The sequence below is a fragment of the Lolium rigidum genome, chromosome 6, assembly GCF_022539505.1.
Source record: "Lolium rigidum isolate FL_2022 chromosome 6, APGP_CSIRO_Lrig_0.1, whole genome shotgun sequence".
Classification (NCBI taxonomy): Eukaryota; Viridiplantae; Streptophyta; class Magnoliopsida; order Poales; family Poaceae; genus Lolium; species Lolium rigidum.
The window spans coordinates 79,336,637-79,408,725 of record NC_061513.1 but is presented as its reverse complement, the minus strand read 5'-3'; the positions used below and the strand labels follow the sequence as shown (position 1 = coordinate 79,408,725).

At 42.2% G+C, this 72,089-nt stretch overlaps 2 protein-coding genes across 3 annotated transcripts; both read left to right on the top strand.

Moving 5' to 3' along the window:
* The first annotated feature begins 29,346 nt into the window (after positions 1-29,346).
* LOC124661503 (probable WRKY transcription factor 4) lies at positions 29,347-34,127 on the top strand. 2 transcript variants are annotated; one of them, XM_047199370.1, is made up of 3 exons: positions 29,347-29,818; positions 29,918-30,052; positions 33,334-34,127. In XM_047199370.1, exons 1-3 carry the CDS (start codon positions 29,460-29,462, stop codon positions 33,764-33,766), a joined length of 927 nt encoding a protein of 308 aa, XP_047055326.1. In that variant the 5' UTR covers positions 29,347-29,459; the 3' UTR covers positions 33,767-34,127. The 2 variants fall into 2 exon arrangements, with proteins under 2 accessions (XP_047055326.1, XP_047055325.1); XM_047199369.1 differs by having other exon boundaries at positions 29,912-30,052.
* A 16,704-nt stretch (positions 34,128-50,831) lies between these two features.
* LOC124662007 (ATP-dependent zinc metalloprotease FTSH 3, mitochondrial-like) lies at positions 50,832-55,688 on the top strand. The gene is made up of 7 exons (XM_047199898.1): positions 50,832-50,918; positions 51,007-51,069; positions 51,775-51,905; positions 52,668-53,144; positions 53,363-54,130; positions 54,324-54,551; positions 54,642-55,688. The coding sequence occupies exons 1-7, from the start codon at positions 50,897-50,899 to the stop codon at positions 55,089-55,091; spliced, it is 2,139 nt and encodes a 712-aa protein (XP_047055854.1). The 5' UTR covers positions 50,832-50,896; the 3' UTR covers positions 55,092-55,688.
* Positions 55,689-72,089: the final 16,401 nt, after the last annotated feature.

Genomic DNA, 72,089 nt, shown 5'->3' with positions numbered 1-72,089 from the left:
CGCGAAGCTCCCGTGAGAAAGGCTCGCCGGAGTCGAGATCTGTCGGGCGGTGCGGCGTGAGGAGGAAGATGAAGTGGTGAGGGTGCGGTGAAAGAATGAAGAATTACCGAGCCGCGGGGTATTTATAGACCACGCACGGAGATTCGGGATTCGGATCCAACGGTGGAAATGGAACGGTCGCACCGTTGGATGGTTGACACGTGTCTTAGGTCAAGTGCGGTAAAGCGACGTGGAGGTAACTTAACCATGCGCTCCCTAAATTTCCGGCTAAAGATTCGCATCTTCGAAAATTTAGCGCGGGAAATAAGGAAGTTGTGCGCGGGGAAAGCGGAATCTTCGTTGCGTTACCAATTCCGAAGACGAGAAGCTTTCCAGACAGATGAACCCGGAAACAAGTAAAAGTTTTGAAGCTCTTCGAGATTCTCTTCGAATCCAGGTTAATGAAGTCGGAGGAATGATGAATCTCGGATAACTTCGGGGGCTACTGTTGTGGGTATACTTTATGGGTATATCAACGGCGGGGCCTAGATCCGGCAAGCCCGGGTGGCCCATAGTTGGTGATGAGGCATGTGGCCCATCGGGCGGCCCAGTTGCTGTAGATCCTGAAGGATGAAGTCCAGCCCAGGAACAGGAAGCCGGATCTCAACCGACCTACGAAGGAGGCCGGATCCGTGACGGCCCATGAAGTATTCGGATCCAGCAGGTTCTTAGAGGAAGGCGGATCCTTGACGTACACGGCAAGACATTGTACCGTAGTTAGGCAACTTGTATTCCGGCTAGGACTCTCCATGTAAACCCTAGATCCGTGCGCCTTTATAAGCCGGATCCTGGGAGCCCTAGAGGGATAACCACAACTCATTGTAACAACGCGAAATCGCCCAGATAATTCCAGACAAGCAGCAGTAGGCCCTGTCATCGTGCAGGTGTTCCGAAGCTGGGTAAATCGCGTACCACCGTCCCGTGTGCACTCCGCCCTATGGCCCCTACTTCTTCTCCCCCTCGTGAGGATCCCTCCTCCGAGGTACCGTCGATTAGGCAACGACAAACGGTGTCATCGGTATATTTTTGGATCTTTAAAACCTCTTTGCATCCTGGTTTGAACACCAACCGCAGGAGGAGGCACATGACCATCTCGCATAGAAGATCCCGAAGGAGCAGCTTCCATGTGTGGAAGAATAGGAAAAGCTGGCAGTGACAGGTCGCAATCACAATCATTGGCATCATCATTTGCTGCAAGGGAATCTGCAGCATGCATAGCTGGCGATGGGGACGCGCTCTGCGCGCTATCGGGCGACCCACCGCGGTCCCGGGGCGACGTGGCGGACGATGGTTGGCGCGGAGCGGGAGACGGCGGGGACCGCGCGGGAGACATGCTGGCTTCGCGCCACGTGTCGACCACGGACGAGTTCGAGGGTGGGAAGACGCGGGAAGCAGCGCCAGGGCCCGACGACGGCTGATCCGAGGCAGATTTTTCAGCAGGATTCTCCCCGGGATCACCCCGATCGGCTCTTGTCCTGTTCTCAGCACCTGATGCATTATTTGATGTACCATTTGATGTTGTTGCTGCGAAATTTTGCGTACGTTCTGATTAGGAACTAGTTGTAGACTCTTCAGCAGTAATTAGTGAATCTAGGGAGAAACAATAGGAGGAACAAGATGAAAATAGTGAATTATTATGCGCACCTCTATCGCTACATGCTGAAACGGAGTTATCTGATGGAAGAAGAAGCATTGATGAGCGCAGATTGCACACCGTTGGGGAACCCCAAGAGGAAGGTATGATGAGCACACCAGCAAGTTTTCCCTCAGTAAGAAACCAAGGTTTAATCGACCAGTAGGAGAAAGACGTGACTTCTGAAGGTGTTGCTAGCAGACTATTGGCAGGACGCATTACCGGCGTCAGAAACAACGTGGAACCTGCACACAACACAACCAAAATACTTTGCCCCAATTTATAGTGAGGTTTTCAATCTCACCGATTTTTCTGAACACAAAGGATTAAATGTATCGAGTGGAAGGAGATGTTTGCAGTAATTAAAGATAGCCGAGCTTACAGTAAGTAAATAGAGCAGGATTGATCAGTGGTTGAATTTATCAATGTAAAGGAAATGACCGGGATCCACAGTTCACTAGAGGTGTCTCTCCATAAAGATAAATAACATGTTGGGTGAACAAATTACAGTTGGGCAATTAAAAGAATACCTACCATGGATGGTGCTCGTCGTAACGCATACTTCACACTATTGGGGAACCCCAAGAGGAAGGTATGATGAGCACAACAGCAAGTTTTCCCTCAGTAAGAAACCAAGGTTTAATCGACCAGTAGGAGAAAGGCGTGACTTCTGAAGGTGTTGCTAGCTGATTAGTGGCAGGGCGCACTACCGGCGCCAGCAACAACGTGGAACCTGCACAGAACACAACCAAAATAATTGCCCCAACTTACAGTGAGGTTGTAAATCTCACCGGTTTCGATGAACACAAAGAATTAAATGTATCGAGTGGAAGGAGATGTTTGTAGTAATTAAAGAGAACAGAGCTTACAGTAAGTAAACATAGCAGGATTGAAGTGGTTGAATTTATCAGTGTAAAGGAAATGACCGGGATCCACAGTTCACTAGAGGTGTCTCTCCATAAAGATAAATAACATGTTGGGTGAACAAATTACAGTTGGGCAATTCACAGAATATCGACCATATATGATAGGACGATTACTATGAGATTCGTTTGGGCATTACAGCATAATACATAGACCGTAATCCTACTGCGTCTATAACTAATAATCTACCTTCCGGTTATTAAGTTGCAAGCAATAGATTATCATATTAAGTTGAAAGCAATAGATTATCATATTAAGAAATGTGTAAAGTAAACAATAGAATTACCCCGGATAAAACATTGTTGTTTTCTCCCTAGTAGCAACCGCACATCTACAATCTTAGAAGTAATTATCACTCTTCCAGAAAACTAGAGGCACGAACCTACTATTGAGCATAAATACCCCCTCTTGGAATCACAAGCATCTACTTGGCCAGAGTATCTACTAGCAACAGAGAGCATGCAAGATCACAAATAACATATGACAAGAATATATAATCAATCTCAACATAGTATACAATATTCATCGGACCCCAACAAACACAACATGTAGCATTACATAAGGATGATCTTGATCATGTAGAGCAGCTCACATGATTTAAACGTGAGACACAAATTGGATAAGACAACCATCTAGCTACTGCTATGGACCCATAGTCCAGGGATGAACTACTCACACATCACTTCGGAGGCGGGCATGACGATGTAGATGCCTCCGGTGATGATTTCTGATACGTCTCAAACGTATCTATAATTTCTTATGTTCCATGCTACTTTTATGATGATACTCACATGTTTTATACACACTTTATGTCATTATTATGCATTTTCCAGCACTAACCTATTGACGAGATGCCAAAGAGCCAGTTGCTGTTTTCTGCTGTTTTTTTGTTTCAGAAATCCTACAAAGGAAATATTCTCGGAATTGGACAAAATCAACGCCCAGGGTCTTATTTTTCCACGAAGCTTCCAGAAGACCGAAGGGATTACGAAGTGGGGCGACAAGGCGCCGACACCACAGGGCCGCGCGGCCTGGGTGGGGCCCGCGCTGCCCTATGGTGTGGGGCCCTCGTCAGCCCTCCAACTCTGCCCTTCCGCCTACTTAAAGCCTTCGTCGCGAAAACCCCAGTACCGAGAGCCACGATACGGAAAACCTTCCAGAGACGCCGCCGCCGCCAATCCCATCTCGGGGGATTCAGGAGATCGCATCCGGCACCCTGCCGGAGAGGGGAATCATCTCCCGGAGGACTCTTCATCACCATGATCGCCTCCGGATTGATGTGTGAGTAGTTCACCCCTGGACTATGGGTCCATAGCAGTAGCTAGATGGTTGTCTTCTCCTCATTGTGCTATCATGTTAGATCTTGTGAGCTGCCTATCATGATCAAGATCATCTATTTGTAATGCTACATGTTGTGTTTGTTGGGATCCGATGAATATGGAATACTATGTCAAGTTGATTATCAATCTATCATATATGTGTTGTTTATGTTCTTGCATGCTCTCCGTTGCTAGTAGAGGCTCGGCCAAGTTGATACTTGTGACTCCAAGAGGGAGTATTTATGCTCGATAGTGGGTTCATGCCTCCACCGAATCCGGGACGAGTGACGAGAAAGTTCTAAGGTTGTGGATGTGTTGTTGCCACTAGGGATAAAACATCAATGCTTTGTCTAAGGATATTTGTGTTGATTACATTACGCACCATACTTAATGCAATTGTCTATTGTTTGCAACTTAATACTGGAAGTGATAACCTAAAGGTGGACTTTTTAGGCATAGATGCATGTTGGATAGCGGTCTATGTACTTTGTCGTAATGCCCTGATTAAATCTCATAGTAGTCATCGTGATATGTATGTGCATTGTTAAGCCCTCTCTATTTGTCAATTGCCCAACTGTAATTTCTTCACCCAACATGCTATTTATCTTATGGGAGAGACACCACTAGTGAACTGTGGACCCCGGTCCATTCTTTACATCTGAAATACAATCTACTGCAAACTCTGTTCTTTACTGTTCTTCGCAAACAAATATCATCGACCACACTATACATTTAATCCTTTGTTTACAGCAAGCCGGTGAGATTGACAACCTCACTGTTAAGTTGGGGCAAAGTATTGTGATTGTGTTGTGCAGGTTCCACGTTGGCGCCGGAATCCCTGGTGTTGCGCCGCACTACACTCCGCCACCAACAACCTTCACGTGTTCCTTGACTCCTACTGGTTCGATAACCTTGGTTTCTTATTGAGGGAAAACTTGCTGTTGTACGCATCACACCTTCCTCTTGGGGTTCCCAACAGACGTGTGTCAACTACACGCCAGCAAGACTTTTTCTGGCACCGTTGCCGGGGAGATCAAGACACGCTGCAAGGGGAGTCTCCCACATCCAATCTCTTTACTTTGTTTTTGTCTTGCTTTACTTTACTTTATTTACTGCTTTGTTTGCTCTCTATATCAAAAATACAAAAAAAAATTAGTTACTCGCATTACTTTATTTACTGTCTTGTTTGCATTCTCTATATTAAAAACACAAAAAAATTAGTTACTTGCATTTACTTTATTTACTACTGCTAAAATGAGTAATCCTAAAGTTGAAGTCCATTCGTTTAAGCAACAAGGGGGAGAAAGTTTTAAAGATGCTTGGTATAGAATTAGTGATGCTCATCATAGGTGCACTAAGAAACACTCCACTATTATCCTACTTACGAACTTTTATGTTGGTATCTCTAGCTGGAATAGGTATGTTCTTGATACTCTTGCGGGAGGTAATTTCCTAGGAACCCCTGCTTTAGAAGCTAGTTGCATTATTGAGAGTCTAGTTGGAATACCACCTGTTAATGAAGCTAAAATTGAAATATCTCTTGAATGTGTCATGAAAAAGTTGGAGGCCATAGAGAAAAATCTTCCAAGTGTTGAGACTAAATTGGGAATATTACTTAATAACACTGATAAACTTGATAAAACTCTAAGTGGAATCAATCAGAGAATTGCCGTTTTAGAAACTTGTGCTACTCATGATAATCGAACCCATAGGATTAGTGAACTTGAAGAAGCTATGGGAACCTTGGGTTCAACTTTTTCTTCTCTTAAGTTTAAGGAGAAAGCTTATGTGGGTAAGGAGCAAAAGTTCATGTATGTCTCTAAAGTGCCTAAACCAAAAAACTATTATAGGCCTAAAATTGAGAAAGCCCTTAGCACCAGTATGGATAATGGAGCACCTGAGATACCTATTGTTACAAACTGTGAAAATTATGATGTTGATGCTTCATCTCTTGATAATACTTGATTCACACTTTCTGCGCCTAGCTGAAAGGCGTTAAAGAAAAGCGCTTATGGGAGACAACCCATTATTTTACTTCTGCACTTTTATTTTATATTTGAGTCTTGGAAGTTGTTACTACTGTAGAAACCTCTCATTATCTTTATTTTATTGCATTGTTGTGCCAAGTAAAGTCTTTGATAGTAAAGTCAATACTAGATTTGGATTACTGCGCAGAAACAGATTTCTTACTATCACGAAATTGAGCAGCCCCTTCTGTAGGTAACTCAGAAAGATCTGCCAATTTACGTGCGTGATTCTCAGATATTTACGCAACTTTCATTCAATTTTAGCATTTTCATCTGAGCAAGTTAAGTGCCCCAGAAAAATTCGTCTTTACGGACTGTTCTGTTTTGACAGATTCTGCCTTTTATTTCGCATTGCCTGTTTTGCTATGTTTGATGGATTTCTTTGTTCCATTAACTTTCAGTAGCTTTGTGCAATGTACAGAAGAGTTAAGAATGATTATGTCACCTCTGAATATATGAATTTTCAATTATGCACTAACCCTCTAATGAGTTTGTTTTGAGTTTGGTGTGGAGGAAGTTTTCAAGGGTCAAGAGAGGAGGATGATACAATATGATCAAGAAGAGTGAAAAGTCTAAGCTTGGGGATGCCCCTGTGGTTCATCCCTGCATATTTTAAGAAGACTCAAGCGTCTAAGCTTGGGGATGCCCAAGGCATCCCTTCTTCATCGACAACTTATCAGGTTCCTCTAGTGAAACTATATTTTTATTCCGTCACATCTTATGTGCTTTACTTGGAGCGTCTGTATGTTTTTGTTTTTGTTTTTGTTTGAATAAAATCGGATCCTAGCATTCCTTGTTTGGTAGAGAGACACGCTCCGCTGTTGCATATGAACACATGTGTTCTTAGCTTTACTTTTAATGTTCATGGCGAAGGTTGAAACTGCTTCGTTCATTGTTATATGGTTGGAAACAGAAAATGCTTCATGTGGTAATTGGTATAATGTCTTGAATAATTTGATACTTGGCAATTGTTGTGCTCACATAGATCATGTTTAAGCTCTTGCATCATGTACTTTGTACCTATTAATGAAGAACTACATAGAGCTTGTTAAAATTTGGTTTGCATGATTGGTCTCTCTAGAGTCTAGATATTTTCTGGTTAAGGTGTTTGAACAACAAGGAAGACGATGTAGAGTCTTATAATGCTTGCAATATGTTCTTATGTAAGTTTTGCTGTACCGTTCTATACTTGAGTTTGCTTCAAACAACCTTTGCTAGCCTAGCCTTGTATTGAGAGGAATTCTTCTCGTGCATCCAAATCCTTGAGCCAAAAACTATGCCATATGTGTCCACCATACCTACCTACTACATGGTATTTCTCTGCCATCCCAAAGTAAATTACTTGAGTGCTACCTTTAAAATTCTATTCTTTGCCTTTGCAATATATAGCTCATGGGAAAATAGACTTAAAAACTATTGTGGTAAAGAATACGTACTTATGTATCTTATTTCTTAATAAGTTGCTTGTTGAGCGGTAACCATGTTTCTGGGGACGTCACCAACTATTACACCTTTGTTGAATATCATGTGAGTTGCTATGCATGTTCGTCTTGTCTGAAGTAAGGGTGATTTATCATGATCAAATGGTTTGAGTATGCATATTGTTAGAGAAGAACATTGGGCCTCTAACTAAAGCCATGAATCATGGTGGAAGTTTCAGTTTGGAAAATTAATCCTCAATCTCTTATGAGAATATTATCTGTTGTTGAATGCTTATGCATTAAAGAGGAGTCCATTACCTGTTGTCTATGTTGTCCCGGTATGGATGTCTAAGTTGAGAATAATCAAAAACGAGAAATCAAATGCGATCTTTCTCCTTAGACCTTTGTACGAGCGGCATAGAGGTACCCCTTTGTGACACTTGGTTGAAACATATGTTATGCAATGATAATCCATGTAAATCCGAGCTAATTAGGACAAGGTGCGAGCACTATTGGTAATCTATGCATGAGGCTTGCAACTTATAGGATGTCTTATACATAACACATATGATTTATTACTACCGTTAACAAAATTGTTTCTATGTTTTCAAAATGAAAAGCTCTAGCACAAAAATAGTAATCCATGCTTCCCTCTGCAAAGGGCCTATCTTTTACTTTATATTGAGTCAGTTTACCTACTTCTTTCTATCTTAGAAGCAAACACTTGTGTGAACTGTGTGCATTGATTCTTACATGTTTACCTATTGCACTTGTTATATTACTTTGTGTTGACAATTATCCATGAGATAAACATGTTGAAGTTGAAAGCAACTCGCTGAAACTTATATCTTCCTTTGTGTTGCTTCAAAGCTTTCTACTAAGAATTTATTGCTTTATGAGTTAACTCTTATGAAAGTCTTATTGATGCTTGTCTTGAAAGTACTATTCATGAAAAGTCTTTGCTATATGATTCAATTGTTTATTCATTGTCTTTACCATTGCTTCGAATCGCTACATTCATCTCATATGCTTTACAATAGTATTGATCAAGATTATGATAGCATGTCACTTCAAAAATTATCCTTGTTATCGTTTACCTACTCGAGGGCGAGTAGGAACTAAGCTTGGGGATGCTTGATACGTCTCAAACGTATCTATAATTTCTTATGTTCCATGCTACTTTTATGATGATACTCACATGTTTTATACACACTTTATGTCATTATTATGCATTTTCCGGCACTAACCTATTGACGAGATGCCAAAGAGCCAGTTGCTGTTTTCTGCTGTTTTTGGTTTCAGAAATCTTACAAAGAAAATATTCTCGGAATTGGACGAAATCAACGCCCAGGGTCTTATTTTTCCACGAAGCTTCCAGAATACCGAAGGGATTACGAAGTGGGGCGACGAGGCGCCGACACCACAGGGCCGCGCGGCCTAGGTGGGGCCCGCGCCGCCCTATGGTGTGGGCCCCTCGTCAGCCCTCCAACTCTGCCCTTCCGCCTACTTAAAGCCTTCGTCGCGAAAACCCCAGTACCGAGAGCCATGATACGGAAAACCTTCCAGAGACGCCGCCGCCGCCAATCCCATCTCGGGGGATTCAGGAGATCTCCTCCGGCACCCTGCCGGAGAGCGGAATCATCTCCCGGAGGACTCTTCATCACCATGATCGCCTCCGGATTGATGTGTGAGTAGTTCACCCCTGGACTATGGGTCCATAGCAGTAGGTAGATGGTTGTCTTCTCCTCATTGTGCTATCATGTTAGATCTTGTGAGCTGCCTATCATGATCAAGATCATCTATTTGTAATGCTACATGTTGTGTTTGTTGGGATCCGGTGAATATGGAATACTATGTCAAGTTGATTATCAATCTATCATATATGTGTTGTTTATGTTCTTGCATGCTCTCCGTTGCTAGTAGAGGCTCTGGCCAAGTTGATACTTGTGACTCCAAGAGGGAGTATTTATGCTCGATAGTGGGTTCATGCCTCCATTGAATGCGGGACGAGTGACGGAAAGTTCTAAGGTTGTGGATGTGCTTGTTGCCACTAGGGATAAAACATCAATGCTTTGTCTAAGGATATTTGTGTTGATTACATTATGCACCATACTTAATGCAATTGTCTGTTGTTTGCAACTTAATACTGGAAGGGGTTCGGATGATAACCTGAAGGTGGACTTTTTAGGCATAGATGCATGCTGGATAGTGATGTCTACGGGTGCTTCTATTCTTGTAGACAGTGTTCGGCCTCCAAGAGCAGAGGTTTGTAGAACAGCAGCAAGTTTCCCTTAAGTGGATCACCCAAGGTTTATCGAACTCAGGGAGGAAGAGGTCAAAGATATACCTCTCATGCAACCCTGCAACCACAAAGCAAGAAGTCTCTTGTGTCCCCAACACACCTAATAGGTGCACTAGTTCGGCGAAGAGATAGTGAAATACAGGTGGTATGAATAAGTATGAGCAGTAGTAACGAGCGCCGAGAAAAGTGCTTGCTGGCGTGTGGTTGATGGTGGTAATATTGCGGGAAGTACGGATGCGGTAAAACGAGTAAACAAGCAGCGATAGCACTATTTAGGAACAAGGCCTAGGGATCATACTTTCACTAGTGGACACTCTCAACATTGATCACATAACAGAATAAATAGATAGATGCTAGACTCTACACTCTCTTGTTGGATGATGAACACCACTAACTGTGTAGGATTACACGAACCCTCAATGCCGAAGTTAACAAGCTCCACAATATTCGATGTTCATGTTTAAATAACCTTAGAGTGCATAACAGATCAACATAACCAAACCAAGTACTAACATAGCATGCACACTATCACCTTCACACTACGAAAGGAGGCATAGATCACATCAATACCATCATAGCAATAGTCAACTTCATAATCTACAAGAGATCACAATCATAGCCTACGCCAAGTACTACACGATGCACACACTGTCACCATTACACCGTGCAGGAGGAATAAACTACTTTAATAACATCACTAGAGTAGCACGCAGATATATTGTGATACAAAACACATTGCAATCATAAAGAGATATAAATAAGCACTTCACTATGCCATTCATAACGGTGAATAAGTATTACGTGAAATATAGCCTAAGAGACCCACACGGTGCACACACTTGTCACCTTTACACACGTGGGACAAGGAGTCTCCGGAGATCACATAAGTAAAACCCACTTGACTAGCATAATGACATCTAGATTACAAGCATCATCATATGAATCTCAATCATGTAAGGCAGCTCATGAGATTATTGTATTGAAGTACATAGGAGAGAGATGAACCACATAGCTACCGGTACAGCCCCGAGCCTCGATGGAGAACTACTCCCTCCTCATGGGAGACAGCAGCGTTGATGAAGATGGCGGTGGTGTCGATGGAGAAGCCTTCCGAGGGCACTTCCCCGTCCCGGCGGCGTGCCGGAACAGAGACTCCTGTCCCCCAGATCTTGGCTTCGCGATGGCGGCGGCTCTGGAAGGTTTTTCTCTGGTTTCGTCGAACGTGCCGAGGTTTTTAGGTCAGGGACCTTTATATAGGCGAAGAGGCGGAGTCGGAGGGTCGACGAGGCGACGACACACTAGGGGGGCGCGCCCCCCCTAGGGCCGCGCCGGCCTATCATGCTGGGGCCCGGTGGCCCCCTCCGGCCTCTCTCGGGTGTTCGGAAGCTTCGCGTGATCCTAAGATGCCGGGCGTTGATTTCGTCCGATTCCGAGAATATTTCCTTACTAGGATTTCTGAAACCAAAAACGACAGAAAACGAGCAAGCGGCCCTTCAGCATCTCGTCAATAGGTTAGTTACGGAAAACGCATAATAATGACATAAAGTATGCATAAAACATGTAGATATCATCAATAATGTGGCATGGAACATAAGAAATTATCGATACGTCGGAGACGTATCAGCATCCCCAAGCTTAGTTCCTGCTCGTCCCGAGCGAGTAAACGATAACAAAGATAATTTCGGAGTGACATGCCATCATAACCTTGATCATACTATTGTAAGCATATGTAATGAATGCAGCGATCAAAATAATGGTAATGACATGAGTAAACAAGCTGAATCATAAAGCAAAGACTTTTCATGAATAGTACTTTCAAGACAAGCATCAATAAGTCTTGCATAAGAGTTAACTCATAAAGCAATAATTCAAAGTAAAAGGTATTGAAGCAACATAAAGGAAGATTAAGTTTCAGCGGTTGCTTTCAACTTGTAACATGTATATCTCATGGATAATTGTCAACATAGAGTAATATAACAAATGCAATATGCAAGTATGTAAGAATCAATGCATAGTTCACACAAGTGTTTGCTTCTTGAGGTGGAGAGAGATAGGTGAACTGACTCAACATAAAAGTAAAAGAAAGGCCCTTCGCAGAGGGAAGCATTGATTGCTATATTTGTGCTAGAGCTTTGGTTTTGAAAACATATAGAGAGCATAAAAGTAAAATTTTGTGAGGTGTTTGTTGTTGTCAACGAATGGTAGTGGGCACTCTAACCCCCTTGCCAGACAAACCTTCAAAGAGCGGCTCCCATGAATTATTTTTATTTTTGGGTGGCACTCCTTCCAACCTTTCTTTCACAAACCATGGCTAACCGAATCCTCGGGTGCCTGCCAACAATCTCATACCATGAAGGAGTGCCTTTTTTATTTTAGTTTTATTATGATGACACTCCTCCCCACCTTTGCTTTCTCAAGCCATGGCTAACCGAATCCTCCGGGTGCCGTCCAACAATCACATACCATGGAGGAGTGTCTATTTAGGTTAATTAATTTGGGACTGGGAATCCCATTGCCAGCTCTTTTTGCAAAATTATTGGATAAGTGGATGAAGCCACTAGTCCATTGTGAAAGTCTGTCATAAGTAAATGACAAGATCGAAAGATAAAACACCACATACTTCCTCATGAGCTATAAAACATTGACACAAATCAGAGGTGATAAATTTTGAATTATTTAAAGGTAGAACTCAAGCAATTTACTTTGGAATGGCGGAGAAATTCCATGTAGTAGGTAGGTATGGTGGACACAAATGGCATAGTGGTTGGCTCAAGGATTTTGGATGCATGAGAAGTATTCCCTCTCGATACAAGGCTTAGGCTAGCAAGGTTATTTGAAACAAACACAAGGATGAACCGGTGCAGCAAAACTCACATAAAAGACATATTGTAAACATTATAAGACTCTACACCGTCTTCCTTGTTGTTCAAACTCTTTACTAGAAATTATCTAGACCTTAGAGAGACCAATTATGCAAACCAAATTTTAGCAAGCTCTACGTATTTCTTCATTAATGGGTGCAAAGTATATGATGCAAGAGCTTAAACATGAGCACAACAATTGCCAAGTATCAAATTATCCAATACATTTTATCAATTACCACATGTAGCATTTCCCGTTTCCAACCATATAACAATTAACGAAGCAGTTCAACCTTCGCCATGAACATTATGAGCTAAGAACACATGTGTTCATATGAACCAGCGAAGCGTGTCTCTCTCCCACACAAGCATGATGGATCATATTTTATTCAAACAAAAACAAAAACAAAAACAGACGCTCCAAGTAAATTACATAAGATGTGACCGAATAAAAATATAGTTTCAAGAGAAGTGACCTGATAAGTTGTCGATGAAGAAGGGGATGCCTTGGGCATCCCCAAGCTTAGATGCTTGAGTCTTCTTGAAATATGCAGGGATGAACCACGGGGGCATCCCCAAGGTTAGAGCTTTCACTCTTCTTGATCACATTGTATCATCCTCCTCTCTTGACCCTTGAAAACTTCCTCCACACCAAACTGAAAACAAACTCATTAGAGGGTTAGTGCATAATCAAAAACTCACATGTCCAGAGGTGACACAATCATTCTTAACACTTCTGGACATTGCTCAAAGCTACTGGAAGTTAATGGAACAAAGAAATCCATCCAACATAGCAAAAGAAGCAATGCGAAATAAAAGGCAGAATCTGTCAAAACAGAACAGTCCGTAAAGACGAATTTTATTGAGGCACCAGACTTGCTCAAATGAAAATGCTCAAATTGAATGAAAGTTGCGTACATATCTGAGGATCACTCACGTAAATTGGCATAATTTTCTGAGTTACCTACAGAGAATTAGGCCCAGATTCGTGACAGCAAGAAATCTGTTTCTGCGCAGTAATCCAAATCTAGTATGAACCTTACTATCAAAGACTTTACTTGGCACAACAATGCAATAAAACTAAGATAAAGAGAGGTTGCTACAGTAGTAACAACTTCAAAGACACAAATATAAAATAGAGGTACTGTAGCAAAATAAACACATGGGTTATGTCCCAAGAAGTTCTTTCTTTATAGCCATTAAGATGGGCTCAACAGTTTTAGTGATGCACTCGCAAGAAATAGTAGTTGAAGCAAAAGAGAGCATCAAGAAGCAAATTCAAAACACATTTAAGTCTAACATGCTTCCTATGCATAGGACTCTTGTAAATAAACAAGTTCATGAAGAGCAAAGTAACAAGCATAGGAAGATAGAACAAGTGTAACTTCAAAATTTTCAGCACATAGAGAGGTGTTTTAGTAACATGAAAATTTCTACAACCATATTTTCCTCTCTCATAATAATATCCAGTAGCATCATGAGCAAACTCAACAATATAACTATCACATAAAGCATTCTTATCATGAGTCTCATGCATAAAATTATTACTACTCCCAACATAAGCATAGTCAATTTTATTAGTAATAGTGGGAGCAAATTCAACAAAGTAGCTATCATTATTATTCTCATCATCAAATATAGGAGGCATATTGTAATCATAATCAAATTTATCCTCCATAACAGGCGGTAACAAAAGACTACTATCATTATAATCATCATAAATAGGAGGCAAAGTATCATCAAAGTAAATTTTCTCCTCAATGCTTGGGGGACTAAAAAGATCATGCTCATCAAAACCGACCTCCCCAAGCTTAGAATTTTCCATATCATTAGCAACAATGGTATTCAAAGTATTCATGCTAATGTGTTCCATGGGTTTTTTAATTTTCAAATCAAACCATCCATGTCTTAAATCAGGAAATAGAATAAGAAGCTCATTGTTGTCCATTATGCCTAACTAGTGTAAACAAGAAACAAAAAGATGCAATTGCAGGATCTAAAGGAAATAGCTTCGAGCACACACACAACGGCAACATAAAAGTACTTTACCTGGGACCAGAGTATGAGTGCCTTTTACCTTTCCTCCCCGGCAACGGCGCCAGAAAAGTGCTTGATGTCTACGGGTGCTTCTATTCTTGTAGACAGTGTTGGGCCTCCAAGAGCGAGAGGTTTGTAGAACGAGCAGCAAGTTTCCCTTAAGTGGATCACCCAAGGTTTATCGAACTCGGGGAGGAAGAGGTCAAAGATATCCCTCTCATGCAACCCTGCAACCACAAAGCAAGAAGTCTCTTGTGTCCCCAACACACCTAATAGGTGCACTAGTTCGGCGAAGAGATAGTGAAATACAGGTGGTATGAATAAGTATGAGCAGTAGTAACAGCGCCAGAAAAGTGCTTGCTGGCGTGTGGTTGATGGTGGTAATATTGCAGGAAGTACAGATGCAGTAAAACAGTAAACAAGCATCGATAGCAGTATTTAGGAACAAGGCATAGGGATCATACTTTCACTAGTGGACACTCTCAACATTGATCACATAACAGAATAAATAGATAGATGCTAGACTCTACACTCTCTTGTTGGATGATGAACACCACTAACTGTGTAGGATTACACGAACCCTCAATGCCGGAGTTAACAAAGCTCCACAATATTCGATGTTCATGTTTAAATAACCTTAGAGTGCATAACAGATCAACATAACCAAGCCAAGTACTAACATAGCATGCACACTGTCACCTTCACACTACGAAAGGAGGCATAGATCACATCAATACCATCATAGCAATAGTCACCTTCATAATCTACAAGAGATCACAATCATAGCCTACGCCAAGTACTACACGATGCACACACTGTCACCATTACACCGTGCAGGAGGAATAAACTACTTTAATAACATCACTAGAGTAGCACGCAGATATATTGTGATACAAAACACATTGCAATCATAAAGAGATATAAATAAGCACTTCACTATGCCATTCATAACGGTGAATAAGTATTCTGTGAAATATAGCCTAAGAGACCCACACGGTGCACACACTCTGTCACCTTTACACACGTGGGACAAGGAGTCTCCGGAGATCACATAAGTAAAACCCACTTGACTAGCATAATGACATCTAGATTACAAGCATCATCATATGAATCTCAATCATGTAAGGCAGCTCATGAGATTATTGTATTGAAGTACATAGGAGAGAGATGAACCACATAGCTACCGGTACAGCCCCGAGCCTCGATGGAGAACTACTCCCTCCTCATGGGAGACAGCAGCGTTGATGAAGATGGCGGTGGTGTCGATGGAGAAGCCTTCCGGGGGCACTTCCCCGTCCCGGCGGCGTGCCGGAACAGAGACTCCTGTCCCCCAGATCTTGGCTTCGCGATGGCGGCGGCTCTGGAAGGTTTTTCTCTGGTTTCGTCGAACGTGCCGAGGTTTTTAGTTCAGGGACCTTTATATAGGCGAAGAGGCGGAGTCGGAGGGTCGACGAGGCGACAACACACTAGGGGGGCGCCCCCCCTAGGGCCGCGTCGGCCTATCATCTGGGGGCCCAGTGGCCCCCCTCTGGCCTCTCTCGGGTGTTCTGGAAGCTTCACGTGATCCTAAGATGCTGGGCGTTGATTTCGTCCGATTCCGAGAATATTTCCTTACTAGGATTTCTGAAACCAAAAACAGCAGAAAACAACAACTGGCCCTTCGGCATCTCGTCAATAGGTTAGTTCCGGAAAACGCATAATAATGACATAAAGTATGCATAAAACATGTAGATATCATCAATAATGTGGCATGGAACATAAGAAATTGTCGATACGTCGGAGACGTATCAGATAGCGGTCTATGTACTTTGTCGTAATGCCCTGATTAAATCTCACAGTAGTCATCGTGATATGTATGTGCATTGTTATGCCCTCTATATTTGTCAATTGCCCAACTGTAATTTGTTCACCCAATATGCTATTTATCTTATGGGAGAGACACCACTAGTGAACTGTGGACCCCAGTCTATTCTTTACATCTGAAATACAATCTACTGCAAACTCTGTTCTTTACTGTTCTTCGCAAACAAACATCATCTTCTACACTATACATTTAATCCTTTGTTTACAGCAAGCCGGTGAGATTGACAACCTCACTGTTAAGTTGGGGCAAAGTATTGTGATTGTGTTGTGCAGGTTCCACGTTGGCGCCGGAATCCCTAGTGTTGCGCCGCACTACACTCCGCCACCAACAACCTTCACGTGTTCCTTGACTCCTACTGGTTCGATAACCTTGGTTTCTTACTGAGGGAAAACTTGCTGCTGTACGCATCACACCTTCCTCTTGGGGTTCCCAACAGACGTGTGTCAACTACACGCCAGCAATTTCCCCCTCCGGCAGGGTGCCGAGAAGAGTTTCAGAACCCTCCCGACCTAGGGCCTGCAATGGCGGCCGCGACGGAACTTTTCGTGGATGGAGGCTCGGGTGTTTAGGTTTTTCTTGAGATCGTGATTAAATAGGCTGAGGGGCGATGTCGGTGGAGGCCAAGGGGCACACACCACCCCTAGGCGCCGGCTAGGGCTAGGCCGCGCCTAGGGCTGGTCTGGCTGCCCTGCGCCTCTTCTTCGACTCCCCTCTGGACTCAGTCTTCGTTACGGTAAAATATTGACTTCGGCTTTTGTTTCATCCAATTCCGAGAATATTTCCTGTACAACTTTTATTAAATACAAAACAGCAGAAAACAGGAAACTGACACTATGGCATCTTGTTAATAGGTTAGTGCCGGAAAATGTATAAAAGTGCAACGAAGCATGAGAAAAACATATACAAATTGGTGTAAAACAAGCATGGAGCATCAAAAATTATAGATACGTTTGAGACGTATCAATCATCTATTCACGTAAATGGCGGCCAGCGTTAGAATGAAGAGAAGCAAACAGAAAAATATTCTCATCAAAGACAACATCTCGAGAAATATAGACACGACCAATGGCCACATCAAGACATTTTACTCCTTCGTGGCGAGGACTATAACCAAGAAAAACACAACATTTGGAACGGAAAGAGAGTTTGTGTTTGTTATATGGATGAAGGTTGGGCCAACAAGCACAACCAAAACCACGTAAATACTCATAGTTGGGTTTGACTTGGAGGAGTTTTTCAGTGGGAGTCTCATGATTGAGGACTATGGTAGGAAGCAAATTGATAAGAAAAGTGGCTATGATAAAAGCATCATCCAAAAATTTGAGAGGCATTGAAGCATTAGCAAGTAAAACAAGACCTACTTCAACAATATGACGGTGTTTGCGTTCAGCATAACCGTTTTGTTGATGAACATGAGGACATGACACATGATGAACAATGCTTGCACGTTGAAAGAAACTGTTTAGTTTCTCATATTCACCATCCTAATTAGTTTGCATGGTGAGAATTTTGCGACCAAATTGGCGCGCAACATACTGTTGAAAATCAAGAAAAACTTGATACACTTCAGAACGTTTCTTAAGGAAATAGATCCAAGTGAACTTGCTAAAATCATCAATGAAGCTTACATATATAAATGTTTGCCCACAGAGAGAGGAGCAGGACCCCATACATCAGAATTTTTTTGTTCCAAAGGAACAGTAGACACACTAGTTGATCCAGGATAGGGTAACTGATGACTCTTAGCCTGTTGGCATGGATCACATATGTAAGGATTTATTTCTAGGGAATATAAAATATTATGCTTCCTAAGAATTTGCTTAACAATAAACAAAGATGGATGGCATAGACGACGATGCCACGTGGATGATGAAGGCTTGATGGTAACTAGAACATGCTTGGAGAGGTCTGAAGACACTGGAGTGAGAGGATATAAACCACCGTCACAGGGACCTCTAAACATGATGCCCTTCATTGCCCGATCCTTAATCAAGAAAAAGAAGGGGTGAATCTCCATATAGTAATTGTTGTCTAGGCCAAGTTTATGAGCATAAAGTAAACTCATGGATGCATCAAGAACATGTAAAATATTATGAAGTTGTATAGAACTATCAGGGGTGTGCAAAATAGAATGACCAATATTAGCAATATCCATACCTTGTCCAGTAGCATTATTAACTTGATCACGACCCTGATATGGTTCATGAACATTGAGCTTGTTGAGTTGACCAGTGACATGATTTGTGGCTCCTGTCTATATACCAGTTTGTATCAACTCCATAGGAACCTTTGTTTTCCTTTGGTGGCTTGTTATCATCATCATCACCATAACGCCATCAACACTCATCAGCGGGATGACCTTCCTTCTTACAAATCTGATAGAAGATACCATCTTGCCAAGGTGTGGCACGATGATCCTTGCGCCCCTTTCTTGGGGCGATCCTGGCATGGAAGCTGATGCGGCTGCTGTGGATGCTGCTGAGGGCGTGGAGGACGCTGCTGCGGTGGAGGGGGCATGTAGGGTTGCATATACGGTGCTGGTGCAAACTGTTGCTGGTAAGGTGGTATGTATGGAATCGGCTGGTGCTATGGAGGCATGTATGGAGCCGGTTGTGTGTAGGGTGGGACTGACACATACTGCGGAGCTAGGTGATACTGGGGGGCGACTTATACTGAGTGGCCGGCTGATATGAAGGATGATGCGGGGGCATATATGGTGCTGGTGCTAGCAGCCTCGGCGGACCGCCCCCATAGCCAGGGTTTGGAACACGAGAGGCAGCATTGACAGACGATATAAACGACCGTGAAGCCTTACCCATAGTGAAAAGCATAGCATCACGATTCTCATAGGACAGCAGCTGAGAGCACATATCGCTGAGAGCACATATCGTTGATGGAGGTGGATGGAGCAACTTTGAGAGTAGCAACAAAATCATTATAGGAACTATCAAGTCCATTCATGATATAGTCGTTGAGTTCATCATCATCAACAGTCTTGCCCGCAGTAGCAAGCTCATAAGCAAAACCTTTCATCTTAGTGATGTATTGTTGGGTTGTCATATCAAGTTTCTTGGTGTTGATGAGGGCACCACGGATGTTGGAGACCCATGACTTAGACTGCGAAGAAAATAGCTCATGGATAGCACTCCCGACTTCAGCAGCATGAACCATACCATAAACATGAGAAAGAATATCTTCAGACAAAGAGTTGACAATGTAGCTCACAACCTGTTGATCCCGCGTGATCCAGATATCATATGCAGGATTGGAAACATGTATCTTCTTCTTGTCAGCATCCTCAGCATCAACAAACTCGGGCGATGCCAGATCAGAACCTTCAAGTAGGCACATGACACGAGCCCCACAGAGGGTGAGAAGGACCTGAGCCTGCCATGAGAGGAGGTTCTCCCGCGTGAGCTTTGTGGCAGAGGGGGCACCAATGGTCGGCACCCCAACAGACGAAGAGGAAGAAGCCATCAGATTTGTTGACGAAGCGAGCTGTCGCGGCATGGATTTCGGCGATTTCTTTGCCGCGGCAGGCTATCACGGCAGAAGTTCGGACGATTTCTGTGCCGCGGCAGGGAACAACTACGGTTTTTTCAGAACATGATCGGGCGATCGGATTGTGAGAGGATGTCATGGTCCTATAGAGGCTAGGTCGTAGTGTGTTTGGTGTTGTCGATCGGGAGAGAGGCTCGGCGACGATCGAGGTCCTGTGGCGGCGGCGGGAGGAGGATCCCGTGGCGTAGGCTAGATGTTGGGTGGAAGGGAGGGGCCTGATACCATGTGAAACGTCTAGGAGGAACGGTCGTAACCCTCTTGGGCGACCGGTTACGTGTTTATATGAACATGAAGAGCCCCCGTAGGCGTGTACAAGGAGGAATACGTATTGGGGTAGAGTACTACTCTATACCCATTATGTATATAGTACAATATAATTAACTCTAATAGTGGCAGGAATAAGAAAGTTTAATTTGGGAGCATAAATCATCTCAATTATATTATACATAATTTAGTTGTGCTAACATGCAACTTCACACGGACACTATGTACACGGTAAGAAAAACGTTCAACCTGTGGAGAGAGATAGAGACAGAGCCAAGTTCCGTAAGTTAAATGCACGCATGGAAATAAAACAGATTTTAAAATAAGCATGCATGTATATGAAACAGTCAGACGTGATCATGCTAATTTAATAACGCAATGACAACACATTTAATTATGAGGAAGATGGTGAAAGAAAAAGTATAAACTTTCAAACATATGTGACGTGAGTGTGTTTGTACACGAACATGTATCACCACGTCGTGTGATACACAAGCCAACGTAGACTAGGGAGTCTTGAACACGCGCGGGACAACCAGCGAGATCATTTTGAATCCAAAATCCACACATAATTCTTATAGGCGACATCACGTAGCAACACGCTTTTGAATCCATACGTCACTAGTATATTTTCTGTAAGAAATGCGGTGGTGAAAGCCCCTGCTACGGCTATTTTTTCTTTTTTCAAAAATAATAAGAACCTAAATTGGTATCCGTGAGGACTTAAATCCAGGTGTTTGGCTTGTACATCCACTTCTCTAACCAAGTGAGTAATGCTCACTTTTCATGTCACAAATATTTTCGTAAAATACGGGTGGCGCGCTGAAATAGTGGCATGTCATGAGTAATTTTGAAACAGTGGCATGTCACAAGTAATTTACTATCAATGACGTGTAGGTAATTAAATTTGTACGCCACCACTAGGACGACCCTAGTGAACCCGGCCAGCCCTAAACCACTAGTGACGTGGCCTATGAATCACGCGACCGATATTTCTGGTACTCTCATGGACCGCGCCACCATTATGCAGCCGAGCCCTTTTTTGTGACCCAACCGAACCGCATAGGATCGGATCTGCATCACCCGTGATGCAACGAAACATAATAGGTGACCTATATCTTAGTAAAAGATGATGACATCAGGCTTGTAATGTACAACCGTGCGACATGGTACCAAACCGATACTACAAGAAAGTAGAAGAAACCTCTTAGAAATACCTAGAGCAGCCACCTACCTCCGCCTCCTCCATAGATCAGTTCCCCTCCTACGACCAGCCTCGCTACCATCGGCATGGGTGGGCAACCCGATCTATGCGTGAAGTTTTTTATTAATATAATGTTTCAATATATTAGATTAGAGATTTGGTAGCCGTCTTCTTTTTAGCCTCTGCCCCAACGATGATGTTATTGTCTACAATAAGTGATCTTTGGCCATTCGTTCGACAACAAGATCTTCTTTCCGACGTTAGTGGTTGTGTTGGAAGCTTACAATTCTCTATGTATGGTCCTTCAGATGTTGTTTCGCCAGATTAATTTTGGATCGTTTCTCATGGTTGCCGTGAGGAGGATTATCCTTGCAATATTTTTCTGGTTGCTACGTCCTCGACAATGGTGATTCATACTCTTGGCTCCCTAGCGATATCGACCAAGTTATTCTGTTAATTTTTCCAGTCAAACCGGTGTCTACTCTTGTTGATGTTGATAGACTACTTCAACAGTTGCACGTAGCCTTAACATTGCAACTCAAATTAAATCTATGCGAGAACCTTTATTGGTATGGTTCCGTATTTATCTTTGATTGCCTTCAGAATAATGCAAAATTTTGTTTTGGAGATCTCGTAAATTTGCTCGTTTCTTTTAATTTTTATTATCTTGCAATCGTTAAAGACAGTTCATGTATCTTTACTATTACTATTTGTTACTATGAATATATCCCGGTAGATCGATTATAAAAGTGTTAACATCAGGTTATCAAACTGGCGCTGGGCTTTCCTAGTCACACTCCATTGGCCCACATAATTCATTTATCTACCAACTGACTCTGGATCACCATGCTAGTGAGCTAGTGGTTTGAAATGAAGCACGTTGGTTCTAATTGTTCACGTGGCAATTCTTGGCGGCAGACAGTACATGTAGTCCTGGCTTGATAGTACAAACGTTCATGTGGCAATTAAGGCGAATCTAATCGAATCTTTTTCATGATTTTCTGTATCTCTCCAATAAGCTCTTCTGCGTACAAACTATAAATATAATTGAATCTAGCGATTCGCTGCAAGGGTAGTGCCAAATAATCATGTAGTGCTTCATAAAAAAAATGTAGTTCTGCCGTTTCTTTGGTATACTCTACAAACAGTACTATGGAACCTCAGTGTGCATCAAACAACATTGACATGTTTGTACATTTTTTCTAAAACCAGTACTATGGAACCTCGAGCCATCATTGCATAGTAGCAACCCGCGAACCGCAGCGCATCAAAAGAACACTGGCAGGTTTGTAAATCAAGGTCGAAAGAAGAATTTGTGACACTACTGGAGTATCGGATCAGTTATTCCCTTTCTATGGACAGTGACCCCCACTCCACAGGCCCACACACACACATCGAATCTCTCTCTCTATCTCTACGAAGAGTTAATCCCACTTTTTTGTCAAAAAAAAGGAAAATATTCCCACTTCATAATGTACCCAAACAATCACCCTCTAAGTCTCGTGATCGATCAAAGTTACCATTTGGTTACAACGGTGGAGCTTAGGGCCTCAGCTTCGACATTGCTTGGTTAAAAATTCTTGTATAACTAAATATTAACACCCTACCAACTTATTTCTCTCAACATACAACATGTCGACATCAGCAAGCTTGTTACCAAATAAAATTACTATTCCCTTTCAGTTTTTGCATGATGATTATCAATTAATCAAAATTGTTACGCTTCCATGTAAAACTGTTTGGCTTCTACAACTATTCAACTGAACCAATGCTCAAGCCTATTTTTATTCCGCAAGGGTGCCCACTGAAATTTATTCATTGGCCATCACGTCCCTTTCCTTTCATGTATTCCCTCAAGATCAATGCGATCGAGGCTGAGCAACATCCTCAACCTGGCGCCACCTTCCCTCTCCCCGTGCCTCATCCATAATTCTTGAAGGACACACAGGTCAGTTAGTGACATCTCAAGATCCAGCAGGGAAACTGAAGGGAGAAGTGGCGGAATCTAGAGGCATGGACTAGCGTGAAGTTATGCAGCGGTGATCTGCACAAGCGCTAGGAGCACTAAAAGATTAATCGGCTGAGACGATGTCTCTCACTCCTGTATTGCAGGTCTTTCCATCCGCCTTAGGTCTGTCCTCTGAGTTTTGAATTAATGGTTAATAATAAGTCATGGTTAAAAGCACTGGATGGGAAAAGTCGTGAGATGTTTTTGGCTAAAACGTTTCTTTTTTCAGTTGGCCTTGTATTGCTCGATTGATGAGCATCATTTGCCAAATGTGTTGTCTACTTTTATAAGTGGGCATATTTCACGCTGCAATGGCATGTATTTGTGGACAGGGCCACAGGGGTGTACTTTGTCAAATGTGTTGCATATTTTTTATAAGTGGGCATGCTCCAGAAAACGAGCGAGGGTACGGCATGCTGAAGAGTGTAGTCTGAGGTGCTAACCCGAAATTCAACTCGGGAACAAAGGTGAAAAGGGTGTGCACCTGTAGACTTTCCCCAGGGAAGTACACCGGGCAAGAAAACAAGCGCAGACGTGTGCTATCCCGGGAATGCTATGGCGACCCATATCCGAGGGGGTTTGTGTCATGTGTTTTATTTACTAGTCCCGGGAATATAACTTGTACACACACTTCAAATATGCACAATGGATGATGCCATTACGTTTAATGATAAAAGTAATATTTGGGCAGAAGATCCAAATAAGGTGGTTGAGTTCATCAATGCCACTAGCAAATTGTGAGCTCATGTTGGAAATATGGCCTAGAAGTAACCATGCCATGATGATTGTTTCTAATGTATTAATATGTTATTTATATTGTCTTTGAACATAATCAGTGATATATATGCATCATCAAATTCGTGGTTGTGAAACTATATATTATATGATGTATGTTCTAATGGTCCCTTGTAACATCACCGAACATCGGCAACATTTGCATTGCATTTGTTACCAACACTATTCACTTATGTATTTGTATATTCAACACTATGGCGTCTGATGTCCTATGAAGGGAGAATATCTAAAGAAATAAGGTAGGGATACTTAACTATTTTCAATCCAATAGAGATTTTATTGGTATTGTACTTATTTCCTAATATTTGTTTTGGATATATTCAAGACTGGCAGATAGGACACTTGGCACAACCTTAGGATTAAGTTCGCAAACGAAACTAGTCAAACATGTTCTGTGTTCACCTTCGTCGTGCACCCCAAGGACTCGAATCAACACCGAAAATTATTGATTTGATTTGCTAATATATGGTTGTTTGTGCTATGTTCTATGGGCATGGTTATATAAATTTTATTTCTATGATATCAAACATAATATGTTTTACAACTCGAAAACATTTGTTTTGCATTTTTTACAAACACTATTAACCAGTGTATATGTATTCAACACTATCTTATTTTTGCTCCAATCGAGATTTCCACATTTTGTAAAATACCGGTTTCAGAGCCAGATTGCTCCTATTACCTTAAGATTTAGTTTCAAAAATATTACCAGAGTAATATAGGAGTTCTCAATTGGATGTGTGCGTAGAGTATTATCTTAATGGCATCCTAGGTGTCAATCAAAAAAGATAGATCGGGTATAAGATATACATAAAGGTGAAGATTCATAGATCGGTTATTAATTACTTATAAGAGAGAAAATAATGTTGATGTAGAAATATGAAACCAATGTGTTGGGTTGAAATGAAGAGGATATACCAGCAAGGATTTTTTATCACACTAAATCTGAAAGTATAACTTTCTTTTGATATAATTTTTAGATAAGTGTTTCCGTACGTTACTTCATAAGTTCATATGTAGTTTAGTTTACATGATGTAATCAAACATGCTTTTTTGTGTTGGCTATGCTTTTTTACTAATTAAGATGTATGTCATTGAAACCATACATTTTATTTTTTGGGTTTTATTATGTAAACCAAACAACTTAAAGTATTGTGTAATAATATAGCAATGCTAGGAGTAGGGTTAACCGATTGTGGAGAAGCTGGTGGTATAATTGGATTATAAAGATTATTGTTGAGAGGATGTGCAGTCAATTAATTATTGATTGAAGTGTTGAAAATATGTTCAGTTATTGAACTAATGAGCTTGTAAGTTCATCCAGTAGTCCAAACATTGGAGAATGGCTGCTAAAAGATATATTTCAACACTCCTTTTTTTCTTCCAAGCTTGGGCATACCGGAAAACCGCATCCGTGAATGCAACTATTTTAGAATAATACTCAAATGGATTGGATCAGATCATATTTTACTCTTTTCATGTCCTTTACCATATTATTTAGATGGATTCGGATCGGTTTGGACAACTAGTGAATGGGGATTCAAATAAGGATTATATCGAACTACGGATTCAGATAGGAAATGGAGCGAACTCTTATCGAAATACGTGTATAAATAGAGGACTATATTTCTATAAGAATAACAAGAAAATTTATACAAAGTCTCTGTCCAATTATTTAAGAAACTTAATACAGCCTAAATGCTCAAAATGAAACGAGACAGAATCAAACATCAGACGTTTGAAAAGATTATGGCAATAATTTTTAAAAAATACTATGTTATGAAAACACATATTGTTTTATGTGCACAAAAACAAGTATGTTACTTATGTGTGGTATGAAAAAACGACCACATATGTCATCGTGGAGCGAGAGCGAGAGAGAGAGAGAGAGAGAGAGAGAGAGAGAGAGAGAGAGAGAGAGAGAGAGAGAGAGAGAGAGAGAGAGAGAGAGGGAGAGAGGGAGAGAGGGAGAGAGAGGGGGAGAGAGGGAGAGGGGGAGAGGGGGAGAGGGGGAGGGAGAGGGAGGGAGAGGGAGAGGGAGGGAGAGGGAGGGAGAGGGAGAGAGGGAGAGAGGGAGAGAGAGGGAGAGAGAGAGAGGAAAAGGAATTAGTGATATGATGTCTGCATTGTACGGATAGTAGAAATTATATTTTCTTGGGTTCACTAGACTGCATATATGAACTTACATCAAAATATATTGTAGTAAAATCATATTATTCTAGTTAATCTCCTTGGGTAATCCGCAAAATTACCAGATAATCCCCATCTGCTGGATTTTGCATGGATATCCAGCTGACACTATCCTTGACACCCAAAACACTTACTATACCCTCAAAAACAGATGTGAATGCGGATTCGGTGCCGAAATATCCGCTCCACATGTAAGTGTAGTCATTGTTACATCTACATGGCACAAAAATTACCTGTGAGTGAGAGAGTAGAACGCGTGGATTCAAGTGCGAGGATAGTATGAATACGAATCCCCTCCCTAGCAATCGATTGCTCGAGCAATCACTTTTTGTGGCGCGGAAGCGCTCGCGGAAGCGAGTCAATTCTCTTTTTGTCACGTAGTGTTTTAATTGCGTTCACACGTGTTCACACTAACAGCTTGTATTACTACTTTGCAAGTTGCATGCAGCCAAGAGCGTTCACACTGCATGCACATGCACAGAGCATCTCATGGATTTGCATTTAATGAGCCAACTTTTCAGCACGCTTTCATAAGTTGTTGCATGCATACACATAGCATCTCACTCTTTTTCTTCAGCACGAGACAGACTCTCAATTCTCTTTTTGCAATTCCCTTTTTGCAATTCCCTTTTTGGGTTTTATTTTTCGTACGGTAATTCATGTTTAAGGGGTCCTTTTGCAATTCCCTTTTTCGGGCCAGTGGTTTTTAAGGGGGAAAATAACGGGTGGGAAGATCCACTTGCAACTCAAATGAACTACCACTTGCTACTCAAATTAAGTACTGTTTTTAAGTTGTAAGCTAACAAAAGTTTGCTAAAACATTCTAAATGAAATTTACTTTTTAGGTTGCTAGGTATTTATATTTACCGTTGATAAATAACGGGGCACCGGGTTGATAACTTGTAAACAAAAAAGAGAGGCGCTACATATTTTAAATTAAATTAAATTTTTAGGGTTGATATTTACTTATATTTACCATTGATAAATAGCGGGTCACCGGGTTGATAGCTTGTAAATTAAAAGAGAGTCGCTATAATATTCTAAATGAAATACTTTTTAGGGTTATTATTTATTTATATTTACAGTGATAAATAACGAGGAACCAGGTTGATAGCTTGTAAAATAAAAAACGTTCGCTAAAATATTCTAAATGAAATACTTTTTAGGGTTGGTAGTTTTTTTATAATTACCATTGATAAATAACGGAGCACCGGGTTGATAACTTTTAAACTAAAAAGAGTCGCCAAAATATTCGAAATGAAGTTAGATTTTTAGGGTTGGTAGTTATTTATATTTACCGTTGATTAATAACAGGACACCGGGTTGATAGCTTCTAAACTAAAAAATATTCGGTAAAATGTTTAAAATAAAATTAACTTTCGGTTGATAATTTTATACATTTACCATTGATCACTCAAGTACGGAGGGGTTGATTATTCGAATAGGAGAGGGTTGATAACTTTTAGCCAGAAAAAAAGTTTCTCGAAACATATCAACATGGGTGCTAGTTTTGAAGATCTCGTCGAGACAGATTTATTGGTGAAAGCGGATCTTAATTTGGAGTTGTCGTTTGAAAGTTAAAACATTTTGAATTTTGAAATTTGGAAAAGATTCCGTCGACATCAGCAGATTCGTCTATTTGTGCATGCATGCAGTACTTTCCTTCAATACCCTGCACTGGAGTTGATAATTTTATACATTTACCGTTGATCACTCAAGTACGGAGGGGTTGATTATTCGAATAGGAGAGGGTTGATAACTTTTAGCCGGAAAAAAGTTTCTCGAAACATATCAACATGGGTGCTAGTTTTGAAGATCTCGTCGAGACGGATTTATTGGTGAAAGCGGATCTAAATTTGGAGTTGTCGTTTGAAAGTTAAAACGTTTTGAATTTTGAAATTTGGAAAAGATTCCGCTGACATCAGCAGATTCGTCTGTTTCTACATGCATGCAGAACTTTCCCTCAATACCCTGCACCAGGTTGATAATTTTATACATTTACCGTTGATCACTTAAGTACGGAGGGGTTGATTATTCGAATAGGAGAGGGTTGATAACTTTTAGCCAGAAAAAAAGTTTCTCGAAACATATCAACATGGGTGCTAGTTTTGAAGATCTCGTCTAGACGGATTTATTGGTGAAAGCGGATCTTAATTTGGAGTTGTCGTTTGAAAGTTAAAACGTTTTGAATTTTGAAATTTGGAAAAGATTCCGCTGACATCAGCAGATTCGTCTATTTGTGCATGCATGCAGAACTTTCCCTCAATACCCTGCACCAGGTTGATAATTTTATACATTTACCGTTGATCACTCAAGTACGGAGGGGTTGATTATTCGAATATGAGAGGGTCGATAACTGTTAGCCAGAAAAAAAGTTTCTCGAAACATATCAACGTGGGTGCTAGTTTTGAAGATCTCGTCGAGACGGATTTATTGGTGAAAGCGGGTCTTAATTTGGAGTTGTCGTTTGAAAGTTAAAACGTTTTGAATTTTGAAATTTAGAAAAGATTCCGCTGACATCAGCAGATTCGTCTGTTTCTACATGCATGCAGAACTTTCCATCAATAGCCTCCACTACAGTCCAAAATTTGCAAAAAATGGAAAGAAAAAAATTGGTTAGAAACCGATCGCTCATTCTCTCCCTAGCAATCGTTCGCTAGCTAGGGGAGCCCGTATGAATAGAGTATTTATTTTCTTTCAAAATAGCAGTTCTTATATCAGGCCACGCTCAAAAAACAATAGTACAGTACTACCTTGTTAGTTTACCTTAGAAAAATAATAACTTTGCCCATTTCGCAGTTGGACTCAACGGTCGAGCTACCCCTTAATTAGGCGAGCATTCCGGAAATGTCTTCATCAGCGTGGTTCTTTTTACAGCTGAAATTCGATGCATAGTTCCACACGTCATCCACATAGACTCCACGTCTATATAAAAGCTTTTGAGCCGTGGGTAACATGTGATCAATCCCTTCATCAGAGGCGTGGGCTCCTTGCTATCCACGAACAAGAGATGGGAGATGTGCCGAGGGCTCAGGCCGTCGCAGGTGAACACGAGGCTGGCGTCTGGCCGGGCGAGCTCGACGATCAGCTCATAAGCGAGCTCCTTAGCGACGACAGCCTCCTTGCCTCGCTGGTCCCGGCCGGCGACTCGGAGAAGAACCACTCCTGCGACAAGGGAGGCTCAATATCTGGTCGGTGCAACAGCGGCGGCAGTAGCACCGCAGCCGAGCACGAGCGGTTGCCGCCGGCGTCGGTGGCTAGGCAGGCTATGTGCTCGGTGTACTCCGGCCCTACGATCAGGGACATCCAAAAGGCGCTGTGGTCTCGGCCGTACCCCTCCAGCCGCCGCTTCGGCTCGCTGTATTTTAGGTGCAGCTAGCGCGTGTCGATCCGTGAATATTTAGCACTGATCGTTGTTGATCAAACGAGAGGACTAATCTGTGTATGGTTTCGGCTGAAAAGCCGCAGGTACGGAGCGCCGAGTACGCCGCTGGAGAGCAGACACACGGCCAAGGTGAGGAGCTGCGGCGGCAAGACGCCGACGGACGGGTACAAGTGGAGGAAGTATGGGCAGAAGTGCATCAAGAACAACCCCCATCCCAGGTTAACGCACTTATCGATTTTACATCCAGCTATCTTCCTACCTAGCTTCAACTTTGAATTGTTGTACTTTGATAATCGTTTTCTGGTATTGATGAATGCATAGTAAGTTCTTCGACCAGGCCGGCAGGCGGCAACCCATTAGAATATAAAATGCGTAGAGGTTTTCTATATGATTTATTTCGCTGGTTGATTTATGTTGAGACTTTTGGTGATCCGTAAATTTGTAAATCTGAATCTGAAAACTATGCAATAGACGAAGGTTGTGTGTATCATTTTGATGCAAAGGCCAGGCTAGGCTCCTCATTTAATTTCGAAATAAAATGAATGTATAGTAAGATCATATGCATGCATGCATCCACCGGGCAAGGCCTGTAGATCGAGCTTAGGTAATTTGCAAAATGATACTCGCTCCGTTCATAATTCTTATCATGTTTGTTCAAATTTAAACTAAAATCACAACAACAATTAACTATCTAAGGGTAGTTCAATGTAAGACTCTGAGCGTACACATGATCATGCTAGGGTGAGCTAGACATGGTCAACTTTGTGCGATTCAACGATGCCGCGTGTGGTATTGTAAATCATGGAGTAGTATCTAAATAAGAAGAAAACAAGTTAAAGATAGGGGTTTGGCGCACAGACGGGTGGGTCGGTCCCAATATTCGCCGTACCATGATGCTAGAGCTGGGCTGGGGTGGTTAGCAGCTGGAGATGGAGCAAAGTCGCTGCACTGACAGTCCATGTGTCTATGGGACTACAGCCGCGCGAAGCCTCTCGTTGTCGATCGGGCATGATGTTACGTGTCCATAATAGCTTTGGGGCTTTCTTAGAGCTTTCCAGGTATTACACATGCTGTGCGAGCTAGCTACCAGATCGGCAAAATTTGCAGCTTAAACATCAATTGCAAAGCCACAGCAAGCATTTAGTTAACGATAGTTGCAAACCTAACTACTCCTTGGCTAATGCATAATTAAGCAGCATTTAAGTAACTGATTGGATACAGGGGTCCAACAAATAGCAACCGACGAAAACAGATGAGCTAGCGATAGGGATAGCCCAGGGAGCTACAACCCTGTTCTTTGTCAACTGGATGCACAATTTCTGATTTCATAGGAGCCTCTTCTTTTCGCAGTAATTAACCAGCTGAGCATACATGCATGCACCACACCGGCTGCTAGTTCGATCATGCATCCAGCGCGGCTCCCACCTGAGAGCATTCAATCAAAAAATAATATTAAACAACCTTGTGAACATGATTAATTAATTACGCCCATGATGGGCTCAATTTTTCGGTTGAGAAGATAGGAAACCTTCAATAATTTCACAACAACGACACGCAATAGATGGAGTTTTATACTACTGCGTCCTGCGAAAGTCTGTTCCCAGAAAGCACTCTCTGTCATGTATATCGTCGAACTCGAGAATGGGTAGTATAGAATTGATATACTATTAGCTAACTTTTTTTAAAAGTCTAAACCGATGCAAAAGAGCTAGGCAATATATTTATTTTAACAAGTCGGCCTCACTCTCACACATATATACTATGTAGAGCCGTTAGAGAAAGTGCAATAAGCTAACTTTGTAAGCATGCTATAATAATTAAATAATATATTTTTACTGAGTTAGGGGAGAGAGAAAAGTAGAGAGTTGTTGACATGAGTTTGATGCAGCACGTGTTTTACATAGTATTTTGTGAGGCTGTAAGGTGGGTATTGTATCAGTTAAATAGTACATCCAGAAATAAGTGACTCAAATTTATCTAGATTGGCATGTATCTACAAAAGTTTTGGAATGTAGATAAACATAAATTTCGACAAAGGTGGCTTATTTCTGGACGGGGCAACTACATCTTTATAACAAACTATTGTCCATGTCAGCGTAGAGCCAGCTATAGATTTTTAAACATTAGGCCGTAGCTCTGCCTTGAGCTGTTTTACGGTGCAATTACTAGTCATATGGGCTAGTAGTATTGAGTCGTCGAATTCTAGGAAACTAATAATTTTGGTATTTTTGATTTATTCCCATATTCTAGAAGAGATTTGATTACAACTCTGGTTATCACAAGCTAGCTCGCAGACCTACTATCTTATACTCCATAGAATGGATGTTAAAATCATGACAAAGGGTGAATGTTCCCGTGCAAAAAAAATTTTGCGAAAAAGACACTGGCATTAAAAGAAACATCGAACAATACAAAGCAGTCAAAACTTATAAAGTTTAACCAAATAAAAAATTATATAGTAACATGATACAAGTATACTATAAAATATTTTTAACGGTTAATCTACTATGAAAATATTAATTTGGTATCGTATTTTGTCTACACCATTATTCACATTACGAGGAAGTTGACTTTGGACTAAATTTATAGGTCTTATTCATTTTTGAGGGAGTTTTTATAGGTCTTATCCATTGTAATGGAGAGAGTACCGATGTATCTACATATTGACATCTAATGACAAAATCAACGATACAATGATCTAGCTAATTACCCATATGAAGGAATATTAATTTGTAGGTATAGGTCTACTAGAGATGTGTTTATACTTGATCCGCTAGGTTCTGACTTGAAAAATATAATTACCTAAAAAAAGTCCACACTTTCCACCTAGATAATGCAAACCATGGATCCTTTTTCTTTTCCCTGTGAATTTGTATGGCCGTTGAACAGATTTTCTAGCTATGCATGCACCCATTTATTTTTGTAACGTATAAGGAAAGTTACAAAAGGGAAATTTATTATGAGAAAAATTAAAGAAACTAGTATATGGAAGGTCCATATATTAGGGAAGCTAGCAAATCTGGTTGGCCGGATTTTATCGTCAATGTGCCGACTTTGACTTTTTGTGAGAAAATACTACTTGTTTGATAGTAAATCCGAACCGTTCGATCAGTTTGTTTGGACGGTCTGTATGTATCTATCTCTACCTTAAATTGGCTCTAAAATTAATAAGGCTGTTGCCGGCAAACTGATACAAAACTGATACAAAGTAGCTATAGGTAGCAATAGGCTATAGCAAGCGGTTAACTCTACTTCAACTTTACTCTTTGGCTGATCCGAGTAGGTATGTACTCTAACCCAAGGCTTACAGAGAGCACCTTTACAAGTTTTCTGCCTAGCTTACCGATCACTTTCTTGCCTCGTGCGGCGAGAGGACAAACTATCTCCAACTCCATGCATGTGCACTTGATCGAACTACTTTGATACGCCGTCGGCGACGAGGACCATCTATGTTCGTACGTGGCATTAGATCGACTTCCATCTGACCATATGCATGCAGGAGCTACTACAAGTGCACGAGCTCCCACTGCAGCGCCAAGAAGCACGTGGAGAAGTCCACCGACGACCCGGAGATGCTCATCGTCACCTACGAGGGGACGCACCTCCACGGCCCGCAGCAGCTGCTCCGGCGCCTCCTGCCCCAGGACCTACCCGGCGAGAAGAAGAAGACCTGCAGATCCTCGCCGCCGGCGTCCGACGAAGAGGCGCGAGGGGTCATCAAGCTGCAGAGCAGTCAAAGGGGACGCGGCCGTGACGGCCTGCAGCGTGCGGCCACGGATTCGTGCGATGGCTCGGCGTCCTCTGCCGTGCCGCGTGCCGCTGATGACGCCACCATGCTTTCTTCTTCCGACTCGCCGCCGTCCAACTGGTCTGGCTCTGGCCAGGACACGTTGTGGTCCCTGGAATCTCTACTTCCGGCACAGAGGATATGATCGAGCCTGGCTTGGCCACTAGAGGCTTATTAGGGAGGGTAAGTGCACTACTGCACTATATACGTAGGTGATCGACAAAGGTGTTTTGTATAGTGATGATCAAAATATCTGACCCTGGTGTCGAGGAAGAAAAAACAACCGAGGTAACCAAGCATGTTTATGGGCCTTGGGCGACACCAACGAATATCATATATACCTGGGTGGCATGTCGATAGAACAATAGCAGCTGGCATACTTACAACCTATTTGACTACATATACTAATATGGAGTATACATGTACTAGTTATTCGGGTTGCATGTATGTACTTCAAGGTTATATATGTACTCAAATATGGAGCGCAGATGGATAAAGGGAGGCCAAGCTTCAGGTTGTCCTTTAATTTTGAAATTTTAAGCATCATTTTTACAGTCTTCAAAACTATAAAGTGCAGATAAACGGAGGCCGAGCTTCTCCGGTTGTCCTTTACTTTAGAAAATTTAAAATATCATTATACAAATTTCTTTTTTAATAAAGTGTGGATATATAGTCATTGATGTTTGTACAAATGTGAACATTTTCAATGTGAAATTGTTTGTAGTTTAATCAGGCTATGAAAAAGTGATAAATTCTATATATGCAGTATCCACTATACACAAGTTATTTCATATTCAGACTTTGTGTGCTATAACATACACCATTAACTATACACACATGATTTGATTTAATTTTTTTGAAAATAAAGGCCCCTAGAGCGTGGCCTCCATTTGGATTTTGCTGGTACATGTGACACAGTGCAACTAATGTCGTGGAGTAGTTTGGTCCTTCACTACTGGAAATATATTAACTAGTGATCTTTTTATAGTGATCGTTGGTGAAATGATCATAGATTTATGACCATTTCACACCAAATGGTTGAAGGCGTCTGAGAGGATCCAAACCCTAAATCATTACGACCATTTTAATCTAAAAGGTCATAATTTTGTTGCATGAAATGGTCATAGAGAAAATGATATGGCTTACAACCTTATCTTTAGGTGATTACGACCAATTTAAATGGCCGTGGCTGCTAATTCGCGATGATTCAAAATGAATGGTCAGCCACCTCAGCAATTTCTCCTTTGTGTCTTATTGCGCGTCAACTTTTGCTTACATGATATAACTAGGTTCAAATATACAACTGATAGGTGGAGCCCACACACTGACTTGTTGACCAGGAGATCCCAGTACAACCAATGATATGTGGGACCTACTTTCCACGTGAGGCCTACCTAGTAGGCATGCATGCCAATATCGTGAACCCCACTCAATTGGCAGGAGAGACCCACAAATGACTGCCAGATAGGCCCACCAATTGACATGAAGGACCAGCTTCCTACTACACATAACAAACTGGGCCCGCACCTGACATGCAGGATGCGCAAAACCCGCAAAGCAGACCCAACGAAACAAGAATATTCATGGGAAATAATAATAGAGGCACAAATATATAGTGTGGGTTCGACCGAGCATATAATGGTTGGTGATTTTTTTCTATTATCTTGGTCAAACTTCGTAAAGTTTGACTTTAACTAAACACAGAACATGAAGTAAATAAAAACGGAGGGAGTAAATGTGCATTTCTTGTAAATTTGAGTCCACATAAATGTAAGGACTTTCATTCTTTGAAAAGTATGCAAATATAATTTCACCGTCAATTTTGCATATGTTCTCGTATCGAGATTATACAAAAGTATATTTGGTACGTATTGAAGATATGCATAACTTTCTTGTTGGCAAATTTATCATTTTACGTCGTCTGGAGTGCATAACCTACGTTTGAAAACCGAAATAGGACCATTTAAATTGGCGAAAATAACTATGAAGTTTGAAAATTACTGAAATTCTTAGTGGATATTCCATTAAATGACAATGGTGAACCTAAAAATGATTTTGTAAAAAAATTATGAGCAAGCTTTCAATCACATGTAGTTCAAATTTGACCCACCTCTCAGTGAATATTTTAGTGAGAGGTACCCATAAATATTTTGAGATCTAACTAGTTAGTGAATTTTACATAAAATATGGTCTACTATTTTTTTAATTTTTTTTGGATGATCCAATTTGGAATGGGTTATTGGTAGGTGCTTTACAAAAAACCTATTTTTGCACCGAGAAGAATGAAAATGAGGTTTATGTGAGAAGAAAATTAAAAACCCCCAAACCAACATTGTTTTCCATCACAATATGCAGTTATGCACACATGTGCATAATATGGGATCATTTTAAGAAACTATGCCATGGTTATGGTCATGATCTAGATCATTTGGCTTAAAAGCCATGAAACTTCGTACATCGTAGATCATTTCTGAGAGGGGCTTTTAGAATATTTGTGATAATATAATTTTCTTATTTTTACCATCAACTAGATCACATAGCATGACACAATCCCAAGGTTTTCCATTTATTGAACTACTTGTGCTTGATTAAAATTGTGCCCGAAATGGCGAGCATGAACATTCTTAGCTAGGGGTTAAATCTTGGAAAAATCTTTCTGGATCTATGATGAAGTAGCTACTTGTGTACCTAAAAATGATATTTGGAAAAAAAATCATGAGCAAACTATCAAGCATATGTGGTTTATTTGGCCCACTTCCGCCTGAATTAGCAATTAATATGAAACAGATGAAGTAGATACTAAATTTTCTCCTTTTGATACTTCTATGTTTCTATTTAATTCTTATTCTTGGTTTAGTCAATGTCAAACTTTATAGAGCTTAACTAACAATATTGGAAAAAAATATCAACATCCATAATACGTAATATGAAAATATTCTTTATGAAAATTCTAATTACAAATATTTTAGATTGTAAATGTTGATATTTAAAAAAATCCAACTTTACAAAATTCAGTTTTAAATAAACCTAGAACCTAAACTAAATAAAAACAGGGAGAGTAATCAGTTCATTAGGGGGAGTATCCATGTTGTGGCCTCTTAATGGTAACTCCACCTTTCGCCTTAATTCGTCAGTTTCCTTTGAGAGATGACCGGACATAACGCTTTTAACGAGAGTAGACCAGTGGTTTTGATGGGAGACCAGTCTGTTACTTCAGAATAAGAAACTTTCAAACTGAAGTATACTAGGGGTGATGTTTGTTAAGAAAACGCGGACATGCTGCGACGTGGATAGGTAACACATCAGGCAATCACTGCAATTGAAAGACTTTAATCCTCCCATACACCCACCGGCAAGCGCCCGAGTTAGAGCATCTCCAGTCGCGTCCCTCAAAAAGCGTCCGGCATAAATGATTTGGGGCACGTTTGAGACCGCGCCGGACAAAAAGAGACAAAAAATCTGTACAAAAAAGAGGCCCTTTCCAGCCGCGTCCCTCAAACAGCGTCCGGATGCATGCATTTTAATAAAGGGGACCACCCCATGTGGGAAAAGTAGGTGAGAGAAAGTGTGGGGAAAAAGACTAGCATGTGGGGACCAGGGGCTGCATGCATGCATATGGGCTCTCATTTTGTGTCCGGCGTCCCGGTAGAGACTCATACATAGAGTCTCTACCGGGGACGCCGGACACAAAATGAGGCTCTAATTAGCTTTGGGGGACGCGACTGGACAACTTTTTTCCCCATTTCTTGTCCGCCGTCCCCCAAACGCCGTTTGGGGGACGCGACTGGAGATGCTCTTATACTCCATGACTCCCAAGTGCAAAAACAATCTAGACGAAAGGAGTCGACTGCCGCCTAACAAACCGTATCGCAACAACCGAAAGACAATTAATTATCCGAGATGTTATTGATTGGCTAACCATCGAGTCGGCTCAAAAAAGAGTGGTTATTCAGTGGGATTATAGATTTATAGTGATCCTCCCGTGCAGTAGTCCTTTTCGTGAGAGCTCTGTGATTAGGACGATTTATTGGAACCACTAACCGTCCGTGGACTAGCTAATTTCTCTTCTTTGATGCCACTTGATTTTTCATTATCGGGGCTTCACCGGTCATTACTATTCCGGCGCTGCTCCGACGAGAGAGAAGGCACCCGGCAGGTGACAGCGGTCACAGTAGGAGAACTTCTAGTGGGTCGACCCGTTTAAAAACTATAGCGATGGAAGGGGCGCATCTTGAGTGGCTTCCCTCCGCGTGAAGCGTCTAATATGGGTACCTTAGAGCATCTCCAGTCGCGTCCCCCAAACCATCCCCCAAATCGCGCCGGATCGAGCGTTTGGGGTACGTGTTTCGTTCGTGCCGCGTTTGGGGGACGTCGCTCCCCAGCCACGTCCCCCAAACGCCGCCCCCAATCAGAAATTCAAGTAGATGCATTCAAAAGAGATCGTTCCCGCCGATTCGTCGCGATCAGAGTAGCGGCGATCGATCAAAGTATCGGGCGCGCGATCATATTACGGACCGGTGGTGCATGCAAATTAGAAGAAGGGGAAGGGGTTGGGGGACGGCGTCGTATCCTGAGTCGACGCCGGCCCGTCGAGCACGGTGACCTCGTCGCGATCCGCCTGTTGCTGTGCATGGTGCGTCGCTCCGTCGCCGACGCAGAGGCCGACGCAGGTGTAGCGATAGAAGACGCGTCGCCTGCTCTTGCTTGCGCTGCCGCTGCCGCCGATGCCGCGGCCGGGGCCGCCGCGTCCGCCGCCGCCATTTTGGCTTCGATGTCGTCGAGGATCTGGCCTTTGAAGAAGTTGTGCGCCGCTCGCGTCCGGGGAGACATTCCTCTCGTCGACGTTCTCGGCAGGGACATGTCGTCCCTGCGTTTCTTGAGCTCCAGCTTCTCCTCTTGCCTCTTGAGCAGCTCGGCCCACCTTTGGTCGGCCTTCTTGTCGCGGGAGATAAAGGTCGAGGAGACGTCGGCGAGGCATTTCGTGATCGACGCCTGCGATACACCCGACCATTACGTGCTGGTGCTGGCGCGCCGCCTGAGCCTTCTTCTCCAGCTCCGCCGCCCTCCGTCCTTTCCGCTCCGCCGTCGATAGCTTCCGGCGCAGGCAATCTTGCTGCCATTGATCGTCGGTCCATCCTTCAGGCTTCTTCTTCGCAGCCGGCGCCTTCCGCGGCTTCGCGAACGGCGTTGTCGCCCCTTTCGTTCCATTGCCCGGCGGCTTCTTGGCCGCTTTCTTCGCCATCTTTTTGGGGGCTGTCGGCGGCGCCATGTAGAGAGGGTAGCGGCGGCGGGTGGACGGCGGGAGGGAGAAAGAAATCGGCGGCGGGATATGTTTTGGGAGGCCTGTGCGCGGCGGTATAGGCGCGATTTGGCGGGAGCGGCGGGATTTGGCGGGAGTGTGAGACGAATTTTCCCTGTGCCGCTGACGGGTCGGCCCCGCGTCGGTTCGCCTCGCTTTTCGTTGTGTCCGGCGTCCCCTGTGGGACGGGGACGGGCTCGGGACGCCGGACACCGTATAGGGGCGCGCCGGACAAAAAAGGGCTTTGGGGGACGCGGCTAGAACGCATTTTTGGTCCGGCGCGCCCCAAATCCCTTTGGGGGACGGTTTGGGGGACGCGGCTGGAGATGCTCTTAAAATGTCAGCATTTAAAACACGTATAAAGGCCACCTAAAAATGATTTTACCAACCGGATTGTGTCGTGACAGAAAGGACTGTAACGTTGAACCATATTTAAATAAAAAAGACCACAACTCAGGGCCCTTGCACCAGTGACATGGTCATCTACTTCCCGAAATACACGTACATGCCCCAAGCTCCCATACTCCTCCTGCATTAGCAGGTCAACAACGCCCACGTCCCTGCTCTCGGTGGTGGGGCCCAGTGATGTCTACGGGAGCTTCTATTCTTGTAGACAGTGTTGGGCCTCCAAGAGCAGAGGTTTGTAGAACAACAGCAAGTTTCCCTTAAGTGGATCACCCAAGGTTTATCGAACTCAGGGAGGAAGAGGTCAAAGATATCCCTCTCATGCAACCCTGCAATCACGATACAAGAAGTCTCTTGTGTCCCCAACACACCTAATACACTTGTCAGATGTATAGGTGCACTAGTTCGGCGAAGAGATAGTGAGATGCAAGTAATATAGATGAGTATGAGTGGTAATAGTAATCTGAATAAAATATGGCAGCGAGTAAACATGCAACAAAACAGTAAACAAACGGAGATTCGATGCTTGGAAGCAAGGCCTAGGGATCCCGCTTTCACTAGTGGACACTCTCAACAATGATCACATAATAGAACCACTCTACACCCTCTTGTTGGATGATGAACACCACTAACTGCGTAGGATTACACGAACCCTCAATGCCGGAGTTAACAAGCTCCACAAGTATTCGATATTCATGTTTAAATAACCTTAGAGTGCAAGATAGATCAACACAATTACACCGAGAACTAACATAGCATGCACACTCGTCACCATCACACTATGAAGGAGGCATAGATCACATCAATACTATCATAGCAATAGTTAACTTCATAATCTACAAGAGATTACAATCATAGCCTACGCCAAGTACTAACACGGATGCACACACTCTCACCATTACACCGTGCAGGAGGAATAAAACTACTTTAATAACATCACTAGAGTAGCACATAGATGATATTCAACTAGATCACATAAAGAGAGAGATGAACCACATAGCTACAGCGGAGCCCTCAGCCCCAGGGGTGAATTACTCCCTCCTCATCATGGAGACAGCGATGGCGGTGAAGATGGCGGTAGAGACGGCGGTGGAGATGGCTCCGGGGGCAATTCCCCGCCCCGGCAGGGTGCCGGAATAGAGAGTTCTGTCCCCCGAATTGGACTTTCGCAATGGCGGCGGCTCTGGATGGTTTTCTCTGTTTCCGTCTTCTTGGTCGATGTTTTTAGGTCAGGGACGATTATATAGGCCGAGAGTCGGAGTCGGAGGGGCCACGGGGTGACGACACCATAGGGGGGCGCGCCCCCCCTTGGGCCGCGCCGCCCTGTGGGGTGGGGCCCCCCGGCACCCCTCTCGCCTTTTCTCCGGTGCTCCGAAGCTTCCGGGAATTATAAGGCCTTCGGTCTTGATTTCGTCCGATTCCGAAAATATTTCTTTACTAGGATTTCTGAAACCAAAAACAGCAGAAAACAGCAACTGGCCTTTCGGCATCTCGTCAATAGGTTAGTTCCAGAAAACGCATAAAAACGATATAAAGTATGAACAAAACATGTTGGTATTGTCATAAAACAAGCATGGAACATCAGAAATTATAGATACGTTGGAGACGTATCAACATCCCCAAGCTTAGTTCCTACTCGTCCTCGAGTAGGTAAACGATAAAAGATAATTTCTGAGGTGACATGCTACCAACATAATCTTAATCATACTATTGTAAAGCATATGAGATGAATGCAGCGATTCAAAACAATGTTAATGCAATGAGTAAACAATTGAATCATATAGCAAAGACTTTTCATGAATAGTACTTTCAAGACAAGCATCAATAAGTCTTGCATAAGAGTTACTCATAAAGCAATAAATTCAAAGTAAAGACATTGAAGCAACACAATGGAAGATTAAGTTTCAGCAGTTGCTTTCAACTTGTAACATGTATATTTCATGGATAATTGTCAATGCAAAGCAATATAACAAGTATAATATGCAAGTATGTAAGAATCAATGCACAGTTAATCACAAGTGTTTGCTTCTAAGATAGAGAGAAATGGGTAAACTGACTCAACATAAAAGTAAAAGAATGGCCCTTCGCAGAGGGAAGCATTGATTGCTATATTTGTGCTAGAGCTTTGGTTTTGAAAGCAAGAAAACAATTTTGTCAACGGTAGTAATAAAGCATATGAGTTATGTAAATTATATCTTACAAGTTGCAAGCCTCATGCATAGTATACTAATAGTGCCCGCACCTTGTCCTAATTAGCTTGGACTACCGGATCATCGCAATACACATGTTTTAACCAAGTGTCACAATGGGGTACCTCCATGCCGCCTGTACAAAGGTCTAAGGAGAAAGCTCGCATTTTGGATTTCTCGCTTTTGATTATTCTCAACTTAGACATCCATACCGGGACAACATGGACAACAGATAATGGACTCCTCTTTAATGCATAAGCATGTGGCAACAATTATTATTCTCATATGAGATTGAGGATATATGTCCAAAACTGAAACTTCCACCATGAATCATGGCTTTAGTTAGCAGCCCAATGTTCTTCTCTAACAATATGCATGCTACAACCATTAAGGTGGTAGATCTCTCTTACTTCAGACAAGACGGACATGCATAGCAACTCACATGATATTCAACAAAGAATAGTTGATGGCGTCCCCGAAACATGGTTATCGCACAACAAGCAACTTAATAAGAGATAAAGTGCATAAGTACATATTCAATACCACAATAGTTTTTAAGCTATTTGTCCCATGAGCTATATATTGTAAAGGTAGAGGATAGAAATTTAAAGGTAGCACTTCAAGCAATTTACTTTGGAATGGCGGAGAAATACCATGTAGTAGGTAGGTATGGTGGACACAAATGGCATAGTGGTTGGCTCAAGGATTTTGGATGCATGAGAAGTACTCCCTGTCGATACAAGGCTTAGGCTAGCAAGGTTGTTTGAAGCAAACACAAGCATAAACTAGTACATCAAAACTTAGACATATTACAAGCATTATAAGACTATACATTATCTTCCCTGTTGTTCAAACACCTCACTAGAAAATATCTAGACTCTAGAGAAACCACTCATGCAAACCAAATTTTAACAAGCTCTATGTATTTATTCACTAATAGGTGCAAAGTATATGATGCAAGAGCTTAAACATGAGCACAACAGTTGCCAAGTATCAAGTTATTCAAGACATCATACCAGCTTACTACATGTAGCATTTTCCGTTTCCAACCATATAACAATTAACGAAGCAGTTTCATCCTTCGCCATGAAAATTAAAAGCTAAGAACACATGTGTTCATACGAACCAGCGGAGCGTGTCTCTCTCCCACACAAGCATTTATTCAAACAAAAACAAAAACAAAATCACACAGACGCTCCAAGTAAAGTACATAAGATGTGGCCGAATAAAAATATAGTTTCAGGGGAGGAACCTGATAATGTTGTCGATGAAGAAGGGGATGCCTTGGGCATCCCCAAGCTTAGACGCTTGAGTCTTCTTAGAATATGCAGGGGTGAACCACCGGGGCATCCCCAAGCTTAGAGCTTTCACTCTCCTTGATCATATTGTATCATACTCCTCTCTTGATCCTTGAAAACTTCCTCCACACCAAACTCGAAACAACTCATTAGAGGGTTAGTGCACAATAAAAATTAACATGTTCAGAGGTGACACAATCATTCTTAACACTTCTGGAAATTGCATAAAGCTACTTGACATTAATGGATCAAAGAAATTCATCCAACATAGCAAAAGAGGCAATGCGAAATAAAAGGCAGAATCTGTCAAGACAGAACAGTCCGTAAAGATGGATTTTATTAGGGCACCAGACTTGCTCAAATGAAAATGCCCAAATTGAATGAAAGTTGCGTACATATCTGAGGATCACTCACGTAAATTGGATTAATTTTCTGAGTTACCTACAGAGAATTAGACCCAGATTCGTGAAAGCAAAGAAATCTGTTTCTGCGCAGTAATCCAAATCTAGTATTCACTTTACTATCAAAGACTTTACTTGGCACAACAAAACATAAAACTAAGATAAGGAGAGGTTGCTACAGTAGTAAACAACTTCCAAGACACAAATATAAAACAAAGTACTGTAGCAAAATAACACATGGGTTATCTCCCAAGAAGTTCTTTCTTTATAGCCATTAAGATGGGCTCAAGCAGTTTTAATGATGCACTCGCAGGAAATAGTATTCGAAGCAAAAGAGAGCTTCAAGAGGCAAATTCAAAACAAATTTAAGTCTAACATGCTTCCTATGAAGAGGAATCTTGTACACAAATGAATTCATGAAGAACAAAGTGACAAGCATAAGAGGATAAAATACGAGTGACTTCAAGATTCTCAACATAAAGAGGGGAAACTTAATATTATTAAGATGCATATAACCATATTTCCCTCTCTAATAATAACTTTCAGTAGCATCATTGATGAAATCCACAATATACCCATCACTTAAAACGTTCTTATCATGGTTCATATGCATAGAAGTATCATTAAATTTGGCTTAAGAAAAGTTATTCTCATTAATAGTAATTGGAGCAAGATTATTATCAAGAATTTGAACATGGTAAACAAGTTGCATATTAAGAGAATTGTTTTTGGTAATCCAATCATGACTATGACAAGTTTAATAAGGATAGTTATAACCTATATCATAGCATTCTTTATAATAATCATCAAAGATCGGAGGCACGAGTGTCATCAATAGAATAGTTATCTTTCACGATCGGTTTATCTGTGTCCACACCATCATTGTTATTAGAAGGAGATGTATCAAACACATAATGATCAGTAGCAAAAGGATTTTCAAACACCTCTTCCCCAAGCTTAAAGCTTTCTATATCATTATGGGGGAAAGCATGGATAGCACTGACACTATGGCAATTATTATCATCATCATTTTCAGAATTAGTTTCCCAGAGATTTGCAATATCAAAAATAGTGTGCTCATTCAAATCATGATCACTAATGTATATAAAGGGCATAGGAAGATCATCGTATTCAGATTCATTATCATAATAATCATTAGGAGCAACATACTTACGGTTACCTAGCGTTATCTCACTCACGCGGTGATACGCCGTTACCTCTTTCTTTTTATTCTCCTTCTTCTTCTTCTTCTTCTTCTTCTTCTTCTTCGTTCCCTTCTTCTTCTTCTTCTTCTTCTTCTTCTCTTCCTTCTCCTCGTTCCCTTCTTTAGGAGGAAGAGGTTTGAAGGGTGGATTGTCCACATAACCTGATTTACTTTCAGAAACAATAGAAGAAACTTGGGAGGATCCCTCCTTTTCATTAATTAGTTGAAAACACACAGCGGTCCTATCATATTTTGGCAAGGTGTCATCTTCTAAAATATTTTGTATGTAAGTATTTGTATGGCTATTATCAATGCAATAAGAAAAACACCCATGCAGGACATCATCAATATCAAGATCACTCATATGTAACAAAGAGATTTTTCTCGACAGCTTCTTCACACCCCAAAAATAAAGTAAGTTCATCATGCTGATTAGGAGTAATTTCATCATCACAATACAAATTTGCGGCACTCATTGGGTTCAAATTATCATTGGAGGGGCATTGAAAATTAAAATGACCCACTTCATAGCAAACTTCACAAATAAAAGGATAGAGGGCACAAACTTTTTTACCAAGATCATCTAGAGCCCTAAACCACTTTCTAGTTTCTTCATTAGCATGATGGATACAATATTCATCTTTGATTTGATTAATTCCACAAGGTCTATGTATTCCACAAAAATTAACATGCTTATAGGAAATAGCATTCTTAGAAGTTTGAGCATGCTTATTGCAATAATTAACAACAATTTCATTCTTCATGCAAGCCTCTTTAAAAGGTTCATGATACTTATCAAAATTCTTTTTAGGCAATTCAAAATGAGAAGCAAAGGCTTTATAAAGATTTGCAGCAACTTGAGAGTCAAGACCATAAGTAGCACTCATATTTCGAAATTTATCGGTATCCATAAAAGTTTCAATGCATTCATAATAATAATTTATACCCGACTCTTTACCTTTGTCGTTCTCCCAATCTTCAGCGTTCTCCTTAATCCGATCAAGAAGGTCCCTTTTAAACTCTTCTTTGTTGCGCGTGAATGATCCGGAACAAGTAGTATCCAGCAAGGTCTTATCTTGAAAAGAAAGTCTTGCATAGAAATTATGAATGATGATATTACCTGGAAGCTCATGATTGGGGCATTTGAGCATTAAAGACTTCAATCTCTCCCATGCTTGGGCAATACTCTCTCCTTTATGAGGCCAGAAATTATATATTCGGTTTCGGTCTTTGTGAATTTCACTTGGAGGATAGAATTTAGAATAAAATAGAGGCACACTATCCTTCCAATCAAGAGAATGCTCATCCTTCAGCAGTTTATGCCAATACGCCGCTTTACCAGACAACGACATAGAGAATAATTTCTTCTTCACTTCATCCATAGAGATACCTGCACACTTGAATAACCCGCATAATTCATGCAAAAACAGTAAATGATCTCCAGGATGGACAGTTCCATCCCCTTCATAGCGGTTATCCATAACACGTTCAATAATTTTCATAGGTATTTTATATGGAATACTTTCAGTAGGTGCGTTTAAAATATCACAAGCATCATTAGAGTTATCGCATATGGGAGATAAACTATTATCAGAGCAAATTTTCTCCCCTAAAGATGGGAAGCTAAAAAGATCACAAAAACTAGCTTCCCCAAGCTTAGACTTCTCCATAGCATTAGCAGTAATTGCATTCGTACTAATAACATTGCTACTATCATGCAAATAAGGTTCCATAGGTTTTTTAATTTTCGCATCAAACCATTCTAAATTAGGAAAAAGATTAAAAAGCTCACCAAATTTTTTGTTGTTTTCCATTATGCCTAACTAGTGAAAATAAAAACAAGAAACAAAAAGATGCAATTGTAGGATCTAAAGGAAATAGCTTCGAGCACTCACACACCGGCAACAGTGCTAGGAAATAGCTTAGTAGTCGGAGGATGTGAATACCTTTTACCTTACCTCCCCGGCAACGACGCCAGAAAATAGCTTAATGTCTACGGGAGCTTCTATTCTTGTAGACAGTGTTGGGCCTCCAAGAGCAGAGGTTTGTAGAACAGCAGCAAGTTTCCCTTAAGTGGATCACCCAAGGTTTATCGAACTCAGGGAGGAAGAGGTCAAAGATATCCCTCTCATGCAACCCTGCAATCACGATACAAGAAGTCTCTTGTGTCCCCAACACACCTAATACACTTGTCAGATGTATAGGTGCACTAGTTCGGCGAAGAGATAGTGAGATGCAAGTAATATAGATGAGTATGAGTGGTAATAGTAATCTGAATAAAATATGGCAGCGAGTAAACATGCAACAAAACAAGTAAACAAACGGAGATTCGATGCTTGGAAGCAAGGCCTAGGGATCCCGCTTTCACTAGTGGACACTCTCAACAATGATCACATAATAGAACCACTCTACACCCTCTTGTTGGATGATGAACACCACTAACCGCGTAGGATTACACGAACCCTCAATGCCGGAGTTAACAAGCTCCACGGTATTCGATATTCATGTTTAAATAACCTTAGAGTGCAAGATAGATCAACACAATTACACCGAGAACTAACATAGCATGCACACTCGTCACCATCACACTATGAAGGAGGCATAGATCACATCAATACTATCATTGCAATAGTTAACTTCATAATCTACAAGAGATTACAATCATAGCCTACGCCAAGTACTAACACGGATGCACACACTGTCACCATTACACCGTGCAGGAGGAATAAAACTACTTTAATAACATCACTAGAGTAGCACATAGATGATATTCAACTAGATCACATAAAGAGAGAGATGAACCACATAGCTACAGCGGAGCCCTCAGCCCCGGGGGTGAATTACTCCCTCCTCATCATGGAGACAGCGATGGCGGTGAAGATGGCGGTGGAGACGGCGGTGGAGATGGCGGGGATAACCTGACTTGAAACAGGATAAACTGAAAAAATAAACCAGCGGTAAGGCCATGGTGGCAGTGGAGGAAGATGGACGATGTTTCGGCGAGGCACAGGTTTCTCCAAGGGTGAACTTGTAGTTTTACTTCTTATGAGTTTTCTTGTGCAAAGTTGCTTGATGCAAATATTTATCTTGTATGGTGACCATATGTGTAATCTCTGTAAACAGATTATCTAATGAAATATATGGTTACATAAAAAAAAACTAGCGACTTGCGCGTGAGCGAGACGCTTGCTAACCCACAATGAGCGCTGAAGCCCGATAATGAAGGGAAAAAAAAGAGAGCGCGATGAATAACATTTTCCCCGCTCGTCTCGACTAGATGTATGTGTGGGGGGGTGGGGGGTTCCCTTGTTTTTCGGGTTTTCTAGTTTTTGGCCGGGTTTTTCTTATTAATTCCCTTTTTTATTTCCTTTTCTATTTTTGTTTTAAAATTCTGAACATTTTTAAGTTTGAACATCTTTGAAAATTTCATTTTTCCAAATCTAAACATTATGAAAAATTGAAAATTTGTTAAATTGAATATTTTTCAAATATGATTTTTTAAAATGTGAACATATTTTTATTTTTTTAAATTTTAATATTATATATATTTTCAAGGATGAATATTTTTAAATTTAAACATTTTTTAATTTCTAAAAAAAAAACTTGATCTATGTTGAAAGTTTATGTCAGCAAGCAAAGAGATTGAAAGGAAAAGGAGTCAAACGAGAAAAAAAAGAATGGAATTAACACGTCCAATGAACCGAGCATGGAGAAACTGGCTGAACTGGGCGGGGCCACCCGGGATGTTCCCTGGAGGCGATGACTGGATTCCCTTCGCGTGAAGCATAGAAAATGACGATCGGTACAAAAACATACTCGGGACAAAAACCAAATTAATCCGATATGTTATATGTGTGTAAACCATAATAACTACTATATATAAAAGCTGATCACTTTTGCTTCACCCTCATTCATTTGGTTCTGTTGATGCACATGAGTAGTGTCATATGAAAATTGCTACATGAACACTATTTGGAAAAAACAACACCACCTTTTAAATCTTTTATGCTCGCAAAATACTACTACCTTCTTCTACGCTATCTTTGGAAAAATATAGTAACTGCACGGACATTTGTCGCCTGTACTACTGCCATCTCTTATTCAGAGAAATACTACAACCATTTTACGCTATATTTTTGAAAAAAATAATTCGCTCCACCCTCCACCCTCCGCCGCCACTTTCAGCCAGGAGAAACACTATCCACGAAAAAAACACTTCACCGTACGCTGCCTCTTTTAGTTGGGAAAATAACACAGTATCTCCTCCAAAAAATGAAGTTACTTTACCGTACTTATGTACTCATGAACAACAAACAAACACTAACGTCCATTGTCTCTTTTAGCCTGGCAAAATATCATTGTCTTTTTCTTTACCAACTTTGGAATCAAAATATTCACCAGCTACCTGTTTTATCCACACAAAAAATACTACTCCTTTTTTATTTGGAAAAAACTACTACTCTTTCAGCCGGGGGAAATATTACTACTTTTTTCTGTAGCTACTCCGGAAATAAAAAATACTTTGCCGTTTACCGCTTGTTTTATCCGGAAAAATACTACAACCTTCTACCTCTACTATCGGCAAATACTACTATCGTTTCCTGCGTCAACATCAGAATATATTTATAGTTACTTCACCGTTCTTCGTTTATATTACTACCATATTTTTCCTAGGAAAAATACTAATAAACCTTTCATCGCCTCTTTCACGCGGAGAAAATAATATTTCCATTTTCTACGGTAACTTCAAAAAATATAACTACTCATGTCGCCTATAATACTGCATTCTTTAATGGTACATTCAGAAAAATATACCTATGCTGCCTCTTTCATCGGGGGGGGCAGTATTCTGTAGAAATTCTAAAATCAACCAATGAGAATACTATACCTTCTATACGATGTACTGGAAAAACTTGCTCCGTTGTATGCGGCCTCTTTTAGCCGGCGCGTGTTGTCTTCTCTCTGGGCACCGCAACCACAATGTAGTGCTACTGTCATACTATTTTTTTCCCATCGCCTCACGATCACCTAGTGATTTTCTCCATACTACCCTCTTTTTTCACCACCTCATGATCACCTTCAAGCGCAGGAAAAAAGATCCAAACATTGCGGCTACAATAGCACTTCTACATTATTTTAAAAGTACTTCCACTACATCACTTCTAGAATACTTTAGTAGCCTGGATATTGTGATACTTGTACAATAGCATATCGAACAACCTAATAGCCAGGGGCGCAGCGTGCCGCTGCGCATCCATTCCTAGTACAACCTAATACAATTGATAAAACGAGTTCAACAAAACACTCATATTTGATAGAGTTACCGTATACGTGAGGTATTGTTTAATAGACGAACTCGACAACTCACTAACTACTACATATGCTATATTAGCTTTGATATTTGAGATCAAATCGGATTTGAATAAATACCATAGGATAATCCTAAATAATTTTCGGATATATATATTCGAGTGCTATTTGGCATACCATAACCTTTATCGTATGTAGTGTTTGCTTAGGTCTAGTTGATGTTGTTGTACTTAGGTGAGCCTAACATATTTATGATTTGTGCTTGGAAAATAAATGTTAGTTTAATTCCGCATTCTTGCAAGCCAAATCCGTAAGTGTTTTTAAAACGCAATTCACCCCCCTCTAGACGACATCTCGTCCTTTCAACGCCACCACTTTTTCAACCGGTAAACACGAGTTCAGTGGCCTGAACTTATGTTTTATAGTTTGCACGTTTACGGGCTCTGCTAGAGATGCTCTAAGTCCGTCCTTCTATATGGGCTTGACCTGTGCGTTTGGACCATCGTCCAGGCTCGCCATTTGCGTTGGGCCGACGAGCTGACATACTAATTAACCACTTGAATCCAAAACTAAAACCCATGTTATGCTCGAGATCGCCGCCGATCACTGCCACGTGTCACCTAGCTCGATCATAATAAGCACGAGACTGTCGCTCTCCGCCGGAATAATTCACACCGTCTCGCCTCGCTCGCCAGTTCGTCCTTCTCACATAAGAACCGGACCGGACTGGGTGGAAAAAGAGAGAAACAAAAGGAGAATCTTGCAGTACGAAGCGCAGTTCGTTCGATCGCGCGGCCAAAAACCCTAGGCCGCCCCTCTTCCCATGCCCTCGCCGTCGCCGCCATGACCCTCTCCACCCTCTCCCGCGCCCTCGCCCGCTCCTCCCGGCCGCGCCAGGTGAGTCTCCTCTTCTCCGTCTCCGTCTGCCCAGTTCCGCGCCTTCAGCTGCATCGCGTCACGCCGCGCAATGTTCGATTTCCTAGGGTTATCTGCTCGGGGGCCACGGCGTGCTCCGCGCGCCGCCGCTGCCCGGCGGCGAGAGCGGCGGGTTGGGGCTTGTGCGAACCTACTTGACGTCCGCGCTCGCCAGCCGGGCCGCGGCGGCCAATGGGGCGCGCAGGGCCGGGGACTGGAGGTTCTTGCTCGCCAACTCGCAGTCCCGCCGGCTAATGTGCGACCAGTCGAAAAAGAGTGAGCTTTTTTTCTCTTCGGGTTCTGTTCTGGTGTTCATTTCATCCGCTTAGTGCCTCTGCTCATGACGTGGCCCTTAATTCTTCAGATTGCCCCAAGGAGAAGAAGGAGGTGCCGAAAGGGGATGGCAGCAACAAGTCTGAACCCAAGCGTAAGTTCCGATTCTTTCTTTTTCTTTTTTTGGGAAAGAGCAAGTTCTGATTCTTGTTTGCGTCGCACAGTTGTTTACAGCTGTGAAATCCATGGAGCTGTTTTAACGAATTTTATTTCATTTCACAAGCATAATCATTCCCAATGGTATTGAAGTACTGTTATACATTGCTGTCCAAAAGTGTCATCTTTAACTTTCAGCAGTCACTGATTCGAATTTTGCGATGATGCTCAGCCCCAATATGCTACTGGAATTAGGATCTGCATTCATACTTTGAAGAGTATTTTTTGTTCTGTCTCAGTGTCTCTTGTACGTAACCTTGTTACAGCCTTTTGCTTCTGCTAATAGAATGGCAATGCTTCTGTGCGCATTTGAAAAAAAGTGGAGGAATTTTGCAAGACAAATGCAATGCCGTTCTTTTTCATAGTCAATATTTGTACTTCCAATTATACTAGTGGCCGAAGTTTTAAAAGATTGACTCCCTGGATCCCATGGCCGTCCAGTTTTGGGCTATGTGTGGATATACAGCTTCAGCTAATCTTTGAGTGTTAGTGTCACATCTGCGGGAGGAGATTGCACCGGCATGAACATGGACAAACGTGCCTGCAATTTTGCACCTTTCAGGCAGTTCAGTGCGTTTGGTCATTTTATCTTGGCATGCTTCGCCATGCACTAATATGCTCACTTCCTCTTTGCACTATGCAGAAGAATCCAATTCAGGTTCTCAGTCGAATGCCCAGGACAAATTTGTGAAGCTATTCCAGGAAGTCATTGGCCCTCTACTCCTTATTGGCATGATGCTATCAACCTTATCTTTCGGTTCATCGGAGCATGAGGTACGCTGCTTACAGTAACAATAGTTCATCACTGTTTTCTTATTTGTGTTATTCACCTAATCTCTTCTGGATAGGTGATAATTGGTAATCTATTCTTTAGTTAATTACTTCCAAGGTCTCCACCATTTATCAGTCTCTTAGACATCTTAAAAGAGGTATCCCATAAGTGTGGTGTATAAATTATTTGCCTAGAAAAATTGCTTCAGCATTCAGTTTGAGTGATGCCAGGTAGCTGTATAAATGATAACACTTCCTTGAAATTTTTTTTGGTCGTGTGATCTAGCTAACTCGTAGAGAAAACATTTCCGACTCTCTTTTAGATGTTCTTAGTTTATGGTATTTGTGATGATAGATGTTTATTACTCCCTCCATTCCATATTAGTTGTCGCTGATTTAGTACAACATTGTACTAAATCAGCGATAACTAATATGGAACGGGGCAAGTAACTATCAGCAACTAATATCATAGTTGCACTCAAAGATTGAATTGCTTGCTACAAATACATTCCAGTAGTTCACAATTGATGGCATATCTTACTATCCTAGTTAATACATTGATCTAGGGGATTGCCACGGTGTTTATTATATTACTATTTATAATTTGTATGGTATATCCTATTGTACCTCCTGCTAATACTTGATAAGAAAGTTCTATATCAGTTGACAGTTCAATATCTGTTTCATTTTCGATATAAAGGATGTTGTTTCTTTTACTTGTCCGTTATACTAACTCATAGGTTCCATTTGCTCTAACTGTTGCAGATAAGCTTCCAAGAATTTAAGAACAAGTTGTTGGAACCTGGGTTAGTTGACCGCATTGTTGTAATAAACAAGTCAGTTGCAAAAGTTTATGTCAGGAGTTCATCCTTAACCATGCAAAGCCAGGATAGCGATACAAGTATTACTACCAGTCATCTTCCAGGCAAAGAGTCTCGTAGCAGATACAAGTATTACTTTAACATTGGAAGTGTTGATTCTTTAGAAGAGAAGTTAGAAGAGGCCCAGAAAGCATTAGGGATAGATCGACATGATTATATTCCAGTAAGTTATGCTGATGAAGCAAGTTGGTTCCAGGGATGCCTGAAGTTTGCCCCGGCAGTTATCATTCTTGGATTGTTGTATGTGGTGGGAAGGAAGACTAAGATTAGTATTAGTGCTGGTCCTGGGAATGAAGGCCGTAGTATTTTCAATATTGGAAAAGTTGAACTGACAAAGATGGATAAAAATTCCAAAAACAAGGTTAGTTTTTTGTCCCCGATGTTTCCCTCTATCTCTAATTCGAAGGCAAAGCAATCTCTAATGCAACACTTAAAATGCTTATGTTATCACATTATTTCTTACTAGCTTTAGTAGTTAAGGAGCTTTGGCTTGGTTCATCATTGTCAAAGAACAGCAAAGCAGAACACAATTTACATATGATTCAAGTCAAGTAATCCTTATTTTTTCGTATGCTGCAGGTTTTCTTTAAGGATGTAGCTGGCTGTGATGAAGCCAAACAAGAAATTATGGAATTTGTTCATTTCCTGAAAAATCCGAAGAAGTATGAAGAATTGGGAGCTAAAATACCGAAGGGTGCTCTTCTTTGTGGGCCCCCTGGCACAGGAAAGACACTCCTTGCTAAAGCTACTGCTGGGGAGTCTGGCGTACCCTTCTTGTCAATTTCTGGTTCAGACTTCCTGGAAATGTTTGTTGGTGTTGGACCATCCAGGGTGAGAAACTTATTTCAACAAGCTAGGGAATGTGCACCTAGTATTGTATTTATTGATGAAATTGATGCAATTGGTCGTGCGAGAGGCCAGGGGGGGTTTGCCGGTGGACATAGTGAGAGTGAAAGTACATTGAACCAATTGCTTGTAGAGATGGATGGGTTTGGAACAACAGAGGGAGTAGTCGTACTTGCTGGCACGAACAGACCTGACATCCTGGATAAGGCTTTGCTAAGACCTGGAAGATTTGATCGTCAGATAAGTCTTGATAAGCCGGACATAAATGGTCGTGAACAAATATTTCGCATCTACCTTGCAAAGCTTAAACTGGATAATGAGCCATCATTTTATTCCCAAAGATTAGCTGCTTTGACACCTGGATTTGCTGGAGCAGATATTGCCAATGTTTGTAACGAGGCTGCTTTGATTACCGCACGAGGTGATGAGAAGCTGACTACAATGCTGCATTTTGAATCTGCAATTGATAGGGTAATTGGGGGCTTGGAGAAGAAAAATAAGGTAATATTCTATTCAGCCCCAATCCAGTAGTTAATTTAATCTCGTTGTTTGTACTGTCCTGTGCTGATAATACAACATTGGACGCAGCTAGTAGAAGGCACACTTTTCTTGATGTGATGTGATGAATTGAACTATAGACAAATACACATGGTACTGACATTCATATTTCTTGACTACGTTGATCTGTCTGCAGGTCATAAGCAAACTGGAGCGTCGAACTGTTGCTTACCATGAATCTGGCCATGCTGTTGCTGGATGGTTTTTGGAGCATGCAGAGCCACTGCTTAAAGTTACAATTGTACCGCGTGGAACGGCTGCTTTAGGCTTTGCTCAGTACGTGCCAAGTGAAAATCTATTGATGACAAAAGAACAGCTGTTTGACATGACATGCATGACCCTAGGTGGCAGAGCCGCCGAGGAGGTACACAACATCTCATAGATCATTTGCTTCTATAACCGAGTTTCTCTTGATAGCAACCTAGCAAGTGACATAATGTTCTTTCCTCCCCAGGTTTTGATTGGGAAGATCTCGACTGGTGCTCAGAATGATCTGGAGAAAGTTACTAGAATGACTTACGCGCAGGTTGCAGTATATGGCTTCAGTGAAAAGGTTGGGCTTCTTTCTTTCCCTCAAAGGGATGATGGGTTTCAAAAGCCATTTAGCGGCGAGACAGCATCTATCATTGACACTGAGGTGAGGGAATGGGTTGCCAAGGCCTACAAGAACACAGTTGAGCTGATAAAGAAGCACAAAGACAAAGTTGCCCAAATTGCAGAGCTGTTGCTTGAGAAGGAGGTCCTCCACCAGGAGGATCTAGTCCGGGTTCTGGGGGAACGCCCATTTAAGACAGTTGAGCCAACAAATTATGATCGCTTCAAACAAGGTTTCATTGATTCAGATAACATCAAGAGTGCTGAAGTCGACCCATCATCACCCGCTGGCGAGGCTGTTCCAACATAACTTGGGCAAGACCATAGCTGCGTTGCACATACAGATTCAGCTCTTTCCTTGGCATGGCAAGCTGCTCTTTCCTTGGCATGGCATGAATTGTCTTGGTCAAGGTCGTAGCACCTCTTTTTATGCTAACTGAAACATCACCGACTCTCCTTAGGTGACCCTGTTGTCATGATCCTTTTGCTACCTCTCCCTGCAATTGGCACCACGAAATGCCATGAGATTTCCTTGGATCTTGTTGCTGGGTACTGACTATGAAACTCTGGTGTTTCAGTGGCACCATGAGCCAGCCAGAGGGCTTTTTTGTTTACCTTGGTAGTTTCGCATCTTACATGACGATGACATTTTGTTCGAGAAATGAATCATGTATTACTACTACCTAGTGTTTCTGTACTGCAATGAAAGGATGCACCTGTCTGCGTGAGAATATGTGATCGTTCACATATTGCACGACTCTTGCAAAGATGACGCTGATTCATTACCAGAAGAGTTCCTGGAGGAAAGCGCCAGATGCAGCCATAGGCCTTATTGTTTACTTGGTAGTTTCACATCTTACATGGCAATGACATTTTGTTCAAGAAATGAATCAAGTAGTACCAACTAGTGTTTGTTTCTGTAACTGCAATGAAATGATGCACCTTGAGGAAGCCGACTGCCGCACAATTACAGTATCTGGTGGATAAGGTGGCCAACAAGTTGCCAGGATGGAAGGCCTCCCTTCTGGACAGGGGCGGACGCCTTGAGCTTGTTCGAGCGACCCTCTCGGCGATCCCCATTTTCTCTATAATGTCCCTTGACATCCCAGCGAAGACGGTCTCAGCCATTGAAAAGATCATCAGAGACTTCCTCTGGAAGGGCAGAAAGGACGTGAGAGGGGGCCACTGTCTGGTGGCGTGGGACAAGGTCTGCGCCCCAAAAGAATGGGGGGGGGGGGGGCTTGGGATTCCCAACCTCCGGTTTATGAACATTGCCTTCAGGGCCAGGTGGTTGTGGCTTCAACGAGTCGATGAATCAAAGCCGTGGAAGGAGTTCAATATCCAGGTCCCACAAGTGGTGCGACATCTATTTGAAGGTGCTACCTCCTCGATACTAGGGGATGGAGCGTCCACCTTCTTCTGGACAGATCGATGGTTACCTGTGGGCCGTCTGACGGATATAGCACCAAATCTTCTGAAGGCGGTGCCAAAACGCTCGCTTCAAACGCGAAGAGTGCGTGAAGGACTGGCCGGGGCTTGGCTGGATGATATATCGCCGGATCTTGATGCTTCAGCGATCCAAGAGCTCTTCCACATCGCTGATATGCTAGAGGATGTTGCCCTAGTTGAGGGCGTGGATGACAGCTTCAGATGGGGCTAGGAGAAAGATTTTTCTTACTCTGCGCGCTCAGGTTACCGAGCTTTGTTTGGAGCCAGGGTGGATATGCCAGGGGCGCTCCAGATTTGGCGCTCGAGGGCCCCACCTAACTGCAAAGTTTTCCTCTGGCTGGCTAGCAGGAACAGATGCTGGACTGCTGATAGACTGAGCAGGCGGGGACTCCCACACCCGGCTGCATGCCCCTTCTGTGATCAGAGTGCAGAGACTTTAGACCACCTGCTCATGGGCTGTGTGCTATCTCGGGATGTCTGGGCAACCTGCCTGCGCTGGTGGGGAAAGCTGCACTGGATGCCGTAGTTGGATTCGATCTTCGTGGCTTGGCTGCAGGAGAAGCGTAGTGGACCTGGAGGGGATCGCGACTTCTGGACAGGAGTTGCCCTCGTTTGCTGGTGTCTTTGGCGACATCGCAACGATATTGTGTTCGAAAAGGCCGCTCCTTCCAAAGCCGTGGTGCTTTCAGCGATCGCCTTTGAGGCGGAGATGTGGAGAATCGCTGGGATTTTTAGAGGCTCTCTTGCGTTAGTAGATAAGTGGAGATGCCGCGAGTAGTCCAGTTCTGTGTGTGTGTGCTACCCTCTGGGTAGTGGGATTGCGTTGCGCGGGCGTCTGTACCCCGAACGTGTTGTACCTTAGGCCTTCTGGCCTTTCTTCTTGATTCCGATACGTCTTTTCATGACGTATTTTTAAAATGATGCACCTGTCTGCGTCCAAATTTGTGATCCTTCACATATTGCACGACTCTTGCAAAGATGACGCAGATTCATTACGATAAGAGTTCCTGGGGAAAGCGCCAGATACAGCTCTTAAATCATTGTACCCATCTCTATCCAAGTATTGTTAACCTATGTTTACATACATAATTTTCTCGCTAACAAACATGCAGACCATCGAACACAAGTAGGTAGCTTAGGTTGGAAGTACTACGTCTTACATCCATGCGCCATAAGTTGTAACCATTGAAAGTAAGGAAAGCAAGATAGAGATGAGGTTGGGTCAGGCATCCTTCTCTCCCTTTGAAGACTTGCGGGGAAAAGAAGATGAATAGTTCGAAACACAAAACCCCGCGACCAAACAATCCACAGGACACGATCGATGGACGCACCTGCCCACCTTCCAAATTACGAATTCCTCGGCCGTTTTTCACATTACGATAATCGGACACGCAAGGCCATTGGTGGATGGTGGCCGAGGCCGACGTGCCGCCAATCAACAACAGGCTTGGACTACCTTCCTCCAGCCAGCTGCTAGTTCTATACTTCTATCTATCCATCTATCAGGTCGTTGTCGTCTCCAGTTCTTGTCCCTTGGTATGCAAGGAGGATACAGTAGGTAGGTGTCCAGAGGAAAGTTGTGATCCGCAGCTGGTCCACCTGGTCACCCCTCTGACCTTTAGTTCCAAAAGCCAGGGTTCAACTACTTCCGATTTAACGCATTTCTGACAGTTTGGTGGAAGCAAGCCAACAGGACTGGAATCTATTTGGTTACACAAGCTTCATATTATACACTTTCACGGTTGGCTTGACATGTCTGCCAAAGAATAATGAAAAAGCAGTAACTATAAAGCATACTACATCACTGCCTCTTTTTGAAAGAAAAAAAGTTAAACGTTTGTTTCAGAAAGTGAAATGTGGTGTTTCTGAAGTACCCCTGGTGTTTTTTTTAAACAAGAAGTGGTGTCGTGGTTTCACAAGTACTGCTGAAGCTGCTGTTATGGCATAGTTCAATCTTCCGTCAACAGGTGGCGACAAGCTGACATGAGAGTCCTTGCATTGTTGATTCAATTTTTGTGTGTTTTTTGCAAGTTTTTTCAGTGACATATCATGGGCTAAGTACTACGTACCACCAACACCTACAAATCACCTGAAGTTTTCTGCAACCCGTGCAATTATTCAATGGGTTTACATTGAGTAAATGGCACTTGATATTGTTCAATATAGCGTAAAATGGGTAAGTACATTTTTCTCTTTCTGAAGCAACATGACTAAATTAGTCTGTGCACTATTAGCACTAAGTGTCATGGAACGAATAAGTCAATACATTATGCATAATAACTAGTTGTCCTTCTGCTGCAGTAATATAGACTTTCATAGATAGCACAAGGACATTCTGCGTGTTAATTAATGCAGGGAAAGGTCAGGAGCTTGATCGATCAGAATGACATCTACTTCTGATTTTACGCATTTCTAACAGTTTGGTGGAAGCAATCCAACAGGATTGGAAGCTATCTGATCTATTTGGTTACACAAGCTTCATATTATACACTTACGTAGTTGGCTTGACATGTCTTCCAAAGAATAATGAAAAAGCAGTAACAATAAAACATAACATCAGTGCATCCTTTTTTGAGAAAAAAAGTTAAACGTCAGTTTGAGAAAGTGAAATGTGGTGTTTCTGAAGTAAGAGCATCTCCAACAGACGCGCTATATAGGCCGCGCGGCATAAAAACGACCGATATAGCGCGCGCGGGAGGGAATGTGGCGCTCCAGCAGGCGCGGTAAACGGCGCGGCGCTGTAAATTTTTTTGGGCGCGCGGCGTTTTGCACAAACCGGAGCGGCATATCTGGCGCGTCGGCTACAGCGCGCGGCAAAGCTCGTCCAAGCGCGAAAAAACCCCCGCGCTGAAACTTCCTCTTCCGCGTCGCCGCCCGAGCGCCCAATCCGTCGTCTCCGCGCGCCGCCGGCGAGATCCCGACGATGGACGACCCCTCCGGCAACCCACCGACCCCTCCCTACTCTGTCCCACCCTCCGCCGCCGCCACTTCCGCCGTACCACCGCCAAACCCTAGCGGCGGCGCCGACGGCGGCAACGCAACGGCTGCTGCGCGCGCGCTCTTCGTCCCGCCGCACGGGGCACTGCACGCAGGCGCTGCCGCCGCGCAAGCCGCCGGCACCGCCCGGCCCGCGCCGAGGAGGGGAAAGGCGCCGTCGAGCAAACGGCCGCACATCGGTCCCGCCTCCGTCGCGCCGCCGAAGAAAGCGAAGGCGCCCGTCCCCCGCCGGCCGTAGCCTTCTCCTCCGACGACGAACCAGGCGCCTCCTCCTCCGACGACGACGACGAACCAGCCGCCGCCTCCGTCCGGCAACCGCGCGGGCGCACATACGGTGCATGATGAAATGCCCGAGAGGTAAAAAAACACTACTTTTCGTCCAAATTGTAGTTTAGATGCATACCTAGCCGGGAAGTGATGAATTTCATTGCAATGTAGAGTCGATGATGCGGCATTCATGGACACAATGAATGTTGGATCCTCGTTCATGCATGATGAAGCCGCCGATGGAGAGGAGGAATATGAGGATGTAGATGAGGAAGGAGAAGGGTTGATTGAACCTCGCCCTCCCGGTCGATCCGCCAACTACACCATAGCGGAGGACAAGTTGCTTTGCAAGACGTGGTTGACAATTGGAATGGATCCAACAACCGGTACCGATCAAACAAGAGAAACATATTGGATGAGGATGACGGAGTACATCAACACACACAACACAAGTGGGAACGAGCGAACCATGCGCTCACTTCGGTCCCGTTGGTCCGGTATCAACACCGATTGCCAAAAATGGGCGGGCGTGCAAGCCAACATCGATGTTCTCAATCCAAGTGGCACTAATGAGAATGATAGGGTAAGTCATTCTACTTTGTTCACCATATGGCTCATATGAGAAGAATACAGTTCTACTTCACATAGCTCATCCATTTTCTTTTCCGCATATGTGTAGAACTCCATGGCTCAAGGATTGTTTAGGGATGTGGGAAAGAAGAACAAGAAAGGCAACAAGATTCTTGGCAAGCCATTCACCTTGCATCATTGCTATGACGTGCTAGGGAATGAAGAGAAGTGGAAGACGCGCGGCAAGTTGGATGCGGCAACTATGGCGGCCAATGCTACCGGTGATGCAACAATCATCGATGATGATGATTCAAGTGATGAAGGGAAGAAGAGAAGCTCCACTCCTCACTCCGTCAACAATGGGCGGAGGAATGTGCATGGTAGGAAGACCGCCAAGGACATGAAGGGAAAGAAGGCCGGAGATGATGACATTGCCATGGCTATGGAAAGGATTGCAAATGCAAGGTTGCAAGCAAATGAAGATAGAAAGATGCAACGAAACTTGGAGAAAGAGGCTATGGATGCTATTGAAGCTAGGAGAGCCGCTTTGGAGGAGAGGATTGCCGCCAACGAGGAGAAGAAGTTGGCTTTGGAGGAGAAGAGGCAAGCCTCCGAGGAGCATGCACGCCTAGCGGAGGAGGAGATGAAGCTTTTCTTGATGGATACTTCCCATATGGATGAGAGGCAAAAGGAGTACATCAACCTTCTTCGCGATGAAGTGTTGGCCAAAAAAGATTGTTGGTAGCCAACATGAACACTTCCACTACCGGCATGTTTGGAGGAGGCATGCCGACGTTTGGAGGAGGCATGGGAGGCATGGCCGGCATGGGAAGCATGCCCATGCCCACCATGGGAGGCATGGCCGGCATGGGAAGCATGCCCATGGCCGGCATGGGAGGCTATGGAGGCATGGCCGGCATGGGAGGACCAAGCTATGGAGGAGTGTTTGGAGGGACCATGTGAGGCTCGGTAAGTGGTGTCTATGGGAGTATGGGAGCACCACCGGGAGGCTTCGTGTCTTCCATGAATGCTAATATTCCTCCTTCAACCCAAGATGACGAGGAAGAAGAAGAAGAAGGTGTTGATTTGGAAAATGCGGAAGTGTGATATGCATTTGTGATATGTGTTCCACTTTGTCCATTTGAACCATATGTCGTGTGTCATTGTTGAACTACGTCATTTTGTGTGTCGTTCTTGAACTATGTGATGTATGTTGCACTTTGTGTCCATTTAAATTATGGTACATCATTTGTTTCATGAATTATGTGTGATTATTTGATCTTTGTGATTGCAAACTGTAGGGATTCGTTGCATAGAAAACAAAAAATTTCCTACCGCGAGAACGCAATCCAAGCCAAGATGCAATCTAGAAGACGGGAGCAACGAGGGGATGATCAAGACTCACCCTTGAAGATTTCCAAAGCCTATAAGAGTAGGCTCTTATTGCTGCGGTAGACGATCACTTGCCGCTTGCAAAAGCGCGTAGAAGATCTTGATCACGGTGCCACGATCGGGCAGCACCTCCGTACTCGGTCACACGTTCGGTGTTGATGACGACGTCCTTCTCCCCGTTCCAGCGGGCAGCGGAAGTAGTAGATCCTCCTCGGAATCCCGGCAGCACGACGGCGTGGTGGCGGTGGTGGTGGAGAACTCCGGCAGGGCTTCGCCTATGCGCTGCGGGAGTTTGTATGTGGAGGAGGGAGGCTAGGGTTTGGGGAGAGGGGGTGCCATGGGCGCCGGCCTCAAGGGGGCAGGGGTGGTGCGGCCAAGCCATGGGCTGCCCCCTCCCTCTCCTCCTCATTATATAGGTGGAACCCCAAGGGTTTGCCCAAAGTCTTCGAATAAGACCCCAACGGAAAAACCGCCTTATGGACGAAACCTAGAGGGACAGGGACTCTCCCCTTTCCCCTTTTCTTGGCCGGCCAAGGAGGTGGAGTCCACCATGGACTCCACCCTCCCACTTGGTTGGCTGGTTAGGGTTTGTGGAGTCCCTCCGGGACTCCTCCTTCCATAGTGATTTATTTCCGGATAATTCTAGAAACCACCTTCCATAAATTCACCGGATCATTTCCAAACTTGGAAAGTGACTTCCTATATATGAATCTTATTCTCCGGACCATTCGGGAACTCCTCGTGATGTCCTGGATCCCATCCGAGCAGCCCCGGCCCTATGTATTTTGGTGCCCTTGGGCGACGTAAAAAAAAGGGCCCTTTCAAAACGATATGTAGTATAACTAGATATATATAAACTCTCAGTTTGTTCGCATATTACAATGTAAAAAATTATAAAATGGCAGCAAAATATAAAATGTATTTTGCACTAGTTTCATTACCTCAAATAAAGACCAAATTACCATGAGTACTTCAATGCTTCTCCAAAAAGCTTCTCCGCGCATTCCTCGATGCAAAATCATTGATAATTGTTTCAAGATTAATGCTTTCCAAGATATCCTTCTCAATACAACATGTAGCCAAGCCATTCAATCTATCTTGTAACATAGTTGACCTCAAACAATTTTTTAGTAGCTTTAGTTTAGAGAAACTTCTTTCAGCTGAGGCTACAGTCACAGGTATAGTCAAGAGGATGCGATATGCAACTGACACATTTGGATAGCAATCAGCAGTTGTAACGAACTGAAGAATCTCAAGCGCTGACAAATCATCTGGCAATGTTACTTGGAGAACCTTTCACTCAGAAACAAAATCATCAAGATCAACATCACACGCCTTATTATGAGTAAAAGTTTATGCAAAAGTAGTGCAATTATTTTGCAGATTACTATCATCCAAGGACTTCAGATTTTTTGAGTTGAATAAGAAACCAAACACCTTTGAAAATGCGTTCAACTGCTCAAACCGATCCTCCAGTGAAGCAATTGCAGCATCAACAACTACAAGAAAGTAATTAACTCTGAAGGATTCAATAGCCGATAGTTGTAGTTCTTCCTCATCATCATTGATTTCATCAAAATGCCTCTTCCTTTTACTTTGACGTTTTATACGAAATATTGGTTCTATGCCCATACCTGATGCAATGGCTTTCGCACTCTCAATACTCTTATCGAACCCATTATCTCTGAAGGTTTTGAAGAATGAAATTACCCCTTCAATTTGTTTGATAGTAGCACCAATGCACACAATTTTTTCCTGTAACTTTTTGCTCACCATGTTTACAACAAATAAAATATCATGCCAAATAACCATGCCAACTAAAGTTTCAAATTTCTCAAGTGCACTGACCAAACCTTGAGCATCACTTACTGCGGCCGGATCATCGAGTAGAAACCTTCGCCAATTCCTTCAAAGCTGATATTATCTCGCGGAGTTTGGCACTTTATAGGCTGCACACTCTTTATCCGACTCTCCCAACGAGTATTAGATAAAGGTTTGACAGTTAGTTGGGGAACATTATCAAGCAAAATCTTCCACCTCTTAGTAGAGCGTGCAAACAATACATATATACGCTGGATAATACCGAAGAATGAAATAGCTTGCTCGCAAGATTTTGCCATATCACAGAGAGTGAGATTCAAACTATGACATGCACATGGCATATATAATGCTTTCGGGTTAACTAAAAGCAAACGATTCTGGACACCTTGATTTTTTCCCTTCATGTTGGAACCATTATCATAACCTTGCCCTCTCACATTAGCAACATCCAAATCAAGAGAATCAAGTGTATCCAGCAGTACATTGAAAAGCCCCAAACCTGATGTGTCATCAACCTTCAAGAACTCTAGGAAAAACTCTTCCACTCTCGGAATGTTACTTGATAGGTTGACACAACGCACAATGAGTCTCATTTGCTCTTCATGACTAACATCCGGGGTACAGTCCAAGATAACAGAGAAGTACTTTGCATCCTTGATGAGCTTTAAGATAACCTTTTTCACGGCATCGGCGAGGAGTGAGATCAACTCATTCTGAATACGGTGGCCAAAGATAATGATGATGAATTTCATTAGTTTGAATGCGCCTAATATGTTCTTGCATCACAGGATCAAATTCAGCAATCATTTCAATAGTGCCTAGAAAATTGCCATTACTATCATGATACAACTTCTCAATTGTTCCTCGAAATGCCAAATTACGTTTTGCAAGAAACTTGACTCGCTGAAATTATTCTTTGCAATACCTGTCTCCAACGCTCCTTTTCCTTTGCAATCTCTCGTTGCATATCATCATCGATCGTTTTATTTTTGCTCAATCTCGACCTTAGTTCATTCCATGTATTCATGTTTGTAAAATGCTCGACGCTTCTCTCATGTTCTTTGAGTCTCAGACTAAGACGCTTCCAATCACTCAAACCATCAAATGCTAGCAAAGAGTACTTGGTCTGATTTGATTTGAACAACTTGCAGCAAAAACAATAAACTTTGTCTACCTCTTTTGAGTAAACCAACCATTTTCGATCAACAAACTCATTTTTAGCTAACTTTCTGGAGTAATAATCATAAGAAAAATGTCTACTATCGGCATTCTTACGGAATTGTAGATTCGGTTCTCTAAGAGGCCCCTTTTCAATCAATATATCCCGTTTGGAGTTGTCAAGATTATCCCATGTTCTTGGATCATACATAGATAAAATAGAATCATCTTGATCATCACCATTAGGATTAGATGAAGGCTGCAAATTTTCTTCCTCCATATTGTCCTCATTAACATTATCATCATCATCTGCAATTACATTCAAAAAAATATAGTTACTTACTTACTGATACGTCTCCGACGTATCGATAATTTCTTATGTTCTATGCCATATTATTGATGATACCTACATGTTTTATGCACACTTTATGTCATATTCGTGCATTTTCTGGAACTAACCTATTAACAAGATGCCGAAGTGCCAGTTCCTGTTTTCTGCTGTTTTTGGTTTCGAAATCCTAGTAACGAAATATTCTCGGAATTGGACGAAACGAAGACCCAGGGGCCTATTTTGCCACGAACCTTCCGGAAGACCGAAGAGCATACGAAGTGGGGCCACGAGGTGGCGACACCACATGGCGGCGCGGCCAAGGGGGCCCGCGCCGCCCTATGGTGTGGGCCCCTCGTCGGCCCCCGACTCGCCCTTCCGCCTACTTAAAGCCTCCGTCGCGAAACCCCGATGCGGAAAACCACGATACGGAAAACCTTACCGAGACGCCGCCACCGCCGATCCCATCTCGGGGGATTCCGGAGATCTCCTCCGGCACCCTGCCGGAGAGGGGATTCATCTCCCGGAGGACTCTACACCACCATGGTCGCCTCCGGAGTGATGAGTGAGTAGTTCACCCCTGGACTATGGGTCCATAGCAGTAGCTAGATGGTTGTCTTCTCCTCATTGTGCTTCATTGTTGGATCTTGTGAGCTGCCTAACATGATCAAGATCATCTATCCGTAATACTCTATGTTGTGTTTGTCGGGATCCGATGGATAGAGAATACCATGTTATGTTAATTATCAATTTATTACATATGTGTTGTTTATGATCTTGCATGCTCTCCGTTACTAGTAGAGGCTCTGGCCAAGTTTTTACTTTTAACTCCAAGAGGGAGTATTTATGCTCGATAGTGGGTTCATGCCTGCATTGACACTCGGGACGATGGATGAAAGTTCTAAGGTTGTGTTGTGCTGTTGCCACTAGGGATAAAACATTGGCGCTATGTCCGAGGATGTAGTTGTTGATTACATTACGCACCATACTTAATGCAATTGTCCGTTGCTTTGCAACTTAATACCGGAAGGGGTTCGGACGATAACCTGAAGGTGGACTTTTTAGGCATAGATGCAGTTGGATGGCGGTCTATGTACTTTGTCGTAATGCCCAATTAAATCTCACTATACTTATCATGTCATGTATGTGCATTGTTATGCTCTCTCTATTTGTCAATTGCCCGACTGTAATTTGTTCACCCAACATGCTTTTATCTTATGGGAGAGACACCTCTAGTGAACTGTGGACCCCGGTCCATTCTTTTAATACTCGAAATACAAATCTGCTGCAATACTTGTTTTACTCGTTTTCTCTCGCAAACAATTATCTTCCACACAATACGGTTAACCCTTTGTTACAGCAAGCCGGTGAGATTGACAACCTCACTGTTTCGTTGGGGCAAAGTACTTTGGTTGTGTTGTGCGGGTTCCACGTTGGCGCCGGAATCTCCGGTGTTGCGCCGCACTACATCCCGCCGCCATCAACCTTCAACGTGCTTCTTGACTCCTACTGGTTCGATTAAACCTTGGTTTCTTACCGAGGAAACTTGCCGCTGTGCGCATCACACCTTCCTCTTGGGGTTCCCAACGGACGTGTCAATTACACGCATCAAGCAAATTTCCGGCGCCGTTGCCGGGAGATCAAGACACGCTGCAAGGGGAGTCTCCACTTCCCAATCTCTTTACTTTGTTTTTGTCTTGCTTTATTTTATTTACTACTTTGTTTGCTGCATTATATCAAAACACAAAAAAATTAGTTGCTAGTTTTACTTTATTTACTATCTTGTTTGCTATATTAAAAACACAAAAAAATTAGTTTACTTGCATTTACTTTATCTAGTTTGCTTTATTTACTATTGCTAAAATGGCTAACCCTGAAAATACTAAGTTGTGTGACTTCACTAGCACAAATAATAATGATTTCTTATGCACACCTATTGCTCCACCTGCTACTACAGCAGAATTCTTTGAAATTAAACCTGCTTTACTTAATCTTGTTATGCGAGAGCAATTTTCCAGTGTTAGTTCCGATGATGTTGCTGCCCATCTCAATAATTTTGTTGAACTATGTGAGATGCAAAAATATAAAGATGTAGATGGTGACATTATAAAATTAAAATTGTTCCCTTTCTCATTAAGAGGAAGAGCTAAAGATTGGTTGCTATCTCTGCCTAAGAATAGTATTGATTCATGGACTAAATGCAAGGATGCTTTTATTGGTAGATATTATCCCCCTGCTAAAATTATATCTTTGAGGAGTAGCATAATGAATTTTAAACAATTGGATAATGAACATGTTGCTCAAGCTTGGGAAAGAATGAAATCTCTGGTTAAAAATTGCCCAACCCATGGACTGACTACTTGGATGATCATCCAAACCTTCTATGCAGGACTAAATTTTTCTTCGCGGAATTTATTGGATTCAGCTACTGGAGGTACCTTTATGTCCATCACTCTTGGTGAAGCAACAAAGCTTCTTGATAATATGATGGTTAATTACTCTGAATGGCACACGGAAAAAGCTCCACAAGGTAAGAAGGTAAATTCTGTTGAAGAATCCTCTTCCTTGAGTGATAAGATTGATGCTATTATGTCTATGCTTGCGAATGATAGGACTAATGTTGATCCTAATAATGTTCCATTAGCTTCATTGGTTGCTCAAGAAGAACATGTTGATGTAAACTTCATTAAAAATAATAATTTCAACAACAATGCTTATCGGAACAATTCTAGTAATAACTATAGGCCATATCCTTATAATAATGGTAACGGTTATGCTAATTCTTATGGGAATTCTTACAACAATAATATGAATACACCCCCTGGACTTGAAGCCATGCTTAAAGAATTTATTAGTACACAAACTGTTTTTAACAAATCTGTTGAGGAAAAGCTCAATAAAATTGATATTCTTGTTTCTAGAGTTGATAGTCTTGCCTCTGATGTTGATCTTTTGAAATCGAAAGTTATGCCTAATAGGGATATTGAAAATAAAATTGTTACTACAGCAAATGCCATCCAAGTTAGAATTAATGAGAATATAAGATTAATGGCTGAACTGCGTGCTAGGTGGGATAGAGAAGAAAATGAAAAACTAGCTAAAAAGGAAAATGTAGCTAAAGTTTGGACTATTACCACCACTAGCAATGCTAATGATTCATATGTTGCTGCACCTCCTACTATCAATGGTAAAATAATTGGTGTTGGCAATGTTTCTACTCCTAGTGCAAAGCGCGCAAAATTACCTGAAACTGCTAAAACTGCTGAAACCGCTCGTGATAAAACTGCTGAAATTTTTTCCAACCTTGGGGATGATAATCCCATTGCTTTAGATTGTAATGATTTAGATTTTGATGATTGCCACATCTCTGAAGTTATAAAGTTCTTGCAAAAACTTGCTAAGAGTCCCAATGCTAGCGCTGTAAACTTGGCTTTCACAAAACATATTACAAATGCTCTCATAAAAGCTAGAGAAGAGAAACTAAAACTTGAAACTTCTATTCCTAGAAAGCTAGAGGATGGTTGGGAGCCCATCATTAAAATGAGAGTCAAAGATTTTGATTGTAATGCTTTATGTGATCTTGGTGCAAGTATTTCGTTATGCCTAAAAAAGTCTATGATATGCTTGACTTGCCACCATTGAAAAACTGTTATCCGGATGTTAATCTCACTCGATAATGCTAAAAAGAAACCTTTGGGGAAGGTTGATAATGTTCATATTATGGTTAACAATAACCTTGTCCCCGTTGATTTTGTTGTCTTGGATATTGAATGCAATGCATCTTGCCCCATTATATTGGGAAGACCTTTTCTTCGAACCGTTGGTGCCACTATTGATATGAAGGAAGGTAATATTAAATATCAATTTCCTCTCAAGAAAGGTATGGAACACTTCCCTAGAAAGAGAATGAAGTTACCTTATGATTCTATTATTAGAACAAATTATGATGTTGATGCTTCGTCTCTTGATGTTACTTGAGTTACACTTTCTCGCGCCTAGCTGAAAGGCGTTAAAGAAAAGCGCTTATGGGAGACAACCCATGTTTTTACTCCAGTATTTTTGTTTTATATTTGTGTCTTGGAAGTTGTTTACTACTGTAGCAACCTCTCCTTATCTTAGTTTTGAGTTTTGTTGTGCCAAGTAAAGTCTTTGATAGAAAAGTAAGTACTAGATTTGGATTACTGCGCAGTTCCAGATTTCTTTTCTGTCACGAATCTGGGTCTATCTCCCTGTAGGTAGCTCAGAAAATTAAGCCAATTTACGAGCATGATCCTCAGATATGTACGCAACTTTCATTCAATTTGAGCATTTTCGTTTGAGCAAGTCTGGTGGCCTAATAAAATCCATCTTTACGGACTGTTCTGTTTTGACAGATTCTGTCTTTTATTTCGCATTGCCTCTTTTGCTATGTTGGATGAATTTCTTTGATCTATTAATGTCCAGTAGCTTTATGCAATGTCCAGAAGTGTTAAGAATGATTGTGTCACCTCTGAACATGTGAATTTTTATTATTCACTAACCCTCTAATGAGTTGTTTCGAGTTTGGTGTGGAGGAAGTTTTCAAGGATCAAGAGAGGAGTATGATGCAATATGATCAAGGAGAGTGAAAGCTCTAAGCTTGGGGATGCCCCGGTGGTTCACCCCTGTATATTATAAGAAGACTCAAGCGTTTAAGCTTGGGGATGCCCAAGGCATCCCCTTCTTCATCGACAACATTATCAGGTTCCTCCCCTGAAACTATATTTTTATTCCGTCACATCTTATGTACTTTGCTTGGAGCGTCGGTTTGTTTTTGTTTTTTGTTTTGTTTGAATAAAATGGATCCTAGCATTCACTTTATGGGAGAGAGACACGCTCCGCTGTAGCATATGGACAAATATGTCCTTAGGCTCTACTCATAGTATTCATGGCGAAGTTTCTTCTTCGTTAAATTGTTATATGGTTGGAATTGAAAAATGCTACATGTAGTAACTCTAAAATGTCTTGGATAATTTGATACTTGGCAATTGTTGTGCTCATGTTTAAGCTCTTGCATCATATACTTTGCACCCATTAATGAAGAAACACTTAGAGCTTGCTAATTTGGTTTGCATATTTGGTTTCTCTAGAGTCTAGATAACATCTAGTATTGAGTTTTGAACAACAAGGAAGACGGTATGGAGTCTTATAATGTTTACAATATGTCTTTTATGTGAGTTTTGTTGTACCGTTCATCCTTGTGTTTGTTTCAAATAACCTTGCTAGCCTAAACCTTGTATCGAGAGGGAATACTTCTCATGCATCCAAAATACTTGAGCCAACCACTATGCCATTTGTGTCCACCATACCTACCTACTACATGGTATTTCTCCGCCATTCCAAAGTAAATTGCTTGAGTGCTACCTTTAAAATTCCATCATTCACCTTTGCAATATATAGCTCATGGGACAAATAGCTTAAAAACTATTGTGGTATTGAATATGTACTTATGCACTTTATCTCTTATTAAGTTGCTTGTTGTGCGATAACCATGTTTCGGGGACGCCATCAACTATTCTTTGTTGAATATCATGTGAGTTGCTATGCATGTCCGTCTTGTCTGAAGTAAGAGAGATCTACCACCTTAATGGTTGGAGCATGCATATTGTTAGAGAATAACATTGGGCCGCTAACTAAAGCCATGATTCATGGTGGAAGTTTCAGTTTTGGACATATATCCTCAATCTCATATGAGAATAATAATTGTTGCCACATGCTTATGCATTAAAGAGGAGTCCATTATCTCGTTGTCCATGTTGTCCCGGTATGGATGTCTAACTTGAGAATAATCAAAAGCGAGAAATCCAAAATGCGAGCTTTCTCCTTAGACCTTTGTACGAGCGACATGGAGGTACCCCATTGTGACACTTGGTTAAAACATGTGCATTGCAAAGATCCGGTAGTCCAAGCTAATTAGGACAAGGTGCGGGCACTATTAGTATACTATGCATGAGACTTGCAACTTGTAAGATATAATGTACATAACTCATATGCTTTATTACTACCGTTGACAAAATTGTTTCATGTTTTCAAAATAAAAGCTCTAGCACAAATATAGCAATCGATGCTTTCCTCTTTGAAGGACCATTCTCTTTACTTTTATGTTGAGTCAGTTCACCTATTTCTCTCCACCTCAAGAAGCAAACACTTGTGTGAACTGTGCATTGATTCCTACATACTTGCATATTGTACTTGTTATATTACTCTATGTTGACTATTATCCGTGAGATATACATGTTACAAGTTGAAAGCAACCGCTGAAACTTAATCTCCCTTTGTGTTGCTTCAATACCTTTACTTTGATTTATTGCTTTATGAGTTAACTCTTATGCAAGACTTATTGATGCTTGTCTTGAAGTACTATTCATGAAAAGTCTTTGCTTTATGATTCACTTGTTTACTCATGTCATTACCATTGTTTTGATCGCTGCATCCACTACATATGTTTACAAATAGTATGATCAAGGTTATGATGGCATGTCACTTCAGAAATTATCTTTGTTATCGTTTTACCTCGCTCGGGACGAGCGGAACTAAGCTTGGGGATGCTGATACGTCTCCGACGTATCGATAATTTCTTATGTTCTATGCCATATTATTGATGATACCTACATGTTTTATGCACACTTTATGTCATATTCGTGCATTTTCCGGAACTAACCTATTAACAAGATGCCGAAGTGCCGGTTCTCGTTTTCTGCTGTTTTTGGTTTCAGAAATCCTAGTAACGAAATATTCTCGGAATTGGACGAAACGAAGACCTAGGGGCCTATTTTGCCACGAACCTTCCAGAAGACCGAAGAGCATACGAAGTGGGGCCACGAGGTGGCGACACCACATGGCGGCGCGGCCAAGGGGGGGCCCGCGCCGCCCTATGGTGTGGGCCCCTCGTCGCCCCCCGACTCGCCCTTCCGCCTACTTAAAGCCTCCGTCGCGAAACCCCTGATGCGAAAAACTACGATACGGAAAACCTTACCGAGACGCCGCCGCCGCCGATCCCATCTCGGGGGATTCTGGAGATCTCCTCCGGCACCCTGCCGGAGAGGGGATTCATCTCCCGGAGGACTCTACACCGCCATGGTCGCCTCCGGAGTGATGAGTGAGTAGTTCACCCCTGGACTATGGGTCCATAGCAGTAGCTAGATGGTTGTCTTCTCCTCATTGTGCTTCATTGTTGGATCTTGTGAGCTGCCTAACATGATCAAGATCATCTATCTGTAATACTCTATGTTGTGTTTGTCGGGATCCGATGGATAGAGAATACCATGTTATGTTAATTATCAAGTTATTACATATGTGTTGTTTATG

What these genes read in the sequence shown, in the direction of transcription:
- LOC124662007 (XM_047199898.1), top strand. Translation starts at nt 50,897, where the DNA reads ATGTGCGACCAGTCGAAAAAGA. An exon ending in GTGCGACCAGTCGAAAAAGA is followed by an intron (nt 50,919 to 51,006) that starts GTGAGCTTTTTT and finishes TTAATTCTTCAG; the next exon opens with ATTGCCCCAAGGAGAAGAAG. An exon ending in GTGGCAGAGCCGCCGAGGAG is followed by an intron (nt 54,552 to 54,641) that starts GTACACAACATC and finishes TTTCCTCCCCAG; the next exon opens with GTTTTGATTGGGAAGATCTC.
- LOC124661503 (XM_047199369.1), top strand. Translation starts at nt 29,460, where the DNA reads ATGGGAGATGTGCCGAGGGCTCAGGCCGTCGCAGGTGAACACGAGGCT. An exon ending in TTCGGCTCGCTGTATTTTAG is followed by an intron (nt 29,819 to 29,911) that starts GTGCAGCTAGCG and finishes TCGGCTGAAAAG; the next exon opens with CCGCAGGTACGGAGCGCCGA. An exon ending in AAGAACAACCCCCATCCCAG is followed by an intron (nt 30,053 to 33,333) that starts GTTAACGCACTT and finishes ATATGCATGCAG; the next exon opens with GAGCTACTACAAGTGCACGA.